We start from the raw sequence: 72089 nt of genomic DNA, 5'->3' as shown, positions 1-72089 counted from the left end.
CCAACTGTCACAAAAGTTAGTGGTTCTATTCCCGATAAACTGGGAACCATTGTCACAAACAATTTCAGCAGGAATACCAAATCTAGTTATAATATTTTGTTTAATAATAGATATTACTTCCCTTTCTCGGACTTGTACAAATGCTTCTGCCTCGATCCATTTAGAGAAGTAGTCAGGCATAGCAAGCATAAAGACTTTTCCACCGGGTGCTTTTGGTAGCTTGCTATAATATTCATACCCCATTTCATGAAAGGCCATGAGGAGGATATAGGAGATAGAGGCTCTGCTAGCTGATGAAGGATGTTCACATGTCTTTGAAAAGCATCACATTTCCTTGAATATTCCATTGCATCCTTCTTCATGTTGGCCAGAAGTATCCGGTTCTAAGTATTCTAGAAAATAATGCTCTTCCACCTGTGTGATTGTTGCAATCTCCTTCATGTAAATCCTTGAGTACTTCTTGGATCTCAGTATCCTCAATGCATCTGAGATATGGGCCTACAAGAGATTTTCTATATACCATATTATTTAACAAAATATATTGGGATACCTTGAGTTTGAAGGACTTGGGATTTTATGTCGCTGGAATCTCTCCAGTCTGAATGTAGTTCTTTATAGGATGGATCCATGATCCTTTGTTATTTGAGGATGAAGGATCCCAGAGCACGATTTCTTTATCATTTTTTATCTCTCCAACTTCCTGTTCTCCTATCACTGGCGAGAGAATGTGGATTATTGGGATTTTTAAATCTTCAGGAATATTCAGAAAAGAGGCTAAGTTTGCCAAGGCATCTGCCCCAGCGTTTTCTTCCCTCGGTACCTGTGTAATACTAAATATTTCGAAGGATTTCGATAACTCCTTCACAACGTCTAAATATTTCATTAGTTTCTCACCTTTAATAGCATGCGAGCCATTAAAGTGGTTAGTTATCAATAAAGAATCTACATAAACCTGAAGATACCTGATCCTCATGCTTTTGGGTAATTGCAAACCTGCGATTAGAGCCTCGTACTCTGCTTCATTGTTTGTTGCTTGGAATTCACAAGCTATGGACTGGGGTAATATGTCCCCCTGTGGCGATTTCAGTAGGATCCCCAATCCTGTTCCTCTTACATTGGAAGCACCATCGGTGAAAAGTATCCAAGGATCCTTGGTCTTTTCCAGTTGTTGGACTTCTAAGTCAGCTTCTTTTTGTAGATCACTAGTGAAATCAGCCACAAAGTCCGCCAGTGCTTGAGACTTGATTGCTGTTCTTGGCTCATATTGGATATCATATGCACTTAATTTCACAGACCATTTGGCCATTCTACCTGATAATTCTGGTTTTCTAAGAACATTCTTCACAGGATAATTAGTTCTTAAAATAATAGGATGAGTTTCAAAATAATGTCTTAACTTAGTAGAAGCCATAATAAGTGCAAGGATTAATTTTTTTAAATAAGAATACCTGGCTTCCACATCTAGTAGACTTTTACTTACATAGTAAACGGGATGTTGTTCACCTTCATGATCCTTTACCAAGACGGCACTTACTGCATTTCCTGAGACAGCTAGATACAGATATAAGGATTCTCCATCCACAAGCTTCATCAGAGCTGGAGCAGAGGATAAGTAATCCTTCAAGGCTGTAAGTGCGACTTCATGCTTCTCCGTCCATTCAAACTTCTTATTCTTCCTAAGGATGTCATAGAAGTCTTTGCATTTCTCTGAGGACCTTGAGATGAACCTATTGAGAGCAGCTATTCTTCCCGTGAGCCTTTGTACATCCTTTGCGTTTGCAGGAGACTTCAAATTGAGGATGGCTTCAATCTGTTCGGGGCTTGCTTTAATTCCTCTTTTAGTTACCATATATCCCAAAAATTTTCTAGCCTTAACACCAAAGTGGCATTTTGACGGATTCAATTTCATGTTATATTGGTCGAGGATATTGAATGCTTCCTCGAGGTCTCTAAGGTGATCCTCCGCTTTCTTTGACTTCACTACCATATCATCTATGTAGACCTCCATAGTCTTAACCAACTGATCCTTGAACATCATGTTGACTAATCTTTTATATGTTGCCCCTGCATTTCTTAGTCCAAACGGCATAGCAGTATAACAGTATATGCCGGTAGGAGTCATGAATGTTGTATCCTCTTGATCAAATGGTTCCATTTAAATTTATTGAAATCCAGAGGAAGCATCCATAAAGGTAAGCATTTCATGTCCTGACGTTGCATCCACCATGGAATCTATATGTGGTAATGGGAAAGGATCCTTGGGGCATGCCTTGTTTAAATCAGTAAAATCGACACACACCCTCCACTTTCCATTCTTTTTTGAAACAATGACCACATTAGCTAGCCATCGAGGATATTGAACCTCTCTGATCATACCGGCCTTAAGAAGTTTGTTAACTTCTTCTTGTATGATCTTGTTCCTCTCAGGAGCGAATTTCCTTCGCTTCTGATGGACGGGTTTAACAGATAAATCATAGCCGAGTTTATGAGTGCTTACCTCTTTTAAAATACCTATCATGTCCGAGTGCTTGAAGGCAAAAGTAGATCTTCTTCGCCCTAAGAAGGATATTATATCCTCTTCAATCTTACTGGGGATACTGGATCCTAGGAACACCTTTACTTCTGGATCCTCGGGGTCCAATGATACTTCTTTTAGGTCTTTCTCCCGAGCTTCCAGCACGTCCCTAGGATGTTGCTGTATTTGCTATGCTGTAGTTTGTTTGGTTGTTGGCTTCATTGATGAAGAATAGTAGTTTCTGGCCTCCGCTTGATCACCCACTATCTTCACAACTCCCTAAGGAGTAGGTAGCTTCATGCATTGGTGATAAGTTGAGGCTACTGCCTTCATTCCATGGAGCCAGGGCCTACCTAAAATAACATTGCAACAGGAAAGGTTATCTATAACACAAAATTTTTGGTATGAATTTAACCCTTCGATATAGATTGGTAGGTTGATGGCCCCCAATGTCTTCTTGGTTTCACCACTGAAACCAACTAGCACTGAGGTTCTAGGAATGATCTCTGAATCCGGGATGTTCATCTTCTTGAGGACATCATGTTGGATAATGTTGACCGAGCTGTCACCGTCCACTAGGATCCTGCGTACATAATAGTTAGAGATAAATAAAGTAACAATCAAACCGTCGTGATGAGGATTCTAAATGTTCATCTTGTCTTCCTCATCGAAGAAGATTCTCTTGTCTGTTGTTATTGGTCGATCTCCGTCATCCATCTTTATCTCTTTAGCGAGTCTTTTGGCTGCAGAGAAAGAAGTTCCACATATGTCTAAACCTCCGGAGATGAAATTGACCGTTCACACATCCAGCCTGTCCTGATGAGGATCCTGAATCCCTGAATTGAAAAATATTCTCTAATCAGTTACTCGAGTAGTAGGGATGAGCGGTCTTCTTTCATCATCCAAATCGAACTCCTCTACGGGATTTTCTTTGATGGCACAAGAATCTTGAAATAGTTCGTAGTCTCTGGAGACAAAGTTGATCACATGAGCATCTGTCGGTGGTGGTGTCGCTTTCTGTGGAAGGTCTTCAGAATCCTGGTTCTTGGACTTTTTCCTTCCCAAGAGTTCTTTAAAGTGACCCTTTCTCAGGAGGTAACCAATTTCCCTCCTTAAGCCAATGCAATCGTCTGTCGCGTGGCCAAAGTCTTTGTGGAATGCGCACCACTTAGATTTGTCCTTGAAGCCGACAACCTTCTCATTCTTTCGTGGCCACCTTTCTTTTTCTCCCAAATCCTTCATGGCAAAGATCAAACCATGAGTGTCCACAGAGAAACAATAATCGGAGATGCAAGGATTGTCTTCATCGTCATCTCCCTCTTCACCTGCCCGTACGTTGTGATTGTTGAACATGGCATACGGCTTCGAATTGTTGTTTCTGTTCCAGGATCCTTTATTCTTTTCGAGGGTTTCTTGTTTTGTTTGTCCCCCAAGACGATCCTTGATCCTTTTGTCTTCTTCCAATCGGATGTATCTCAATGCCCTGCTTCTGACTTCGTCTAATTTCCTGCAAGGGGTCATCACTAAATCATCATAAAAGGGGGCGCTCTTCTGAATTCTCATCTTCAATGCTTCAACAGCAGTAGTCATATCAAGATTTGTGATTTCCAGAGCTTCCTTACCGAACCTGGTAACGAAGTCCCTAAGGGATTCATCACTAGGTTGAATAACACGATATAAATCACTGGTTAACCTCTCAAATTTCCGACTACAGGAAAATTGATTGTTAAATAAGTTAACCAAGTGATAGAAAGAAGTAATTGAAAAGGGAGGAAGACTTAGCAGCCATTTTAATGCAGCTCCCGTTAGCGTGGATCCAAAGCCTTTGCACAAGCATGCTTCCTTGAGTCTTTCAGGAACTGGGTTAATTTCCATCCTTTCTCTATACTGGGCCACATGCTCTTCAGGATCAGTGGTCCTACCGTAAATCTTCATATTGGGAGTTTGGAATCGCTTCGGGATTTCTGCATCACAGATTGGTGGAGCGAATCTGGATAACTTGTGACTTCCTTCTGGTATCTCAGGAATCGGACGTATCACTCCGGGAACACTGGATATCATATCCCTGTGTTTTTGCAACTCTTTGGCCATTGCCTGGTTAATACCCGCATCCTGCATGGAACCATGGTTAGTGTTTAAGGATATAGGATCAGAAAAGTTACCTCTTTGCTGAGTGAAGGTTGGTATCTCGGAAGAATATCTGGGATAAGAAGGGTCAGCGATAGGAGTTGGTCCTCCAGATGCTATAGTCTGCATGGGGATTATGTCTCCTTCGTGAACTTCGGAGGATCGTTGATATAGGATTCCTGAGGATCCTTGGTTCTGAAAGAAGGATCCTTGAGGTTGAGAACTATAGGATCCGTGAGGATATGCCCCAGTAGATCCTGGTTGAAGGATGGATGATCCTTGTTGGAAGTATGAGGATCCTTGAGTTTGCCGACCCAGGGACTCTCGCTGAAGGATAGATGATCCTGACTGAAACAACGAGGATCCTTTAGCCTGTTGACCCATGGACCCGTGTTGAAGGATAGATGATCCTGGCTGAAACAACGAGGATCCTTGAGCCTGTTGACCCATGGACCCCTGTTGAAGGATAGATGATCCTTGCGTGAACTGAGCCATGGATCATGGACTGGTAAAATCCAGCATCTTGGGCATCAGGGGGGTGAGATCCTCTGCTGGCCTCTTGTTCTTCTTGAGATCTTCTGTCTCACGGAGGATCCTCTGGTTGGTCTTGTTCTGCTGCTCCATATATGCTTTAACCTGCGAAAACATAGATGAAACATCACTGTTAGTATTAACCACCGGGGCAGCAGCAGTGGTTTCAGAATTCTGGAAGACTGGTAGTTGCGTCTTGCTTCCAGAAGCAGCAGGCCGTTGCGTTCCCGTGATTGGCGGAGGCATCGGTGGCAAAGTACTTGATGAGAGAGGAACTGTAGCCGGCATGGTTGATGAAGCAGAGGTTGATTGAGAGGACATTGATAGTGATATGGGAATGAAAAAGTTGAAAATGATAGGAATATTATGGATTATAGCACCAATTGCCCCACGGTGGGCGCCAAATTGTTTTGGATAAAAATCTGCTAAGGATCGAGTATCCAAATCTGTTAAGTGAGGTAAGGTGCTAACTCGATAACGACAAGTGTGCAATCGTAATATTGGTGCACACAAAGGTTTGATCACAAGGGAAAAAACCCTTAACCCAGATAGTCTTACTTCGGTTAAAACTTATCAAGGCAATCTTTGGTAAAATAACTTCGGTCAAGGATTAATAAGATACTCTTTGGTTGAATTTCTTTAGTCAATGATCGACAAGGTAACCTTTGGTCGGTCAGTATATGATTATCGTGGTCTCCAGCACAAAAAACCCTCGGACGGTGAAAACTATCACCGTAGATTATATTGATAAACAAAAGGTGGTTACAAATGTGGTGGAGTATATGATCGAGATTACAAAGTACGCTAGTGTGTAGAGAGAATGCTAGTTTCTGCTCTTAGTGTGTGTGATAGTACATGTGTTTACCTACTTGATCATAGCTCGTTTAAATAAGATAACAACAATAACAATATTTCCTAATTATCCGGAAGTCTCCCACTTAGCTGCTCCACGATCTTTTACCACGTGCCAATAACCATCCAGTAGCGAGATAAGTGGTAGACCAAGTCTATATACCGTTGTTGTTATTTAAACATCAATCTTCTAGAGAATTCGTCCATAATCAGCTATATTGAATTAGGATCCAGGATCCACGTTCCAGCTAGAAGCTGTCCGGTGAGGATAATTGATGCATGTTCGTCTTAAAGTTGCCACACCTGTCTAACACATCACCATACTAAACGCAATCATTAGTAAACAAGTAATACCGAGGATTGTCGATCCTTTATATCCTGATACATATTTCAAGGATAAACTATCCATAAGATAGTTAAGGATAAAGGATTCTCAGTATAAAATCCATGGCCTAACAGTAGCTAAAGCAGTGAGGTGTGTGTTCTAAACGTATCTATCATCTCGTTTAAATAAGAAAAAGTTACAACTGAAATCCCGAATAATCCGGAAACCCTAGACTAATTTTCCGAGTATCCCGAAACTGAAAGAGTCTTCCAATATAGTCGTTGGGGCACTCTTCTATTGAGTCTATCCTCATTCATCAATGTTCATCCCACGTCTTTGACTGATTCATTTGGGAGTTACTCACCAAACGTGGTCCCACACGTGCTAATATTAACAATAAGTGCGAGATTTCAGCATAATAGTCAATATTTGACCATTAACCATTACTTGGCCCTTAATCTTAGCGGTTATAACTCATTCCACATGTTTTATGTAACCACCAACCTATATGTCGCATGGAGTAAATCAACAATTAATATCTGCAATTATAAATCAACACCAAGAGAGAAGTATCTATTTATTAGTATTAATACTCGGGATACTAAACTTATTAAGAATCCCGAACATATTCGGGATCCCGAGCATATATAGGATCCTGAGCTGATCCAGGATCTTGAGCCGACCACAGATCCGACTATAAAATGTGGGCCCTAACAATTGTCCCCAAAATTTGACAGCTGTTTTTTTTTACCAATTTCAGCTGTTAAATTTTCTAATGATAAACTGCTTTCCATGTAGCACCAAAATTTTATGATTTAGCACCGACTAAATTTGACATCATTACGAGAATAGATCAGTCCTTCGAAATCCTTGTTGTTGTTATTAAATCCTCAAAACAAAATTGATTTCATTAGGATTTAGAAATCTAGGTGAGGTTTCTTAACAAATTAGGTTTAATTCAATAAACCAACACGAAGTCATAAAATTCATTTTGTAAGTAAAGCAAGCAGTAGGAAATAAAGAATATTCACAAATAGGAAGTCATACCAGAATCATATAGCAATCAACTTTGATAAGGTATAGACCATTTCGTCCTTGTAACAAGATCAATCATAAGGATATACTGATAGACCTACAATATTATCCTGAAAATAATTTCAGAAATTCTGGCGACAAGGCCCAAATAAACTGGCGACAAGGCCTTTTTAAACTGGCAACAAGGCCTAAACTGGCGACAAGTCCTGAACTGGCAACAAGGCCCTTAGAAGAGGTGAAAACCCCTTAACCCTTAGGAATAAACTGGCGACAAGGCCCTTTAGAAGAGATGAAAACCCCTTAAACCTTAGGAAATTGTACGTCTACCATAAACTTGAGATTCAAACCAGTAGCTGAGGATAACAAGGTAACAAGTCACCATATTTCATGTCCTAGCCCCGTCTCTCAAACTACGGCTGAATAAACGTGCGCTACAGGCGATCTTAAGAAGAGGTGAAAACCCCTTAAACCTTAGAAGGCATTAAATAATACCTTAACTAGCGACAAAGGCCGAAGAAACTGGCGACAAGGCCCAAAAAGACTGGCGACAGGGCCTAAATCTACTGGCGACAAGGCCCAAATTTACTGGAGACAAGGCCTAAATTAACTTCATTCCATGTGTGGATACCACATGTCTTCAAGCTACAAAATAGTCAACTCTAAGTGAGGGGTGGGTGTTAGCCTTGCTAACACCCCTCCGATGCTTAAGTCAGTACCATGATAAAAGAATAATAATATTGAAAATGAATAAAAATAGAAATTTGAATACATACCTTAGTTGTTTAACATTACTGTTAAATTTTCCTTGGGATAAAAGTCTTACATAAAATATTTTTTGAGGTTGATAGCATTCCAAGCCCTTAGTAGTGTTAGGGCATGAAATTTGTGCTGAGGATCCTTGATCCTTAACTATCTTATGGATTGATTATCCTTGAAATATGTATCAGGGTATAAAGGATTGACGATTCTTGGTACTATTTGTTTACTATTTATTGAGTTTAGTATGGTGATGTGTTAGACAGGTGTAGCAACTTTAGGACATACATGCATCAATTATTCTCACGGAGTATTCTCTAGCTGGAGTATGGATCCAGGATCCTAATTCAATGTAGCTATTAATGGACGAATTCATAAGAAGATTGATGTTTAAATATCAACAACGGCTCCAAGACTCGTTCTTCCGCTTATCTCGCTACTGAACGGCTTTTGGCACGTGGTCAAAGTCATGGAGAGGCTAGTGGAAGACTTCCGGTTTGTTAGGAGATTTTGTTATAGATATTTTCTTATTAAATTGAGTTATGATCGAGTAGGAAAAACACATATAAACACACACATTAGAGTAGAAACAAGCATTCTCTTTATTCACTAGCTTACTTTGTAATCTCGATCATTTACTCCACAATGATTGTAACACCCTTTTTATCTAATATAAACGACGGTGATAGTTTTCACCGTCCGGGGTTTTTTGTGCCGGAGATCACGATAATCACATACTCATCGACCAAATGTTACCTTTTTGATCCTTGACCGAAAAGATTCAACCAACGATTACTTAATCCTTGATTGAAGAGATTCGACCAAAGATTACCTTGATAAGTTTTGACCGAAGTAAGACTATCTTGGTTAAGGGCTTTTTCCCTCGTGATCAAACCTTTGTGTTCACCAATATTACGATTACACACTTGTCATTATCAAGTTAGCACCTTACCTCACTTAACAGATTTGGATACTCGATCCATAGCAGATTTTTGTCCAAAACAATTTAGCGCCCAACGTGGGGTAATTGGTGCTATAATCCATATTATTCCTATCATTCTCAACTTTTTCATACCCATATCACTATCAATGGCCTCTCAATCGACCTCTGCTTCATAAACCATGCCGGCTACAGTTCCTCTCTCATCAAGGAATTTGCCACCGATGCCTCCGCCAATCACGGGAACGCAACGGCCTGCTGCTGCTGGGAGCAAGACGCAACTACCAGTCTTCCAGAGCTCAAAAACCGTTGTTGCTGCCCCGGTGGTTAATACTAACAGTGATGTTTCATCTATGTTTTCGCATGTTAAAGCACACATGGAGCAGCAGAAGAAGACCAACTAGAGGATCCTCCGTGAGATAGAAGATCTCAAGAAGAACAAGAGGCCAGCAGAGGATCTCACCCCCCCTGATGCCAAGGATACTAGATTTCACCAGTCCAGAATCCATGGCTCAGTTCTCACAAGGATCATCTATCCTTCAACAGGGGTCCATGGGTCTACAGGCCCAAGGATCCTCGCTATTTCAGCAAGGATCATCTATCCTTCAGCAGAGGTCCATGGGTCAACAGGCTCAAGGATTCTCGTTAGATCCGCCAAGGTCGACTAACCTCCAACAAGGATCCATGGGTCAGCAGAATCAAGGATCCTCATATTATCGGCAAGGATCAGCCATCCTTCCACAAAGATCCTGCAGTATCCAACCTCAAGGATCCTTCATGCCGAATCAAGGATCCTTCTTTCCGAATCAAGGATCCTCAGGCGTTCAACATCAACGATCCTCCGAAGTCCATGAAGGAGACATAATCCCCATGCAGACCATAGCCCCTGGAGGACCAACTCTTATCGCTGACTCTTCTTATCGCAGATATTGTTCCGAGATACCAACCTTCACTCAGCAAAGAGGTAACTATTTTGATCATTTATCCTTAGATGCTAACTGTGGTTCCAGGCAGGATGCAGGTATCAACCAAGCTATGACCAAGGAGCTAAAGAAGCTCAAGGATATGATATCCAGTCTTCCCGGGGTCATAAGACCAATCCGCGAGATACCTGAAGGAAGCCACAAGCTATCCAGATTTTCTCCACCTATCTGTGATGCTAAAATCCCGAAGCGATTCCAGACTCCCAATATGAAGACTTACGATGGGACCACTGATCCTGAAGAACATGTGGCCCAGTATAGAGAAAGGATGGAAATCAACCCAGTTCCTGAAAGACTCAAGGAAGCATGCTTGTGCAAAGGCTTTGGATCCACGCTAATGGGAGCTGCATTAAAATGGCTGCTAAGTCTTCCTCCCTTTTCAATTACTTCTTTCTCTCACTTGGTTAACTTATTTAACAATCAATTTTCCTGTAGTCGGAAATTTGAGAGGTTAACCAGTGATCTATATCGTATTATTCAACCTAGTGATGAATCCCTTAAGGACTTCGTTACCAAGTTCGGTAAGGAAGCTCTGGAAATCCCAAATCTTGATATGACTACTGCTGTTGAAGCATTCAAGATGGGAATTCAGAAGAGCTCCCCCTTTTATGAAGATTTAGTGATGACTCCTTGCAGGACATTAGATGAAGTCAGAAGCAGGGCATTGAGATACATCCAATTGGAAGAAGACAGAAGGATCCAGGATCGTCTTAGGGGACAAACAAAACAAGAAACCCCCGAAAATAATAAAGGATCCTGGAACAAGAACAACAATTCGAAGCCGTATTCCAAGTTCAACAATCAGAACGTACGGGCAGTTGAAGAGGGAGATGACGATGAAGACTATCCTTGCATCTCCGGTTATTGTTTCTCTGTGGACACTCGTGGCTTGATATGTGCCATGAAGGATTTGGGAGAAAAAGCGAGGTTGCCACGAAAGAATGAGAAGGTTGTCGGCTTCAAGGACAAATCTAAGTGGTGCGCCTTCCACGAAGATTTTGGCCACGCGACAGACGAGTGCATCGGCTTAAGAAGGGAAATTGGTTACCTCCTGAGAAAGGGTCACTTTAAAGAACTCTTGGGAAGGAAAAAATCCAAGATCCAGGATCCTGAAGACCTTCCACATAAAGCGACACCACTACCGCCAGATGCTCATGTGATCAACTTTGTCTCCAGAGACTGCTAATTATTTCAAGATTCTTGTGCTATAAGAGAAAGTCCCGTAGTAGAATTCGAGTTGGACGATGAAATAAGACTGCTCATCCCCACTACTCGAGTGACTGATCAGAGAATCTTTTTCAATTCAAGGAACCAGGATCCTCATCAGGACAAGCTGGATGTGCGAACGGTCAATTTCATCTCCGGAGGTTCAAACATATGTGGAACGTCTTTCTCTGCAGCAAAAAGACTCGCCAAAGAGATAAAGATGGATAACGGAGATCGACCAATAGTGTCTACCACCTTAACAACAGACAAGAGAATCTTCGTCGATGAAGAAGACAAGCTGAACATTCAGGATCCTCATCATGACGGTTTGATTATTACTTTATTTATCTCTAACCATTATGTATGCAGGATCTTAGTAGACGGTGGTGGTTCGGTCAACATTATCCAACATGATGTTCTCAAGAAGATGAACATCCCGGATTTAGATTTCATTCCCAGGACATCGGTGCTAGTCGGTTTCAATGGTGAAACCAAGAAGACTTTGGGGGACATCAACCTCCCAATTTATATCGAAGGGTTAAATTCATACCAAAAATTTTGTGTTATAGATAAACTTTCCTGTTGCAATGTTATTTTAGGTAGGCCTTGGCTCCATGGAATGAAGGCTGTAGCCTCAACCTATCACCAATGCATCAAGCTACCTACTCCTTAGGGAGTTGTAAAGATAGTGGGTGACCAAGCGGAGGCTAGGAACTATTATTCATCGTCAATGAAGCCAACAACCAAGCAAACCAAAGCATAGCAACTACAGCAAAATCCTAGGGACGTGCTGGAAGCTCGGGAGAAAGACCTTAAAGAAGTATCATTGGACCACGAGGATCCAGAGATAAAAGTGTTCCTAGGATCCAGTATCCCAAGTAAGATTGAGGGGGATTTAGTATCCTTCTTAGGGCGAAGAAGATCTATTTTTGCCTTCAAGCACTCGGACATGACAGGTATTTCAAAAGAGGTAATCACTCATAAACTCGGCCTTGATTTATCTGTTAAACCCGTCCATCAGAAGCGAAGGAAATTCGCTCCTGAGAGGAACAAGATCATACAAGAAGAAGTTGAAAAACTTCTTAAGGCCGGTATGATCAGAGAGGTTCAATATCCTCGATGGCTAGCTAATGTGGTCGTTGTTTCAAAAAAGAATGGAAAGTGGAGGGTGTGTGTCGATTTTACCGATTTAAACAAGGCATGCCCCCAAGGATCCTTTCCCATTACCACATATAGATTCCATGGTGGATGCAACGGCAGGACATGAAATGCTTACCTTTATGGATGCCTCCTCTGAATTTCAACAAATTCAGATGGAACCATCTGATCAAGAGGATACAACATTCATGACTCCTACCAGCATATACTGTTATACTGCTATGCCGTTTGGACTAAGAAATGCAGGGGCAACATACCAAAGATTAGTCAACATGATGTTCAAGGATCAGTTGGGTAAGACTATGGAGGTCTACATAGATGATATGGTAGTGAAGTCAAAGAAAACTGAGGATCACCTTAGAGACCTCGAGGAAGCATTCAATATCCTCGACCAATATAACATGAAATTGAATCCGTCAAAATGCCATTTTGGTGTTAAGGCTGGAAAATTTCTGGGATATATGGTAACTAAAAGAGGAATTGAAGCAAGCCCCGAGCAGATTAAAGCCATCCTCAATTTGAAGTCTCCTGCAAACGCAAAGGATGTACAAAGGCTCACGGGAAGAATAGCTGCTCTCAATAGGTTCATCTCAAGGTCCTCCGAGAAGTGCAAGGACTTCTATGACATCCTTAGGAAGAATAAGAAGTTTGAATGGACGGAAAAGCATGAGGCCGCGCTTACAGCCTTGAAGGATTACTTATCCTTAGCTCCAGCTCTGATGAAGCCTGTGGATGGAGAATCCTTATATCTGTATTTAGCTGTCTTAGGAAATGCAGTAAGTGTCGTCTTGGTAAAGGATCATGAAGGTGAACAACATCCAGTTTACTATGTAAGTAAAAGTCTTCTAGATGCGGAAGCCATGTATTCTCATTTAGAAAAACTAATTCTTGCACTCATTATGGCTTCTACTAAGTTAAGAAATTATTTTGAAACTCATCCTATTATTTTGAGATCTAATTATCCAGTGAAGAATGTTCTTAGAAAACTAGAATTATCAGGTAGAATGGCCAAGTGGGCTGTGAAATTAAGTGCATTTGATGTCCAATACGAGCTAAGAATAGCAATCAAATCTCAAGCATTAGCGGACTTTGTGGCTGATTTCACTAGTGACCTACAAAAAGAAGCTGACTTGGAGGTCCAACAACTAGAGAAGACTAAGGATCCTTGGATCCTCTTCACAGATAGAGCATCCAACGTAAGAGAAACAGGATTGGGGATCCTACTAAAATCGCCACAGGGGGACATATCCCCAGTCTATAGCCTGTGAGTTTCAAGCAACAAGCAATGAAGTAGAATATGAGGCTTTGATCGCAGGTTTGCAATTAGCTAAGTGCATGAGGATCAGGTATCTTCAAGTATATATAGATTCATTATTGATTGCTAACCACTTTAATGGCTCATATGTTGTTAAAGGAGAAAAAATAATCAAATACCTAGATGTTGTGAAGAAATTGACAAAATCCTTCGAATTATTCAGCATTGGACAGGTACCAAGAGAAGAAAATGCCGGGGCAGACTCTTTGGCAAATTTAGCCTCATCCTTGAAAATTCCAGAAGATACGAAGATCCCGATCATTCATATTCTCTCACCAACAATAGGAGAACAAGAAGTTGGGGAAATAACAAATGACAAAGAAATTGTACTCTGGGATCCAATATCCTCAAATAATCAAGAATCATGGATCCTTCCAATCAAGAGGAACATCCAAACAGGAGAGATTCCAGCAACAGAGAATCCCAAATCCTTCAAACTCAAGGTATCACAATACATTTTATTAGATGATATGCTATACAGGAAATCTCTTGAGGTGCATCGAGGATCCTGAAATTCAAGAGGTGCTCAAAGATTTTCATGAAGGTGACTGTGGTAATCACACCGGAGGTAGAGCCCTATTTTCTAGGATTCTAAGAACAGGATACTTCTGGCCAACAATGAAGAGAGATGCAATGGAATATTCAAAGAAATGTGATGCTTGTCAAAGACATGCAAACATCCTCCACTAGCCAGTAGAGCCTATGTATCCTATATCCTCTTCGTGGCCTTTCATGAAATGGGGTATGGATATTGTAGGCAAACTACCCAAGGCACCAGAAGGAAGAGTATTCATGCTTGCAATGACAGACTACTTTTCAAAATGGATAGAAGCAGAAGCTTTTGTTCAAGTACGCGAAAAAGAGGTGATATCCTTCATTAAAAGAAATATTATTACTAGATTTGGTATTTCATCGGAAATTATTTGTGACAATGGTTCCCAGTTTATCGGGAAAAGAACCACTAACTTTTGTGACAGTTGGGGTATTAAGATGTTAACTTCTACTCCAGTACATCCTCAAGCTAACGGTCAGGCGGAGTCTAGCAACAAAATTATCATCAATAATCTGAAGAAAAAACTAGGATCCAAGAAGGGAAAATGGGCCGAAGAACTTCCTTATGTTCTTTGGGCAGACAGGACAACTCCAAAGAATGCAACAGGCCAAACACCCTTCTCATTGGTGTTTGGATCAGAAGCAGTAATTCCCACAGAAATGATGGTTCATACGGCAAGAACAAGCATCCGTGATCCTAAAGCCAATGAAGAAATCCTTCTTGAAGACTTGGATACTGTAGAAGAACTCAGAAACCTAGCCAAGATTAGAATGGCAGCTTATCAACAAAGGGTAGCTGGAGCCTACAACAAAAATATAAGGATAAGAATATTTCAAGAAGGAGATTTAGTTTTGAGGAAAGCCTTCCAAAATACTACCAATCCGGCTGATGGAAAACTAGCACCCAAATGGGAAGGACCTTATCAGATTGAGTCGGAAGTAGGAAGGGGGCATATCATTTGTTCACAATGGAAGGCAATAGATTGCCGAGAGCATGGAATGCCATCCACCTCAAGAAATATTTTTTCTGATCAGGATCCATTATCCCGAGAGGATATATTATCCAAAAAAGGGATCTAGGATCCTTAAATTGGTAACATCTTTTTGATCAATTATTCTTTTTGAATTATTACTATTAATATATGGATAATATATTCTTAACACCTTATTCTCTCCAAGTTTTGAATAACCTTGCAGGATTATAATGATTCATTTGATGTTCAAGAGGTTGGCCACCTTTCCTTTGCATTTGAGGTATTATCTTATTTCTCTTGGCCTAGCCCACGTTTGGATATGACCCCCGATGGTCATATCCCCTACGATTTAAAGGTTTTCACCTTTCTCACGATCGCCAGTAGCGCACGCTATCCGACGTATAGTCCAGGGCAGCGGGACCAGTACACGTTTAGTGGCTGACAATTTCGTTGTTTCCGGCTATATGGAGGATCCTACGATTTATGGTAGACGTACCATACCACCGGTTTATGAGGTTTTCACGTTATCTCACGTTTGGGCTAAATCCCGGTTTGGACGAGTCCCCAGTTAACATCCGTATTTGGGCTTGTCCCCAGTTTTGGGCTTGTCCCCAGTTGCACGGGCTAGTCCCTAGATTACACGGGCTTGTCCCCAGATTACACGGGCTTGTCCCCAGTTGCACGGGTTTGTCCCCAGTATATTATTTGGGCTTATCCCCAGCGTAATGGATTTGATCCCAGTTAATATTAATTATTTGCAGCAGATCTTCTAAGTTCTTTCTAAAGATCAAGAAACTAAAGATCCCGGATCCTAAAGCTATTCCTTTAAGGATCATTAAGAGTTCAATACTTCTGGTAATTTAGGTGTATCTAGACTGTCTGGTATGATCTCTGCTAATTAACAATGTATGATATCTGTTGCAATAAATTTGGATATTTCAACTTAAAAGGTTATTCTCTTAAAGTTATTTTATTACTAAAAATTTTACCTATTTTAAGGATACTTTATCCTAAAATTTGCCCTTTGAGGGATTCTCTTATATAAATTTTATCAACTATTAAAGATATCTTATCCTAATATTTGTTATTTAAGGATATTCTTTCCTAAACGATTTTTATAAGGATCTTTTATCCTAAAATGTTTTTACTTAAAATTGTTTTTCAAAACTATCAACAATGTTAAAGTTATATCTAACAAACTTTCAAGAGTAAAATAACAAGTAAAAAGTCAAAAGATGTATATATTAATTAAAATAAGCCGCAAGGACTAATCCAAAATTCTTAACCCGGACTTCACCATGCAAAAGATGGACCATCCATCCGGGTTAAGTGAGAGTTACTAATAGTTCATAAGTGCAGGAAAATTAAAAACAGGGGCAACAAAGGCTTCATCCCCACAAACAGAGGATCCCTCCACCTTTGCCACCCTCGCAGATTGTCTTATTACCCTAGTTACTATTGTTTATTACAGACCAAAGCAAATTGTTCAGAAAAACATTATAAAAGCAAAAGAAAACGGGCTCGGGCCTTGTCTTCTGTATCCTTCATCGCCCATTCATGCAGTTGCTTCAACCTCCACCGTTGCCTCGTTACCTCCCTCGGCTTCATCCTGATCCTTTGCATCGCTAGTCCCTGCTTCACCTGCATCAGCCATTCCTCCTTCGAACTCATCCTCGCCACTACCCAAGTCGATCAAGGCTTGCTTCCACTTCTTGATTTCCCATGAAGACTTGTCAAAGGACGGATCATTCGCCTCGGTTACCAGCTTGATTCTAGCTTGGAGGATCGACTTAGCTGCCCAAACCTTTGCCTCTTCGGTAGCGCGATTGATCTCATCCTGCATTTGGACTGCAAGTGTGGAAGCATGATCCTCTGCCTGTTTCTTCTCCTTGGTCATCTTGGAGAAGGCCTTGTCCTTGGCAGCGGCCATGGATCTCATCGCAGCAAGGGTCTCTTCATATTCTCCAACGGCCTTCTCGTAATAGCTTCGAGCAGAATTGCTAGCCTATAATGAGAAAACCAAATAAGGATATTGGGACAAAAAAGATTAAAAGAATGAAGGATCCTTACAGTTGAGAGCATTTCGAGGAGCTGTTTCTCAGTGTCGAAGGGGTTCTCTGGATCTGAACTTTTCTTCCTCTAGGATCCTGATTTGGCTCGAGTAGTGATTGGACGAGGTTCAGACGGTGGAGTCGGTTTTGGGGTCTCTTTCTTGACAAACATGCAGTCAATGTCCTCAAGGGAGAACTTGGAAGCAGACTTTCCTGACTTTTGAGCACCTGCAAATAGTAACTCGCAGATAAGTTTTCAAATATTTATCTTTTTAATATTAAAAACTGTTATTCTTACTTGACATGACTGACTCTGAGTTTGATTCTTGAAAAGCTTCTACAAACTTGGCTTGAAAGGTTCTAGTTGCAGGATCCAGTGATAAGAACTTCTTGACTCTCTCTTCAACTCCAGGAAGGTCTGATAACAGATCAAAGTTTTCAACTACACAAGCAATGAAAGATGTTAGCAGAAGAATAAACATTTTTCCTTGGTTACCTAAGGATCCTAGATCCTACCCTTTGGTATCCACTTTTTGGGAAGGTCAATTCCGCCTGGTATAGAATCCCTTTTTAAAAAGAAAAATTGGTTCCTCCAAAGGGTACCATTTAGAGTAACTTTAAAAATGGGAATCACTTGGTGAGGTTTCGATTTAAAGACGAAGCGTTTGGAACCGTGGGTAAATAGATTATACAGGTATGATAACTCAGCCAAGCCAAACTCGACACCCTTCTCTACGATTATTCTTTCTATGGTGTGAAGGACTCTCCACAGCATCGGCATGGTCTGGATGTAACTAATTCCCATTAGGGTGAAAAACCTTTGGGTGAAATCGGGAAAAGGGTACTTATAACCTATGAGAAATGGTTGGGCTGGAAAGCAAACCCAGTTTTTCGAGATACTGTCGCTACGGGCTGTAGAATCGAAGGGTCGGAAAACTGTATCGGCTGGAAAGTGTGGTCGGATTTCATCGATCTCTGGGTCTGTGAACTTACAGACCTCAGAAGAGGGGGCTTGGAGGATACCTTGTGAGTAGAGATCATCGGGGTCGATATTATTGAAAGAAGAAGAGGAAGAGAATACAGAAACAGTCAACATATTGAAAGAAAATGAACAAAAAGAAAGAAGGATACCTGAGAGACGGCTGGATATGTGGTTATAAAAGAGTTATGATAATCTCATATCTAGGCGGCGTATAATAATGGTTTGTAGATATTAATCGCCTGACACACGTCTAATCACCTTCCTTTTTTGCAGGAGTTTGAAATTCAAAATGACAGCTGTTTTGCACAATCACCCGCCATTTTGGGGGCAATTGTTAGGGCATGAAATTTGTGCTGAGGATCCTTGATCCTTAACTATCTTATGGATAGATTATCCTTGAAATATGTATCAGGGTATAAAGGATCGACGATTCTTGGTACTATTTGTTTACTAATGATTGCGTTTAGTATGGTGATGTGTTAGACAGGTGTAGCAACTTTAGGATGTACATGCATCAATTATTCTCACGGAGTATTCTCTAGCTGGAGTATGAATCCAGGATCCTAATTCAATGTAGCTATTAATGGACGAATTCATAAGAAGATTGATGTTTAAATATCAACAATGGCTCCAAGACTCGTTCTTCTGCTTATCTCGCTACTGAACGGCTTTTGGCACGTGGTAAAAGTCATGGAGAGGCTAGTGGAAGACTTCTGGTTTGTTAGGAGATTTTGTTATAGATATTTTCTTATTAAATTGAGTTATGATCGAGTAGGAAAAACACATGTATAAACACACACACTAGAGCAGAAACAAGCATTCTCTCTATTCACTAGCTTACTTTGTAATCTCGATCATTTACTCCACGACGATTGTAACACCCTTTTTATCTAATATAAACGATGGTGATAGTTTTCACCGTCCGGGGGTCTTTTGTGCCGGAGATCACGATAATCACATACTCATCGAACAAAGGCTACCTTGTTGATCCTTGACCGAAAAGATTCAACCAACGATTACTTAATCCTTGATTGAAGAGATTCGACCAAATATTACCTTGATAAGTTTGACCGAAGTAAGACTATCTTGGTTAAGGGTTTTTTCCCTCGTGATCAAACCTTTGTGTTCACCAATATTACGATTACACACTTGTCATTATCAAGTTAGCACCTTACCTCACTTAACAGATTTGGATACTCGATCCTTAGCAGATTTTTGTCCAAAACAGGTAGCAAGTCACCATCCAAAATGGACAGTCTTTATGCCCCCTTTCCTGCTTCCGAATCTATCAAGTAAGGACCTTCCCACTTTGGTGCAAGCTTTCCATCTGCAGGATTTGTAGTATTCTGAAAGGCTTTTCGAAGAACCAAATCCCCTTCTTGAAATCTACGAACCCTAATATTCTTGTTGTATGACTTTGTTATCTTCTGCTGATAAGAGGCCATTCTGATTTTTGCTAAATCCCTGAGTTCTTCTACTGCATCTAGATCTTCAAGTAGACTCTGAGTATTATCTTCGGGATTTTGGTAACTGACTCTAGCTGTAGGGATAACCATCTCTGTTGGGATAACTGCTTCGGCTCCAAATACCAATGAGAAAGGAGTCTGACTCGTAGCATTATTTGACGTGTTCCTATCTGCCCAAAGAACAAAGGGTAGTTCCTCGGCCCAATTTCCTTTCTTAGACCCCAACTTTTTCTTCAGGTTATTGATAATGATTTTGTTGCTTGATTCGGCCTGTCCGTTAGCCTGAGGATGGACAGGTGTTGAAGTGATCATTTTAATTCCCCAACTGGCACAGAAGTTGGTGGTTCTCTTGCCAATGAACTGCGAGCCATTGTCACACACTATCTCTGCTGGGATTCCAAATCTTGTCAGGATATTGCGTTTGATGAATGAGATAACTTCTTTCTCTCTGACTTGAATGAAAGATTCAGCCTCAGTCCACTTCGAGAAATAATCTGTCATAGCCAGCATAAAGACTTTTTCTCCCGGAGCTCTTGGTAACTTTCCCACAATATCCATACTCCACTTCATGAAAGGCCAAGGGGATATAATAAGATACAATGGTTCAGCCGACTGGTGTAGAATGTTGCTATGTCTCTGGCATGCATCACATTTCTGAGAATAATTCATAGTGTCCCTCTTCATCGTTGGCCAGAAGTATCCTATTCTCAAGATTTTGGAGAATAGTGCTCTGCCCCCAGTGTGATTCCCACAGTCTCCTTCGTGGATTTCCTGAAGAACTTCTTGAGCTTCTGCCTTCTCCAAGCACCTAAGATATGGTCCTGCAAGAGATTTTATGTATAATATATCATTCATTATAGTATATGGTATTACCTTTGTGCGAAAAGCTCTTGGGTTTTCATCATTGGGGATAAGTCCATCCTGAATATATCTCTTGATCGGGATAATCCAAGAATTTTCATTATCCTCAGGATTCTTGACTCTCATATCTTCATCATCTTCTGATATTTCATTGACACCTTGCTCTTCTATTGTTGGGCTCGGGATGTGTATGATGGAAATCTTGACACCTTCCGGTATTCTGAAGGATGAAGCTAAGTATGCTAGGGCATCTGCTTCAACATTCTCTTTTCTAGGTACATGTGAAATATCAAACATTTCGAAACACTTTGCTAGTTTTTTTACTAGCTCTAAATATTTCATTAGTTTTTCTCCTCTAACAGTACATGAACCATTAAAGTGATTAGTTAATAATAATGAATCAACATGTACTTGGATAAACCTGATTTTCATGTCGAATGCTAGTTGTAATCCTGCTATCAAAGCTTCATATTCTGCCTCATTGTTTGTGGCTTAGAATTCGCATAATATGGATTGAGGTATAATGTCCCCCTGTGGTGATTTCAGCAGGATCCCGAGACCTATTCCTCTAACATTTGAATCACCATCAGTGTATAGAGTCCACTTATCTTTGGTTTCTTTCAGTTGTTGGACTTCCAAGTCTGCTTCTTCTTTAAGTTCACTGGTCAAATCAGCCACAAAGTCTGCTAATGCCTGGGATTTGATGGCAGTCCTAGGTTCATATGCACTCAGCTTTACAGCCCATTTTGCCATCCTACCTGACATTTCTTGTTTTCTCAAAACAGACTTAATAGGGTAATTAGTTTTAACAAGAATAGGATGCATTTCAAAATAATGTCTAAGTTTAGTAGATGTCATAATAAGTGCTAAAATTAATTTCTCAAGATAAGAATACCTGTCAGCATCCAATAGACTTTTACTTACATAATAGATGGGATGCTGTTGACCTTCAAGATCCTTGGCTAAAACTGCACTCACAACATTATTTGATACAGCTAGGTATAGAGATAGAGGTTCACCTTCCTTGGGTTTTACTAGTAGAGGAGCAGAAGAAAGATAAGCCTTTAAGGAAATTAAAGCTTCCTCATGTTTACTGGTCCACTAGAACTTCTTATTTTTCCTCATGATATCATAAAATCCTTTGCACTTTTCTGAGGATTTGGATATGAATCTGTTGAGTGCCGCTATCCTGCCAGTTAGCCTTTGAACATCTTTGACTGATGCTGGGGATTTCAGATTCATGATAGCTTGTATCTGCTCCGGACTCGCTTCTATCTCCCTTTTGGTGACCATGTATCCCAAGAATTTGCCAGCCTTCACTCCGAAATGGCACTTTGCAGGATTCAGCTTCATGTTATATTTGTCGAGGATATTGAATGCAGTCTTGAGATCCTGGAGGTGATCCTCAGCTTTCTTGGACTTTACCACCATATCATCAATATAAACTTCCATCGTGTCCCCCAGTTGCTCTTTGAACATCATGTTGACTAACCTCTAATAGGTTGCACCTGCATTTCTAAGTCCAAAGGGCATAGAAATATAACAATAAATACATGTGGGAGTCATGAAGGCTGTATCTTCTTGATCTGAAGGCTCCATTTGGATTTGCTGAAATCCTGAGGATGCATCCATAAATATCAGCATTTCGTGGCCAGCTGTAGCGTCTACCATTGAATCTATGTGTGGTAGAGGGAATGGATCCTTAGGGCAGGCTTTATTTAAGTCTGTGAAATCTCACAAACTCTCCATTTTCCATTCTTTTTCTGCACAACCACCACATTTGCCAACCATCGGGGATATTGAACTTCCCTGATCAAATTTGCCTTCAGAAGTCTTTCAACTTCTTCTTGGATAATTATGTTTCTCTCAGGTGCAAACTTTCTTCTCTTTTGATGGATTGGCCTGAAAGGATTATCAATTCCAAGTTTATGTGTTATAATATTTTTGGAAATACCCGTCATATCTTCATGTTTCCATGCAAATGTTGACAGTCTTGACTTGAGGAAATCAAGCAATTTTGACTCAATATCCTCAGGAATGCTCGTTCCCATCAGCACTTTGACTTCAGGATCCTCAGGATAAGGAAGTACTTCTTTAATTTCTTTTTCCCTGGCCTCCATTACGTCTCGTGCTGGCTTCTGTAATTGCTACGCCTGCTGGTATTTGGCAGTGCATTTCATAGAGGAGGTGTAGCAATTCTTCGCATCTTGTTGATCACTGATGATTTTGATAACTCTCCACGGACTTGGGAGTTTCACACACTGGTGGTAAGTGGAGGGGACTGCTTCCATGTCGTGTATCCAGGGCCTGCCTAATATAATATTGCAACAAGACAAACGGTCAATAACACAAAATTTTTGCATTTTATTTACCCCTTCGACATATACTGGGAGCTTGATATCCCCCATAGTATTCTTCGTTTCTCCATTGAATCCAACCAGTACCGAGGAACTAGGGATAATCTCATCCTCAAGAATGTTCATCTTTCTCAGCACATCTAGTTGAACAATGTTGACAGAGCTTCCACCATCTATAAGGATCCTGCACACATAATAGTTAGCCACATATAACGTTATTACCAAACTGTCATGGTGAGGATCTTGAATATGGATTCTATCGCTTTCATCAAAGGTTGTCTTTGCTTGAGTGAAAATGGATGTCTTTGTCGGTTTGTCAACCACTTCTAGCTTTCTTTGATCAGCATTTCTTTTTGCAGCAGAGTAAGAGGTTCCACAGATTTCGAATCCTCCGGATATGAACAGAATTGTTTTTGCATCCGTTGGTGGGGGAGTCGGCTTCTCAGGAATTTTTTCGGGATTTTGTTCTCTTCCCTTTTTCCTGCCAAGTAGCTCTTTCAAATGGCCCTTGCTGAGAAGATAACTGATCTCCCTTCTGAGTGCATTGCAATCATCGGTCAAGTGCCCGAAGTCTTCGTGGAAGGCACACCACTTTAATTTGTCTTTGTAGGCTCCTTGTTTTTCCATCTTCTTTGGCCACCTGGCTTTTTCACCTAAATCCTGCATAGCGCACATTAATCCACCAATATCAACAGAAAAACAATATTCAGAAACCTTAGGATATTCTTCATCATCTTCATCATCTACTGCATTGATCCTCGGGTTATCAGGCTTATAGTAAGGCATTGATCGATATGATTTTTCTGGGGATTCGGCCTTCCTGTTCGTCTGATCATACTTCGGGATATCGATCTTTTTAGAGTTTATCTTATCGTCTTCTATCCTGATAAACCTCAGAGCTCTGCTTCTTACTTCATCTAATGATCTGCATGGAGTCATAACAAGATCATCATAGAAAGAGGAGCCTTTTTCTAATCCCAACTTAAGAGCTTCCACTGCCAAAGCCGGGTTTAGATTTGGAATTTCCAGTGACTCCTTGCTGAACCTGGTAATAAAATCTCTCAAGGATTCCCCAGGATTCTAGGTAACCCTGTAAAGATCACCTGTCATTTTCTCAAATGTTCTACTGCAAGAAAACTGGTTATTGAACAAGTTAATTAAATGAGAAAAGGAAGTGATAGTATTAGGAGGAATACTCAGTAGCCATTTCATGGCAGCTCCAGTCAAGGTAGACCCAAAGCCCTTGCAAAGACATGCTTCCTTGATTTCCATAGGGATTGGGTTGATTTCCATACGCTCTCTATATTGTGCAACGTGCTCCTCATGATCCGTCGAACCATCATACACTTCATATTTGGGTTTTGAAACCGTTTTGGGATCTGTAAGTCACCAATTGATGGTACGAATCGGGATACTCTGTGACTATCAGTTGGGACTTCAGCTTTGGGACGGATTACACCAGCAACATTTGATATCATGTCCTTAAGCTTCTGTAATTCTCGGGCTAAACTTGAACTTATACCTGCATCTTTCAAAAATCCTTGATTAGCATTAAAGGGAATTGTATTGAAAGTGTTACCCTGGTTAGTATTCTGAGGAACAATCTGGGTGTTGTAGCTTGCATTCCCAAACACAGTATTTCCTGGATCGACAAATGGAGTGGCCGAGGTGTTAGCCTGCATCGGGATGAAGTCTCCCTGGTGCGTCCCAGAGGACCCTTCAAACCCTGATGGAGGCAATCCTGAGAATCTTGCTTGTTGCTGAAATCCTGAGGATACCACCTACTGATAAGGAGCTGAGGATCCTGTCTGGTGGGACAGTCCCGAGGATCCGAACTGCTGGAATGATCATGTGGGTGCTCCGTGCTGCGACAATCCTGAGGATAACGCCTGCTGATAAGGACATGAGGATAACGCCTGATGGAACAATCCTGAGGATCCAGACTGTTGGAAAGATGAGGACCCGGGATTGTACGTCATGGCTGGCTCCTGACGCACCAATCCTGAAGATCCCGAAGGAGTGAAATCCAGAGATCTTTGGATTAGTGGTGTAAATTCTTCCACCGGTTGTTTGGCCTTCCTGAAATCTTCCAGTTCCTTCACAAGCATCTGGTTGGTCTTGTTCTGGCGATCCATCTGTTCCTGTAATCGTCTATACATAGACAGAAGGTCGTTGTTGGACACTATAATGGGATCTTGGGGAGATGGTCTCGCTCCTGAGAACTCGGGAGTAGCAGCTTTCTTCTGAGTGTTATCCGGTTTCTTCGGAATAACACCAGCAGGAGGAGGAGGCATGGAAGGCTTCACGGAGGAATCTGGGGCTGCGGCAGAAGAAGAAATCGTCTTTGGTTAGGAAGACATGTTGTGGATATTTGAAAGTAGGGTTAAGATTGATGGTTAATAATGATCAAAGCACCGATTGCCCCATGGTGGGCGCCAAATTGTTTCGGTCAAAAATTAACAACGTAACTTTTGATCAAATTAGTGCGTGAGGTGGAGTGCTTGATGATAAAATGATTGAACACAACGATGTGATTACGAGAGAAAAAGCCCTTGATTATGATAATCTCCGGCACAAAAAACCCCCGGACGGTGAAACTATCACCGTCACTTTTATTAATAACAAAAAGGGTGATTACAAGTGGTGGAGCTGATAGAAAATCGAATGCTAAGTGTTACAGTGATTGCTAGTAGCTAAAGCAGTGAGGTGTGTGTTCTAAACGTATCTATCAACTCGTTTAAATAAGAAAAAGTTACAACTGAAATCCCGAATAATCCGGAAACCCTAGACTAATTTTCCGAGTATCCTGAAACTGTAAGAGTCTTCCAATATAGCCGTTGGGGCACTCTTCTTTTGTGTCTATCCTCGTTCATCAATGTTCATCCCACGTCTTTGACTGATTCTTTTGGGAGTTACTTACCAAACGTGGTCCCACACGTGCTAATATTAACTATAAGTGCGAGATTTCACCATAATAGTCAATATTTGACCATTAACCATTACTTGGCCCTTAATCTTAGCGGTTATAACTCATTCCACACGTTTTATGTAACCACCAACCGTGTATTTCGCATGGAGTAAATCAACAATTAATATCTGCAATTATAAATCAACACCAAGAGAGAGATATCTATTTATTAGTATTAATACTCAGGATACTAAACTTATCTGAGAATCCTGAACATATTCGGGATCCCGAGCATATTTAGGATCCTGAGCTGATCCAGGATCCTGAGCTGACCACAGATCCGACTATAAAATTTGGGCCCTAACAATAATATAACAATTGAGGACTTGGGCATAGGAATTTGCCAAGACAAACTACGATGATGTGCAACCATCGACTGCACTACTAAGCAGTGACGAAAAACTCACTATTTTAATGAAAATAAATCTTCGGTCGAATTTGGTAAAACATTTGTGTTTGAATCGGAATAATGTTCAAAGTGAAGATGAGGACGGGCATAATAATTGTAATTTTGTTGGTAGTTTGTTTAATTTTGTTTGTTTAATTTTTAATATTTTAAGTTGTGTTGCATTTGATTTTGTTGTTGTTTAATTTAAAATTATTAATAGTAGCAAGTGCAAGTCCTCAAACACTATTTACAACATAATAAACAGACATTACAACCTTTTAAGCACCTTTTTTAAAAAGCAAGTTCAAAACTAATATATATATATTATTATCTTTAAAAAAATATTTAAATTTAACGTAGCAATGACACATGGCTTGATAACTAGCTTTTGTTAGTAATCTCACAACGCAAGAAAAAAGGGATTAGCTTACCGCCTACATGGCAGTCACATGATGCGATTACTAACAAAAGCTAGTTAAAAGCATACACCCTTATATAAATTTGATAATGTTAAATAAAATGTGGATGCCAAAATTTGTTTTAAGATATCGTATTGATACCATATGGTCCTATATATTTTGAAACGTACGCATCATTAACTTTTACATCGAATTTATAATTTAAAATATATTGGATTGATTGAAGAAAAATAAAAAAAGGAATAATACCGTCATATGAGATATACATGACCTTATTTAGCTAAAAAATGAATTGTCTTGAGTTATTACTAGAGTCCAAAATGGTTATAGATTTTATCCTTATACTCTAACTTGTTAAAAACTTGTATTTTCGACTAATTGGTTAAAGGGGGTAAACCACAGTAACTTAGCATTGTAATTTCGTTTGCTTTTTTATTGCCCTTGCTAGATTCTCGTTAGGAAGGGTTTGGCTTTATTTTTTATGAAGTTGCAGTTTAAAAAGAAGAAAACAAACTAAAATTATAATTTACTATTCGTTTAATTTAAGAGAGCTTTTAATTAAAAGATGTAAACGTAAAAAATAAAAGATGTAAACGCGGAGATATTGGTTTACAAAAAAATATAATTATTATTGCATTTAGTTACATGGGTTTATCAAATACAAATGGGGTGCTGCTAAACTACCCTTCCTTACTCCACTTTTACTAAATATACCCCCTTGAACTTATTTTATAAATTACAATTAGCTCTTGACATTATTTATATACATATTAGTCCCTACAACATTACTTTTATTTGATAACCTCCACTACATATATCAAACTAAAAACTATCAAGTATTATTATTAATTTATTTTTTTAATATTAATATTTTTAACATTAATATTATAAATATTTATAATATCTTTTTTTAATTTTAATAGTATATATAATAATATCCTTATTTTACCACTTTATCTTTTACAAAATAAACCCTAAATCCAAAACCCTAAACCTTAAACCCAAAACCCTAAACCCGAAACCCGAAACCGAACCCTAAACCCTAAAACCGAAACCCTAAACCCAAAACCCGAAACCGAACCCTAAAACCGAAACCCTAAACCCTAAACCCTAAACCCGAAACCGAACCCTAAACCCTAAAACCGAAACCCAAAACCCTAAACTCGAAATCATAAAAAGAAAACGCAACTTGTAAAAAAAATAATATTAAATCCTTACTTTTGTGCTAATTTGGTAATTATATGATTTCAAGGATTAATATGAAAGTTGGTTTTTCCAAGAGGGGGGGTGTATGACAAGCAACCAGAGGGAGTACATTTAGCCTAACCCATACAAATGTCTTTTATCATGAAAAATGGTACAAATAACTAGAGTAGTTATAATTACACTATAACTTTTGAACTAGAGTAATTATTGTTACACTATATTATTTTTTATAACATAATTACGCCAGTTCAAAACTGTAATTACTTTAGTTATCTTTATGTTTAGTATGTTAATTTTATTTGTATTGGATCTCACCCCTAGTTAGAGGTGCACAAAAACCCGAACCCGGAAAAAAAACCCGAATTTTTTTATACCCAGATTTTTAATACCCGAACCCGTACCCGTAGGGTACGGGTAGGGTATCAGGGTATGCATTTTAGTACCATGACCCGTACCCGAACCGAACCCGATTTGTACCCGGTAATACCCAAAAACCCGAACCGGTTCCATACACGGAACCATGGTTTTCCAATACCTGAAATCGGGTTTTTCAGATACCCGATCTATATCCGAAATTACCTGTAAAATAACTGGAAAATACCTGAAAAATACCCCTAAAAGCGCAACCCCTAAAAATTCCAATCTATATCCGGAAAAAAAAACCTGAAAATATGGTTTTTTCAATACCTGGATATAGGGTTTTCAAATACACGGTTTTATAATACCCGGTTATATACCCGACCCGAACCCGATACATAAGGTATAGTTTTTAGAGGCAATATCTGGACTCGAACCCGAGCAATACCCGATTATACCCTAACCAGGTTTCATACCTGAACCCAGATTTTTCTATTACCCGATTTGTGCACCTCTACCCCTAGTTACAATTATATACACTAATATATTTTAAAAGTTTCAATTCCTAAAAAAGTAAATAGCAAGCCGTGAAAATTGAAAATCTTAGCCCACCCCGCTCATAAGTTAGACGGGCCTTTACTACAAGTTGTGCTGCTTCAAGCCCAATATTCATCAACCACTTGCAAAAAAGAAGTGCATAATATTTTGACATGCTTTCAATTTCTTCCTGTAACAATTGAGTAAAACGGTTAAGAAAAAGGTGAGAGGACATTCTGATAGGATATCAACCGGTAGTATCTCTCCCTCGAAAAGCATGTCTTTTTTACCGACGCATAAAGAAAATATTTTGTTGCGAATCCCGTAGAAAATTAAATTGAAAATAAAAAGGATTGGTTACAGATCACTCGAGCTATCAAGCTACAAAAAACACCACTATATTAAATCCTATGGCGCTCTAACACGACTTTAGGATACATAAATTACCACATAAAATTGTAACTGGATTTCAAAGAACACCACCCAAGTGGCCAAACTTCAACTAGCAATGGAGATAAACATCGGTTACTCCAAAAGAGAAAACACAACAACCATTTTCTTTTTTAATATCATAAACATTCTCTCTTCATTTCTCTTTAACAATTCGTGTGGTTGACTTTGCAATTACATGGTTTGTGACATGTTTGAACATAACCAAATACGCTTATTTAAAGAAAAACAAAAAAAAACTTATCTTTCTCGTTTGTTTTACATATCAGCCCGCCCCTTTATCAAGTAAAAACCCCTCTAAAATACTCCATTGCATGTATTTAGTGTGTTTTGGTTTATACAAACAAAACTATAAAATAAACATCTACATGACTGATGACACAATTACTTTTTCTTTTTATTTCAAACCTCACAGCATTCAATTTTTAGTTTCAAGAACAATAAATAATAATGAAAAAGGAGGGATTAACTTATAATAGAATAGACTTATGAGATTCATTATCTGGATAAATAGCTTGAGATAATAATCAAGATGAATCAAGTGCATACGTACATATAGGACTGAAATTAATGATCTTGATGAAGCTCATGTTTATAATGGTATGAATCATTAAAGCAAAATCAAAAACCTGGTATTAGGGTTTATATATGAGACGTGAATCACGCAATGCCGGTGACAAGGCGGCCCGTTCTAGTGTCATTGAACCTATAAATATTTTAACTCTAGTATTAAGGTTATCCATAAATTACATGGATGGCTAGCGTAATTTAAAATTTCAATCATTTCTAACTTGTTGAAGTAGTCATTTTATCTCTTTGTTTAAATTTTAAAGAATTAAAAATATAATTAAAAAGAAAAGTTATTTCCCGATCACTGTATACGTGAAACCTCCTTGTCAATAGGCAACAATTCCTTTGTCGGACCCCGTTGTAGAACTTGAGCAACGATCATTACCATCTTTGATAGTTCGGCTAATGACATACATGTACTCATAGTTATAGAATCAAGGGTTGATACAATTGGTGAGATTTGATAGGGTGAAACCCTTCTGTTAATACAACACCAATGTACAAGTAATTCAAGTAGCTTTGGTGGGACGTGGTTTGAAATCACAAGCTAGCAATTTAACATATTGTGTAGTACCACATGGAGACACGGTTGGAAGGTTGGTCCTTTTAGCAATTATCATTGTGTTAAATGATTAGCAATGCACGTATTTTGGTTTTTATTCCTTCGTGTAATCGCGCTCTCGGGTTTCAAATACTTATACTTCATTCATGAATGTGACATTCGTCATTTTCAGTTTAATCGTATTTGCATTTGTATTGGAAACCCGTTTTGGTTTTTCGGATCCTTCGTTATTAATAAAATGTTGGTTTTATGTTCATTATGTTACACAAATGCTGGATCAAAAAAACATTCTTTACGGTACCTTAAAACACCATTTTATGGCTAAAAACGACTTAAAACGAACTTCAGGGACCCAAATCGACAAACAACCAAAGCTGAAGACCAAACCCGCTCCCCATGGGCGCCGCGCTGCGCGGCCATCAAGGCCCTGGTGGTCACGCAACGCCACCAACCCCCTGCAGACACACCAGCTCGTTTTGTTTGTATTTGTATCTTGTTTGACCTTTTAAATCAATGAAAATGCATGAATTCTCTTGAAAGTAACATTATGGTTAAACCCTTACTCTTTCCCTATATAAAGAAGACCAATGCATCCATTCTTGGTTGCTCATTCACCTCAAAACTCTCTCAATCTAGGTTCTTAGTATTCACCTTTTAAACTCTTGATAGTTTGACTTCTCAAGGTCAAACTAATGCTAATATTTGATTCTAACTAATTCTTGTTAATTAAAGCTTGTTATTATAGTTTGTATAAAATATATTCCCCTTGTTTTCTTGGCTTTCCCTTCTACGGGCATTGTCGGTTTAGAGTGTATTGTTAGGCAAGGCTACATGGAGGACTATGATAGTCCTTGTTAAACACTTTAATTTATGTAAGCTTATTAATGTTGTTTAGTTTCTAATTATTTTAGTTTTCAAATCATTTTAATGAGTTCTGTGGTATTGGGTATGTGGTAACCATCCTCGGTTTCATTCCGAGTCAAGGACCGAACCAAAACCGAACTCTTGTTTAAGTGCTTTATTATTAACATGTTGTATGTAAGACTTGAGTATTATCATTTCTAAGTTTATTCTAATAAGTTCTATGGTATTGGGTATGTGGTAACCATCCTCGGTCTTATTTCGAGTCAAGGACCGAACCAAGACCGAACTAAACCGAGCTCACTCGCTTAAGACACACTAGTTGTGTTTTGGACCACCGAATCTCATATTTTTCCTTAAAACTATATTATAAACTAATTTTAATTGTTTTCTCAAAATACTTGGTATGTCGGATCCAACTTGATCTTATAACAAGTTTGGACCGACAAGGTCAAACACTCGCTTAACGGACGTGAAGGTTCTTCTTAATAAAACTACACACTTGCTTAAGTTTCTTTTGATTTTGTTGAGTTATCTCATAACATTTATCACTTTGGAATCTCGGCTTCAGGCTTGGTCAGTTATCAAGACTCGAACCGACCAATCCGAACACTGGTAAAATCTCGTTTTGGCATCTATCTAACAAAGGGTCTTGCAATATCGCAAATATACCCAAATAATTACTTAACAAAGGTTAAGTAAAACTAATGAATAGAATACCGAAACCCGATTCGAGTAAACTTACTTTTCAAAAACCATTACTTTAATTTCTTATGTATTTACACTTTAACCCTCAAACTTTAATTATTTATTTAACTTCTCATGTTATTTTACTTTAAAGCTTTTAAGACCATATACTAACTCAAGACCCTCTTAATCTAAGTCTTGCTCGTTGAACCTACCTTTCCGTTTTATCGCAAACTAATCCTTCAAGTTACTTATTTCATGTGAGTACATTTCATCCTCCGTTTTCATTTTTATACATTGGGAGTAACATGCATACCTATTCAAAATAACAATGATTTATGATACTAGATCCTCAAACCCCAAACTCTAGGTATATGATACTTTGAATATTTTCCCGATTGTGTGTTATATGTCTCATATGTTTTACGTGCACAAGTGTTTATTTTTGTTGTTGTTGAGCCTCAATAAGTATGATCATACACACCCCTAACTACTTTAGCCTTGCGCTAGTAGTATAAGGTCTCATTATCCGAGTATGTTAGTTGTTACCAATTAGAAATGATCCTCATTTATTTATGATTTATATACCACAATTGTTACTTTTATTTATAGTGTCATATACGAGTTGTGGATTTTGCCTCATATTATATATACTCAAAACTATGAAATTGCTCACCAACATTCGTGTTGACAAAATATATTTTATGCATTGTTACAGGTTTGATTATTGGTTGATCGAAATTTGAAGACACTATCTTATTTTGAGACCGTTTAGGTTATTAGAAGAATGAACAATTTAATTATTGCATTTGGTGTTATTTTGTATGAGCAAGTTGTGTTACTTTGATGATTAAATGAAATGAATGAGTTGTTTAAATATTGTCACTTTAATAGTGTCTTGTGTTCTTGAGCAATCCGTTGTATCCCGGCATGTTCCGCCATCTTTGGTCGGGGTGTGACAATGAACAAGTCGGACATTAGAATTCAATAGGCTAATGGTGACGATAGAAAACACTCTTTGATTGGTTCAAAACTCACTTGTAGGTAATTTAGTAGGACATATGATGCATAAGCACATTTTTTGAAAATATGACATCCTGGATATTTCTCTAACCATTTGAATGATAAACGATGCTATCATGAGTGATTTGTGTACAAAATTGAACATGTGGTAAAACCAAAAAGCAAGAACAGAAGAACAGTCTGCAACCCTCTCATGTCATTATCTTGAATCAATATACCGTGCATGCTATTTGTTTTACAATTATTCGTGTTTCTATACTTATAATTAAACTAGAATTTTACCCGGCGCAATGCGCCGGACAGTTGGTTGGTATAACCCGAGCGTTATGATGGAAAGTCAACGCGAATTCGATCAGTATCGGTTACGGTCGTTATGGTATAAACAACGTTGAAAATCCAACCGTTAAAACCACAAAATATAAATTTGTCAAAATTAATATATAAAAAACAATATATTTAAAACGATGTTTATTCGGTCGGTAAAACACAAGCATTGCGGTCCCCGGTGTTGCGGGGGGTAGGTTGGTAAAACCCATGCGCTGGAAAATCAGAGCGTTACGACTGAAAGTCGATGCGAATTTGGTCAGTTTCAATTACGGTATAACCAGCGTTTGTAAAACCCAATCGTTAAAATCCAAAAAAATAAATTCGTCACATTAATAAATAAGAAATCTATATATTTAAAACAATGTTTATTCGGTCAGTAAACCCAAGCGTTGCAGTCCCCAGTGTTGTGTCAGTGAGTCGGTAAAACCCAGACGTTGTCGGTGCCGCGCATTGCGGCGGTAAGGAGACACGAATTCGGTGGTTTTGGATACGTTTGATATGGTACCAGGACTAAATAAATAAATAAAACCCCAACGTTGGTAAAAACCGAGTGTTGTCAGTTCGAGCATTGTGGTGGTAAATCGGTAAAACTTGGGCGTTGGTAATACCTGAGCATTGTCGGGCCTGGATATTATGGCGGTAAGTCTACGCAATTTCGGTCGATTTTTAATATGTTCGTTAGGATATCAGACTAAAATCAAAAAAAGAAAAAAAAATTGGTCTGGCCAATGATGCGGTGCCACTTGGACCAATGGATGGCCAAGCGGCACCAAACTTCACAATTATATATAGTAATTAGGGATGAACTCTGTACCATACCGGTACTGATATCGAAAATCTTGATCCCGATTTTCCCAAAATCTTGATACCGAAACCAAAAATGCTCAGTGCGGTACCGGAATGAATCCTGAATCTCCCAAAACTTGGTACCGACAGGACTGTTCAAAAAGCTCGCTGCTCGCTCGATAAAAACTCGAATAAAAGTTGCTAAAAAACTTGATTTAACCAAACCGACCAGACTCATTTTTGTAACCAATCCGACCAGACTCATTTTTGTAACCAATCCAATCCCGACCCAAGCTTGGCTCGGCTCGATCTTAGGCTCATTTAACTTCAAGATCGAGCTGAAGCCAACCCAAGTTGCCTCGTTTAGTTTCAAACTCGATCTTAAACCCACCCTGACTCGAGTCGTGAACAACCCTACAACAAAATGCTCATTTCAATACCGATATCCATCCTAATCCCTAATCCCTAATGTTTATGTTAGTTAATTTAGCAAAATGGTGTTAAATTGTTAATCCTCCTCTCAAATACTAATCATTGTGTAATGTAATGTACCCTATGAAACCCACAAACATACATACACACACACACATCCATCCTTTTCAAGAAGAAGATGGAGAACATGAATTACGCCGAGGAGCTTGTGCGAGAGTTCCTCTTCTTCCGAGGTTTCACTTCCACCTTACAATCCTTCGACAGAGAACTATCCACCGACATCGCTTCCAATTTCCACAAAGACAGAATCTTTGACCTTATTTTCTCTCTTTACATCCCTAAATTCCAGCCCCACAATCTCATTTCCATCCTCACTTTCTTCAAGCAGTGTTTCTCTTCGTCGGAAACACTGCTGATCTCCACGCTCTCCAAGCTAGAGATCTCGATTCTCCGGTATTACATCGTGAACGCTGTCAAGTCTGGGCGGAATGATAAGGTTGTTGAGTTTTTTAAAGCTTATGGGGATGATTTGATGCAGAAAGATCAAGATTGGATGTCGTGGTTTGGTGGGTTTTTGTTCTTTTTATGTTTTTTGCAATACCCTGTTTTCAATTTCTGAAATTGTGATTGATGATCAACATGATTAGGGGTGGGTGTTCTCCGGGTTTCGGGTTTTTGACTAGGAAAAAGTGACCCGATAACTGAACCATATAAAGTTTGGGTTGATTGGCTTCGGGTTAGTTTGGCCGGCTTGTTTCGGTTTTCGGGTTTATATGTAAAATGAAAAAAAATTGTTTTTTTTTCACTAAATATTACTTTAATCATGCTACTAGAAAAGCATAATCAAATGTCCGAAAACCGAATGTTCAAATGTCCCAAAACTTAATATTCCAAATATCTAAGACTCGAAACGAAAACACATTTATAAAAAAAGACAGTAAATGTTCGGGTTTTTTTTGGGGTTTCAGGTTTTTCGGGTCTGGTTGTTTGGGATTTTTGTTTGGTTTTGGTTGGTTGGGTTCGGGTTTTTTTTAAGGTTTTCCCTAATTTGGGTTGGGTTTCGGATAAAAATGGCACCCCTAATTGTGATTGATTTTAACTTTTGTGCAGCGATTCCGTATATAAAGAACCCTAATTTGGATCCTCTGTTTCGGGTATACTTTTCGAAGGAGTGGTTCGATGCTTTAAATCTTTCTGTTAGGAATTTCTTGAGTGAAGTCTTTAATGGAACTCATATCCTTGAAAAATGTTTAGTTCAATTTGTAGCATATTGTGGTGATATGGATATGGTTTATTATTTTGATGATGAATGTTATATCCTTAATTAATCCACGCATTCCCGCGTTATTGAAAATCAGTTCGGAGAAGCATACGATTAACCATCTTAAAAATGATATCAAGCATCTTAATACTAGATTGTCACAGCTTCAAGCTTTGTTGGAGGAGAAGGAGGCTCAGTTATGTCAGTTTAAAAGGTTAAAACTTTTTTCTTGACACGTTGACCATCTGTTTGACTCAAAGTTTTGATTTTGTACTGATTGAATGTTTTGATTACAGTAATGCTTCAATCGCTCGCCAAGTAAGCATTGGTGGTAATAGTGAGTCTGGGTGCTCTACAGATAAAGAACCGACTGCTTCGTTCAGTCAACCGAATTCGTCTGTGAGGCGGTCTTCGGGTAAGGATATTATTCCACCCGAGGGTCAAGATGCGAGCTGTTTAACGGCCAATGATGAACTTCAGCAAGAAGAAGATTTCCCAGAAGTAAAAGTAGATTTCCAGGTGTGATTAGCTTCGTTATGTTTCAAACGTTATATATATAAAATGTCTTTGGTCTTATTATTTGGGAAATCATGTTTTGCAGGAGACTTTCTTGGGCCACACGAGCCCAATTAGTTGTTGCAGGTTTTCTACATCCGGGGATAATATTGCAAGTGCTTCTGTGGATGGCACTGTCAGGTAATTCTTTTAAAATAGTAATTGATGTTCATCTGTCTTATAAACGCGAAGTATTGTTTTTCGTTTCTAATGATTTTATACATATTGATAAAAGGATATGGACATATGACTCATCAACTTCAGCATCAAGAAACGCAACCATTTATTGTGGGGCTGAGATCATGTCACTTGAATGGGACTGCAAATCTGACCGATTGGTATACTAATTTAACCCCTCATCTTTGAAAAATCATGTTCGGTTAAACGGTTATAATTGAAGTGCTAGTTTGTCCCGTTTTAATATAAACATATCTGCCACATTTTCTAAGAAGAACTATTATCAAAACGCCAAAAGTTAAAGATTGAATGTAAATTTACTGTTTTTTTTTGAGGTTGTGAATGTTGGAAAATGGGAAGTAATGGTCCTCATTTGATTGTCTATTTTGACAAAGCTTCTGATAGGCACTGCCGATGGTGGTATCAAAGCATGGAATGTTGATGCAAAGAGAGTCGTTTGTGATCTCAGCACAACCTCTGCATTTCCAAGGTTTTAACATTTTTTCTTATTATTATCATTTCGTGCAAAGATTTTATTGCTTAATATTTGTATATTTTTTTTTTCCTGTTGCAGTGTTGTGGACCTAAAATGCAGCCCCGTGGAACCTATATTTGTGTCTGCTGCAGCATCAAGAGGGTACTTTTCATATTATCCAAAAAGTTTCTTTAGCAGGACCACCTTTTTCATATTATATAGATAAATTGGGATTCGCATCATTAACTGCTAGTATTTTGTTTTGAAAAAAGTTTTTTTTCTATGCAGGAACGGCACAAGTTATATAGATAAATTGGGATTCGCATCATTAACTGTGTGGAATATGAGAACATGGAAGCCAATGGTATGTGCTTGTGAAACATTTCATCTAATAATGATAATAAACTCCAACACATGCAAAATTGAAATTATTAACCTATAAGTCTTACTTTTTGAATTTATTGAAGGCAGTCCTTCCTCTTGGGAAAGATCCACCTGCAATTACATCAATTTGCTTTAATCACAATGGGAAGATATTAGCAGCTGCAGCTACTGATGGAATGATTCACATGTTTGATATGTCAGCAGGCCTGCAAATCACGGGCTGGCCGGCCCATGACTCTGCAATCAGCTCTGTTCTTTTCGGGCCTGATGAAACCAGCATTTTTACCTTAGGCGTAGATGGAAAGGCGAGTTCTTCAATCTTCACCATGCATTAACCACTTTTGACCTTTTTATCTTACAAAATGGATTTCGGTTACCGTTATTTCAGGTATTTGAGTGGAGCTTGCAAAATCAGGGCAAGGTTCTCTGGTCAAGAAATTGCCATAGGTATTTGCGTTTTCTGGATCATTAGTTATATGTAAATTATTAATCTTGAGTGTGATATTGGTCCATCATGTAGGTTCTGTAATCCCGAGAATTCTCAACAGTATAGACATGAAATGGTGTTAGATGCAAATGGTAAACGACTTCTGGTGACATCTGGTTCAGTCAGAGCACCAATATATCAGGTCAGTTAATAGTTAATAATTGAACTTGTGCATTTGTACCAAATACGGCAACCATGTAATTTTCGGTTTATCATTTATTGATAATTTTGGGTGTGATCAGGTTCAAGATAATACTAATGGAATGAAAACACTTGCTCATAGTGCAGCCATATCAACTGTAGATTGGCACCCGACCCTGCCCATCTTCTTGACCGGATCAGTTGATAACTCAGTTCGGGTCACATCCATCTTATGACGGGCTTCATTTTGTTGAATCTGGTTTCCTTGAGGTGTTTTGTGTGCTTAGTTTCTTATAGAAAAAGTTTTGTTTCTTCTCAATATAGAGGTTATCATTTTCTTTTGGCGGTTGATGGTTCAATTGATTAAAGATGAAGTGGTTTGTTAGAGGTTGTATGGTTTATAGGTACATGATGTGTAGTATTAAACAACCTATGGGATTATACATTGTTTGGTTTGTGGTGAAGTGGATATAGTGTGTGATGGGTTTATTAGACTCATCAAAGTCTATTGTTTGTGTAATTCTTTTAATTTTTTTTAGAAATTTTGATTTTATTAAAAGAAGTCATACTTATGTTTTCTTTGGTTTTTTAATTTCATTAAAAGAGGTCACAAAACTATTAATTCCTATTGAAATGGTATCTTGCATGCTTGATCCTTATTATGCTTGGATATGGTTTTCTGTGATCATTTAATACAATTATTTTGTGATATTTTTAGTCACTTGATGTGCTACAACCTTTGAATATGTTGTCTGGTTTCAACCAAGACATGATTGAAAGGTAGTACTTACTTTCAAACGTGTGATCACCATTGGATAGGTTCTAAAGAATCGTGAAAACGCGAGGGACGGATTACTCTGACTTAGGTATAATAAGCACTTCATTACAACATTAAAAATCATCAGTGTCGGTGTGATTCTACAAAACTTGGCCAATTTGAAATTTTGAAAGAACTTATTGTCATCCTCTTTCATATATGAATTCATTTGATATAGAAGGGAAGAATATTCTCGTCTGATTAATCAGTTTTTCAAAAGATCTATCACATTATGCTTTGATTTCATTTGATTTCTTTAACCATTGATAAGAATTCAAAAGTCAAAAAAAATTTGCTTAGGTGCATGGAATTGGCTACGCATTTTATTCGAACAAATATAGAATCAAAATGTTCGAACAAATATAGAACCAAAATGGATGGTTTTGTTTATGATTTGATAAGATATGTATGGGTCCGTTGAGGGTAAATTGAGCAGCCCTTTGGTGCATAATTCCAATCAATGTCAAAAAGGATGTCAAGTCATACAACCAACTCAATAGACTTTTTTAATGTTTGTTGGTGTTGGTGACCAAACAAGAAACAATGGTTGAAATTTCAAAATTAACGACCATCCTTGTAATTAACACCAAAGCTAATCTTTTCTTTTTTAATTGCTTTTATTTAGATACTAACTTAATTATTTTACTAATTCTACGTATAACTTAGCAATTTCAAGTCAATGATAATAATAATATTTTAACAATTGAACCATTAATGTTGTTATATAACAATTATATACATTTATAATTTTTTTTATCTATGAAAACTAATGTGTTACATCAGTACTCTGTATTATATATAGTAATTATTATAGAACTAAGATTATAGATAAACTCATAAAAGTAATACCTTTTATATACAAACTGATATTTTAGAATAACCAAGATTTTTTATTCTATACAAAAACATATATTTATAACTAGGTCTAGTTAATAAATGATGTTATATAACCCATTATATAAAAGGAGGAAAATTAATATACACATTAAAGTAATGTGTTAACTTTAAGAATCAAGTAATGTAATTATATTTACAAGTAGTGTAATTATGTAATTACAACGTAGTGTAATTATAATTACACTACACTATAATTACACTATGGTGTTTATATAATTACAATGTTGTTTGGATCTCATAGTTAGCACGTTAATTTAATTTGTATTTGATCCAAACCCTATATAAAATAATAAATTTATATATTATACATAAATTTAGTTTTATTAATTATTCTATCATTTAATTTATAATATAAACTAATAAAAAAATTAGTCAATAAACGATTCAAGCTCGAGTTTGGAAAAATGAATATAAGATATACAACTCTAAAATGAGCAGAGCTTAGACTTGACTCGTTTACACACCTAAGTGTGGTTTTGAAAAGAGAAAAAAAATTGAAATTATATCCGACCATCCAATCCGAATAGTAGCCAGCCGTTCAAATAAACACAAACCAGTTACGTGTCCGACTTTCAGTCTAATCTTAATAAAAAAAAATTTGAGATCTCATCATACATCTAGGCACTTTTTAATAAACAAAAAAAAAATACTCATCAAACAACACAAAAGTGTGTAAAACAAGATCCGGTAATTATGACATAATAACAAGTCACCACATGATTATTATTTAAATAATAATAATTTGTCCAAAGCATCAATCAAAACAATTATCACAACCTCCCAATTGTAAACAACCCCAAGATAAGATTCTTTTCTTTTTAATCACAAACAAATCAAATCATTTGATTAATTCTTGTTACTTCTAATCTAATCTAGACCACCACCACTACACTAGACTACTACCAACTGATAAACAGATCGTTACTTGTCACCACACTTGACTTATAATTATTATTTTCTATCTATAAACAAACATACAAACCACCATTGTTTCTGTCTTTTAGATCTAACCAACCCAACTCACACTCACATTATGAGAGATCCGGTCACCAACAACAACAACCACAGCAGCAGCAGCGCCTCCTCATCGCCGCCACCACCGCCGCCACAAGCTCTGCTTGAACGACTCAAAGATTATGGCCAAGAAGACGCCTTTGCCTTCTGGGATCAACTCTCTGCTGACCAACAAAACTTCCTTCTTCAAGAAATTGAGGTAAAGTTTCAATCTTGATGATTAAATCCTGTTAATTGTTTAGTTTTTTTAATGAATTCTTGGAATTATCGGATTGCTAAATTAGGAAAGAATGTGGCATTGGTTTTGTCATTTGTGAAATGATTGTAATGTGGGTTTGTGTGGTTGATGTTTTGCCAGAGTTTGGATCTTCCTAGGATTGATCGGATGATTCGATGCTCGTTTCAGTCACACGGTTAGTTTCGTTATCTGTTTATGTGTTGGTAAGGTGTGTTTATGATTTTAGTTAGGGGTATTCTTCGGTTTTCGGATTCAGGTTAATTCGGGTCGGGTTGTTCGGTTTTTGGGGTTAGATGTAAAATGAAAAAAAAAATGTGTTTTTTTTACAAAATGTTATCAAAATTCATCATGCTGCTAAAAAAATATCATCAATATTCAAACATCATTTGACATTATGATAATATGATATGGCAACGCCCTGCTTGCGGTGTACGCATATAATGTATATATGTGTGAACCCTCGGGTGGGCAAAAGTAAAATTGCACTAATTTTGACGTTATTTTACTAATCTCGTGAAAATAACGTTAAAAGTGGCGGAAGGTTAATCAGGCATCATGTGGTGGCGTTGATAGCCGAAAGACAAGGGCACATGCACCGATCAGCCGGTGTCCCGATGATTGAGTGCTATGTGCCTTATGTCCAAGGCTTGATGCAAAACTACTATCGAGCCGGGGGTCTCACCGGAAGCAGCCTCTCTATCCCTATGGGATAGAGGTAAGGCTGTCTACATCTTACCCTCCTCAGACCCTACCATAGCATTGCTATTGGTGGGATATACTGAGTACGATGATGATGATGATGATGATGATAATATGATATGGCAATCTTCAAAAATCAAAAGCCACAAAATAAACGATAGTCCTACAACTTAATATTCCAAATACCAAAGACAATAAATGTTCGGTCTTTTTTTTCCGGGTGGTTCGGGTTTTTTGCTGGGAAAAAGTGACCTGATAATCGACCCTTTTTAAGGTTCGGTTTTCGGGTAAAATTGACAGCCCTAAATTATTAATAATTAATTATGTGAGTGATGATGATTCAGGGCTACTGCCTGCTGCAATCGAGCCAGTGCCAGAAAATTTTGTGTCAACTGTAGAAGACAGAAAACTTGAGGATAGAGAAAAATGGTGGAAAATGGGATTGAAAGCTATTTCAGATGGGAAATTAGCGGTGCTGCTTTTATCTGGTGGACAGGTATATATTTATTTCACTTTTTTTTTATTATTATGATTCATGATTATGTTGATTTGGGTGCTTTAGATCATAATAAGTTTGTATGATCAGATTTTATTTGAATGTAAAAAGATAGATAACAATAATAATATGATGTTTCCTATTGCCTTTTGGCTTCTATAGATGCCCACTAATGACAACTTGATAATAGCATATTAAAGTTGGTATGCTTTAAATAAAGTCAAAAGTTTGATTAGTTTTATTTATGACTTTTATCGAAAATTAGTAAGCACTTGAAATGAATTAGAAGATGATTTTATAGACAAAAAAGGCACTTTAACAAACATAAAAGGTCATTTTTCTTTAAGAACATTATTGCACTAGACCCTTCAATTTTGGAAATTTGTATATACATTATTAACATTATTGCTTATGATAAAATTTCAAATGTTAGGGGACACGGCTTGGAAGTTCTGCACCAAAAGGATGCTTCAGTAAGTTTTTGACATCTGATTCATGTTATCTTAATTAATCAAATAATATTTAGTTACACATTGGATGATTAATTCCATTATTTTTGTTCACTCTAGATATTGGTCTTCCATCTGGAAAATCACTTTTCCAACTTCAAGCCGAGCGAATTCTCTGCCTGCAGAGGTTAGCAGCTCAATCGTTGGACGGGGGTGAGTTTAATCATATAATTTTTATTAAAAAGTTTATTCCTTTTGATGATGTCATAATCTCTCTTTTGTTTAATTTATCCAGGTTCTTGTAATGTTACACCAATACATTGGTACATAATGACCAGCCCGTTTACCGACAAACCCACACGCGATTTCTTTAAAAGTCACAAGTATTTCGGTCTTGAAACTGATCAGGTAAGCTAAACGTATAATTTTATTTTTCCAATTTTTTTAAAAACTATTAAGCATATATCTTTACTTACTTTGTAACCTATTTGATTCAGGTCACATTTTTCTCACAAGGCACCATACCGTGTGTTTCAAAAGACGGTAGATTTATCATGGAAACTCCATTCCAGGTGGCAAAAGCTCCCGACGGGAACGGAGGCGTTTATTCTGGTATATAACAAACTTTAAACAATACAAACACATCCAACTATTATCCGATTATATAAACTCAAAATTCAATTATTCAGCATTAAAGTATTCGAGATTATTAGAAGATATGTCAACTCGAGGGGTCAAATATTTGGACTGTTATGGAGTCGACAACGCTTTGGTTCGTGTCGGTGATCCAACTTTCTTGGGATATTTCATCGATAAGGGTGTCGCTTCAGCTGCTAAAGTAGTCCGTAAGGTAATAAAAATTAAAAAGTAAGGCTAAATTTTTTAACTTTATTGATACATGGGTTAATTACAGGCGTACCCTCAAGAAAAAGTTGGTGTATTTGTAAGGCGCGGTAAAGGCGGGCCCGTAACTGTAGTTGAATATAGTGAGTTGGATCAGTCACTTGCCAGTGAAATTAATCAGGGAACGGGCCGACTCCGTTATTGTTGGAGTAATGTATAGTCTGCCATAATCATTTTGTTTTTATATATATATTTTATTTAGTTAAAAGTATAATATTTGATTTTAATACATTTCAGGTTTGCTTGCATATGTTCACTTTGGACTTTCTGAACCAAGTTGCCAATAGTCTAGAGAAGGACAGGATGTAGTATTCAGTATTCACTTCACCTCTTTGGTTTCCAGAATTTGCATTAATTTTGTGAAATATAATACGTTCTTGGCGGAAAAAATGACAGATATCATCTCGCTGAGAAGAAAATCCTGTCGATCCATGGTCAAACGGTTGGATACAAGTTGGAACAGTTCATATTTGATGCTTTTCCATACGCACCTTCAACCGCACTTTTTGAGGTCACCTGCTATTCTTACTTTTATAAAGTTGCAAACTTAGGAAGAATGACATTATTTGTTTGTTTTATATTAGGTATTGCGAGAAGAAGAATTCGCGTCCGTGAAAAATGCAAACGGGTCAAACTTTGACACCCCCGACAGTGCACGGCTTCTGGTGCTCCGTCTGCATACACGTTGGGTGGTTGCAGCTGGCGGGTTTTTAACGCACTCGGTGCCTTTGTATTCCACCGGTAAAAAGAAAAAAACCCTTTATTATTAATAAAAAAACAATACATCCTATGTCTGACTGTTAGGATCCATTTTAATAATGTTGCAGGTGTTGAGGTTTCGCCACTTGTTTCGTACACCGGAGAAAATCTTGAACCAATTTGTCGCGGTAGAACGTTCCATGCGCCTTGTGAAATCACATTTTAGCTTCTTTCTTATTACTATTATTGTTTTTATTTTTTTTATGTTTTCGCACATTAGTTTCTTGATATAGCTACTGATTGAGATTGGTTGTGTAACACGGCTTCATTTTGTTATTATGTAATACATTATATTTGCACATTGTATTAAGATGAGCTCAACAAGAATGTGTTTATACTTTATAAAGAAGTAAGCATATATTCATAATATGTTTATAAAGAAGTAAACAACAGTCAGCTTTTGAATTACTAATGCCCATTCTTGTTCAACATCATATATTCATATCATATATTTCAACATTTTTTTCTTAACACAACTTTAAAACACAAAATCCTATATTCAAGCCGCTTCATAACTGCAACATATGCCTACAAAACTAGAGCCCCGCACGTCAAGATTCACGATGATCTAACTCCGCCTCTTCTGATGAAGCATCCTGAACTGTTGGATCCAACGGACTCTTTCCTGAGCCCGACCTCTCACTCACGCTTTCTTGTTTCGGGTCTATATCTTGGTTGACCGGTGGTGATGATGGTGGTGCATTAAGGTCTTGTTCAGTCCCAGACGGTATATGCTCTGGTGGTGGTGCCGCCTTACTACCACCGGAAGTAGAAGTGCCTTCTTTGTCATCTAGTGGTGGTTGGTGGTGGGGCCCACCATGTGAGCCGCTACTGCCGCCGCTTTTCTTCTTCTTTTTCAGGTTCTGGCGGGGATCTTCAGGTGGCAACGGGAGCAAACCGGGAGCGATAAACGGAGGAATGGTTCGCTTTTCACCTCCATATAGCAACCGAACGGACTCCGCAATTGCAGAAACAGTTGGTGGCAGTTGAGGATGTTGTGGTTGAGGTTGTGGTTGCTGAGCTGGCACATTTACTGCTTCCCGAAGCCAATGAGGCAGTTTATTATTATTATTATCCGAAGAACTACTCCCACCGACCTCATTCCTTGATCGAGACCCGCTATCAGCAAAATTTGGTAAATTCAAATTAAGAGATGCTAAACTCGCAGGTCCAAACGGGGTTGAAATAACCGGTTCGGTTGACGATTCACCAACATGAACCCGTTCAGGAATCCTCATCGGAAATGGCGGGAAACCGTCATGCTGATCTGGACCATCAAGAGCCAATTTCATATCCATAAAATGTGGCGGGAAACTTGGGGGACCTGGAGCAAGCCGACTTCTATGTAGTGCCCGTTTCATCATTCCATCAGAAATGTTTGGAAAACCCGGGGATTTGAGTGATGATTTTGAACCGTTGGATTGCTTTTGATTTTGGGTTCGGATATCCAATACCTTAACCTGTTCCTCTTCCCATCTTGCAGCCAAATCTTCCCAAGTTTTGAACCTCGAGAACTTAAGACGCGGGTCCCGCAACATGGTCTCCCAACTACCCCGACCGTGTCTCCGAACACCGATCCACAAAAAGTCAAGTTCTTCTTCTGACCAAATGTCTTGAACAAGCTTCCTTTTATTTACCGCATTACCCAATCCCGGACCAGGCCCGGTTCCTGTTCTCATCATTATGCTTTCTAGAACCTTCCGGTGGTTTTCGGGTAAAGACGAAGATGAGGGCGGGATTTGACCCGACGCTTCCGTTTCTTGTTGCGGAAACCTAAAATTTGGTAAGAATGGGACTTTTAAAAACTCTTGAAGAGGCGCACTTGATGATTCACCTCCGATTGGTCGCCCTAAAGATAGACTCGGGAAATAGTCAACTTGGTGTTGACCAAAGTTATTTAACGGGAATGGTAGCTTTGACAAAAACGACTCATCAAAGGGCAATTTGGGCAACACCATCTTTTCATGACCAGAACTCTCCGAAGCAATATGCTGCAAATTAAAGATTAGACTCAATTTTTGATGTCATAAAAATATCATACGTATTCTAGAGGATAACATACCGGATTAAATGAAGGTAGACTCATTTTGATGTCGGTTGTTCCATGTGGTTTAGCATCTACATCAGGCCCAGGCCCGGAGAAAGGGGCTAGGTTAAAAGGGAATTCAAGGCCCATCCCGTGCTTGTTTTTCTTGTTGGATTTAGAAGCGGTCCGAGATGATTCCATAAACTTAGCATTTGGAGCACATAGCCCAAGAACCGGAGGCAAGTTTCTACTTTGCACCTGAAAATGGAAATTCGGTTAGTCAAACGGTCAATCTGTTTACAATAACAATAACAATAATAATAGATAATAATATTTGAGTGATAAATCGGTTATACCTTGTTTGTCGGATTGTCTTCTTTCGACGGTTTTTCGTTAGTCGGTTGATCTGATCTCCACGTTAGACCAGATTCTTTCATAGCTTTAATCTGAGCCAGCCTTAGTTTTTGTCGGGCCCGAAGCTTAGAACTATCAAAACAACGTATTTCATTGTGTAATTGATTAATTTCCATTTTCTATAAAGAATAAATACAACAAAACGGTTTTATACTCTATATTAAAGACATGAAACTCACTACTTAGTTTTCAGAGCACGTCCAGCTGGCGTATATTCTCGTATAGGCTCGGGTTCAGGCTCTACATCACCACCATTCTGCAATGTCATAATTTCATTTCTCATTTCCTTTTCCCAATATATTTAAGTCGACTGTTTATTAAACTTTAATAAATACCTCGAGTGTCTCAATAGGACGTGGAGCATACGCTTCTCGGTATGAAATGGCTTTTCTTTGCCTTTTTCCTCGACCGAGAGCTGCTTCTTCCTCACTCTGGTATTTCTCCCATCTACAAATCCATAATCAATTAAATACAAAAAAGGTAATAAATCACAATTTATTAATGAAATTTTAAACACATAAATATAAAGAGTAAAGTGGCAAAATCGTCCCTGAGGTTTAGTCATTTTTGCGACTTTAGTCCAAATAGTTTTTTTTTGTGCAACTGGACCATTGAGGTTTCCCATTTCTTGACATTTTCGTCCAAATCGCTAACTCCATTAAATTGTACTGTTAAGTCAGGGGTAGATCCTTCTTTGTCTTTTCTCCTCCTTCTACCCTAACATCTGCACTCCTTTCCGTTTCAAAAAAAAAATAATAACACCTGAATTCCTTTCTTCTTCCAACACCTGCAACCACAAACCAAAGCCGACCATGGCCACCCCCGAAACTCGCTTTAGCAACCACCATCGCCAGATTTGAGCAACAACACCAAGCGCCACCACTTCCTCCGGCACTCAGATTTCGACGGCGGTGAACGCCTCCCTCGCAATCGTCACCAGATTGCAAGTGTATGGTTTGATTTTGGAAAATCTTTACCTATTATGACCGGGGCTAGTTTCGTGTTAATAAACAATTCCTGAATTGCATATTCTAATTTGGGGTTTCTTCTTATCGGGGGCTACCATTGAAGCAGCTCAGATCTGGGCATTTTCCAGCAACACGTCTTTTGCGTGTTTCTCCGGCGTAGCCACTCAGATTTGTTAGCCGAGAGCAACTCAATCCATGCGCATATTCAAAGTGGTGGGTGAGACCCATTTGTGTGTGGAAGGAGAGGATATAATTTTGCTACATATCGAACCTTGACTGTGGGTGATGGTGATGATCGCCGGAAAATCGAGTGGACGCGGTGGTGATTGTCTGCAAAAAGTGCTGGAAGGATAGGGGTGATGGCCTCAATCTTCTCAGATTTTTATATTATATTTTTATAATAATAATAAGAATTAAAAAAATGATTTGATAGAATTAAACCTCTCTGAGGACATGGTCCAGGATAGGAGTTCATGGAGAAGTAGAATTAAGGTTAAGGACTTTTAGGGGCCTAGATCTTACTATAGCGTAGGTATTGCTCATCTCGTTTCATGTATATATGTTACATATGTTTTACTTTATCCTTTCAATTTTTCTTCGATAATTGGCAGCTTCATATATATATATATATATATATATATTTAGGGTTTGGATCAAATACAAATGAAATTAACGTGCTAAACGTGAGAATCAAGTAGAGTAATTATGTAATTACTCTATTATGAAATTACATAATTACTCTACTTGTATATATAATTACTCTACTTGATTCTCACGTTTAGCACGATGATTTCATTTGTACGTTAACCTTCCCCTATATATATATATATATATATATATATATATATATATATATATATATATATATATATATATAGTTTTTTGTTTGTTTGCATTGTTTAGATTTGAGCTGGGGTCTCTCTGGAAGCAACCTCTCTATCCTCAAGGATAGAGGTAAAGTTTGCCTACATCTCACCCTCCTCAGACCCTACTAGTAGCTTTGCTATGGGTGGGATTTACTGGGTATGGTTGTTGTTGTTGGTTAATAATAATAATATATTGTTTTAATTTCCTTTTTTAAATAAATATATACTAACAAAGTTAGTTGGACGTAAATGACAAGAAATGGGAAATCTCAATGGCCGCCCAGTTGCACAAAATAAACTATTTGGACTAAAGTCGCGAAAATGATCAAAGTATCAAACCTTAAAGATGAATTTGGCACTTATACTTATACATGAATAAACAAACCTGACTCTAAGAAGGCGGTCCCATTCGTTTTCTTCAGCAACATTTCCTGAATTATTATTATCATCTTTCTTTTCTGAATTATTATTATCATCGTCAGTAACATCCACAAGCGCTTCACTTCCTCCTTGTTCATCAGTTGACTCATCATTCCAATCCAAAGACTAAGTAAACCAAACAACGAAAAACAATTACCAACAAAACCGTCATATCACAAATCCACATAAACCTTAAAAACGAAGGCTCATAACTAACATACCTTAACAGATCCAAGCATATCATTTTCCAAATCACCTTCACCGTTATCAGACGAAACATTTTCAAGGTTTGACCGGTCAAGCAACTTCAAAATTGCCGATTCGTCCCACACAATCGTCGAATTCCCATCTGTCAACCTATCTTGGTAGACATCACCTAACCCTCCGGTCCGCCTTTTATTCTTATGTTCAGTAGTTACACTTTCACCCACTTTATTTCCATCGTTTTCACCGTCTTTCCCCGATTGTGAAGACGAATCATTAAACAATTCTTCAGTTCCCCATCTTAAAATATCCTCAACTTCCTTTTGAGACCCCGATTTGTTCACAAAAAGCTGATCAAGCATCAATTTCTTCTTGGCCAGCTGTAAAATCCGTTCTTCAACACTAGCCCTAACCACAAGCCGGTACACAAGCAGCCTATTTGACTGACCGATTCGATGTGCACGGTTCATTGCTTGAATGTCAGCATGCGGGTTAAAATCAGAATCATATATTATAACTGTATCAGCACTTGCTAAATTGATCCCGAGCCCACACGCTCTTGTAGATAACAAAAACACAAACCGGCTTTTGTCATTATTAAAGCGTTGGATCGCCATTTGTCGATCAGCAATGGAAACCGACCCATCGACCCGCTCAAACGTTTTTGGACCAAACTCAATGTTCAAATAATCCTCAAGAATATCCAAAAGTTTAGTCATTTGTGAAAAAATCAAAACCCGGTGGCCTTCCTTTTTCAATATTTTAAGCATCGAATGCAACAAAGCCAACTTAGCAGATGCTTTAATGCGCATATCATGAAGAAATTCAACCGACCCGGCATCCGGTTCGGTCCCCGGGATCAAATACGGATGATTACAAACCTTTCTCAATTGCATAACAATGTTTAACATCGATTGTTGCGGTATACCTTTCCCGATATTCCTCAAAACCTGGTAATTTTTAGTCAACATCGCTCGATAATATTCCGCTTGAATAGATGACAACTCAACAGGAACGATCCGTTCGGTTTTCGGGGGAATATTCTGCATGGCATCTTTCTTAAGCCTACGAAGCATATGTGGGGCCACAAGTTTCTTCAACTCGTCAACCTTTTCAGCAGTCGAAAGATCATTAAACCGGTCTTCAAATGCCGACAAGGACGGAAACGAAGCGGGTTGCAAGAAATTTAACAAATTATACATTTCGCCTATGTTGTTTTGCAAGGGCGTTCCCGTCAATAACACACGATGTTGAAACGAAAACGTGTTTAGTAAACTAAAAAGCTTACTACTTGAATTCTTTAACCTGTGACCTTCATCTACCACGAGTACTTCCCACGGGATCCCACATAAATGTGATGAGTCAGCAAGAACCATTTCATATGTAGTTAAAAGAACATTAAACTTATAACTACTGGTTTTCTTATTCTTTGTATTATTCTGTGCATCGTTCGCGTGCCACTCGAATTGACGCATTAACGCACGTGCGGTTGCGCACCCGTGATACTCGACAACGTTTAAATGTGGGGCCCACACGGAAAACTCCGACATCCAATTAGGCATGGTTGAAAGAGGGACTAAAACTAAACTAGGTAAGCGAGCATTAAACTCAGAGTATAACGACGATAGAAACGCGGAAGCAGAAATCGTTTTCCCAAGCCCCATCTCATCCGCGAGAATTACATTTTTACCCCTGTACCAGCATTTCCGTAGCCAGTTTAACGCTTCGAGTTGATGTGGGAATAACGAGCCCCCTAATTCTTTTGGCTGTTCGGTAAGAGTGATGATATCACCTTTTCCTCGCGAAACCTCGTTTTTAAAATCGTCTTTTTTAACCGCTTCGGTTTCGAACCGGTTAAATAAATTAATGAGATGAGAAGACTTTTTGATCACGGGTTCGTTTATCTTTTCCCATGTGCATTCGTTATACGGTAGACCCGTCCATTTTACAAAGACTTCAGTTAACCCATCGGTTGACCGCTGAGCAATTATCCTCTGTGGTACCTTCCACCGTTCTTCACAAATATTTATCACTGTTGTTCCGTATTTATACTTGTAGTTGTCGAGTTTCCGTTTAGCAATAATCTTCAACTCAGATTCCGATACCCAAGTATTATGTAAGTTAGATTTCCCGGCCCATTTAACCAAAAACTCATACGATACCTTTTTCTTCTCATTATTCGATAAAGATTTAGAATCCGTATTGTCTCCATTCACAGTTTCTACAGTTGTTTTTGTCAAGTCATCTGATTTCAGTTCTAGCCCGTCTTTATCTCTCTCATCCGTTGACCCGTTATTAGGATCACTCGCAGGTTGATCCCTTGACCTGTCATTAGAATCACTCACGGGTTGGCCCATTGACCCGTCATTAACCACATCTTGAATATGGCAAATTGAATCCTGAGAAGGCATTTTGTCAGCTTCCGTTACAGATTCTGCAGGTTGTTTTTCAGTCACTTGTATTCGACAACCCAAAACCCGATCAACCTATAAAATACAAATATAAAATCATAAACATGCATTTTTATACGAGTATTTTGTATTCATATGCATAGCATATAAAATTATATACTACCTGTTGAATTTTGTCTGAATGTTTGACCACGTCAACTTTTTTGTCGTCTTGTGATTCAGATGAATTTGCTCCAGCTTTCATCTGTTTAGTAGCAAAATTTAGTAATAATTAGTTTTCAACTATTTTAATTTCGATTAAACACAAATTAACGTACTTCTTTAAATATTTGTACCTTATCTTTTGACATAGATTTAGTCTTTGCATGCTTAACCGACTTCCGTTTCTGTTGAGATTTACTTGTTTCACTAACTTCCAAACTAACATTATCCCGTCTTCGGTTCTTTTTCTGAATATCATCTGAAGATTTAATCTTTTTCCTTTTTTTCTCAGATTTTTCACTTGCAGAATCCTCTTTAGATAGATTTCTATCCCGCTTCTTTTTCTTTCTTATAATTTCTGTTTCTTCTAAATCCGTCTGTGATGATGAGCTTCTTTCTGGAGATCCATCCACTTTCGGGCCCACAGTCAACGGTTTCGTTTTCCTGGTTGACTTTTTTGTGTTTTTCATAACTCTAGACACCTTATCGTTTTTTTCAGATTCGTTGTTACTTCTTACCTTCTCAGTTGGAACCCTCGTCCTAGCTCGTTTTGAAGTCGATTCCAATTTGTCTATTGTGTCAACCGTTTTACTTTCAGAACAACAATTTGGACATTGCCACTTGTCACTCGGAGGTTGCTGAAAACATTAAAGAAAATTAGAAAAGTTATTAAACGTCATAAATGCACCAGCGTATACGAATAAACGGACCTTAAGCGGCGGGTCGAGGCATGCAATATGATACGTTTTTGGACATACGTCACAATGTATTAAGTCACCACCAAGATTACATACGTCACACTCATGACACGGCTGCAAAAAATTTTAAACAAATATAAATTAAAACGCGGCCCGGTAACAAGTTAACTGATTCCACAAAAGTAAAAACTCACGTCATCTCGTTTGTTTTTGGAAGGCAAACGGTCAGAAGAACCCACCGGTGTCAGATCGCTTTTGTTTCCATTGGATTTTAATGTACCGATCTTTTTTCGCTTACGTTTCAACGTCCAGTTTCCGTTTATGACGTCACTAGCTGACGATTCGTTGTTATTCATATCGGAATCTCATGCGCTCAACCATTAAACTTCAATCCTCTGTACCAAAAAACAACAACAGTAATAATAATAAAACTAATAATAACAAATTATATTAAAAATGAACTAATTTAAACCAAAATCTAAAAGAAATGGATATAAGGAAAGAATCACATTATTAAATTATTAAATAACGAACAAAAACCATATAAGCATTAACATAACTGAAGTGAAATAGGGAAAATGTAGTTTTGGTAATGTAACTAATATGAAAATTCAAAAACTATCATAAACAATGTCAGCTAAATATGGACAAATATCTTTTTCACAAAATATCAAATAATTGAAATCAAAACCACATTCTAATCTATATCAGCATGAAAACAAATAACCCACAACTTAAAACATGTAAAGAATCAATAATCACATAAAATGAAGAAGATTTCTTCAAAACCCCCAAATCCCACAAAACCCATTTGACCTAAACCAAAACCCATCAAGATTCACCCGAAATCGGATCAATTAAGCACAGAAAACAGAAATTAGAACTGACCAGAGCAGATCAAGACGATTGAAGCAGCAAGAGTTGATGGGTGTTCTAGGGTATGAACATGAACGATGCGGCAGAAAGGGGGCAAATGGAATAAATAGGAAGAGAGAGAGAAAGAGTAGGTGACACGTAATATATGTAAGATGGATAAATAATAAGAAATGAAATGAAGCACACACAGTGACATATGTGTTTGTGTGTGTGTGTTGTGAAGCGAGAATGGCTCCGTAGAAAGAGAAAAAGTGGCGAATTGGAGGGTGACACGTGGAGACATCAGGACGACTACTGTCCCCTTGTTGTTGATGTTTATGTTTCGTCTCTCTCATAAAAGACTCGTCTTTTTGAGTGTTTTTGTGGGTGTTCATGGAATGGAATACTGCTGCTGCTTCTGGGTTTTAATGATCATAAGATTTCTGCTTCTGCAGCGTTTCATTTTCATTTCTTCTTCGTTTTTATATTCCACCTGAGTGATTGATATCTTTAACTTTTGGCTTTTTTACATACACTCTTAAATTAGAGAGGTGAAGTGGAAGTTAAGTAAGAGATAAGATATAATCAGTTTTAGTAACCAAATAAGGTACAATGACCGATGGGTCCCGCAATAGCCTTATGACTTTTCTTGAGGATTGTTGTGGATTTTGCTACGTGTGAGAGGTTTCTTTTCGGTTGTGGGTTTTTTTTTTGTTGGATGGATCGGATTGCTATGTTCTATTGTTATTCGGGCGCGAGCGTGATCTATTTTGTCTGAGTGATATACTGATATCGGGTGTCGGATTTTTTACTTTACCGTTTAAAGAAAAACCAAATAAGGTGATAAATAATTTAAAAATAATAATATATACTTATGGTTGATTGAAAATTAAATATGAAATTAGTGTGGATTTGTGAAATATAGAGTTGGATTATTAAATGAATTAACAAATGAGGAAAGAAAATCTTGAAATTTGATCCGACCATATGGTCTAGTTCGTTGGTTCAAGTAGCAAATTCAAATGAAGATGGCTTAAAAGACCCGGTTAGACTGGTTACGAAAACTATAGTTTTGTGACTACGTTGCACTAGGAGGGTTGATGAGGTGCTTAAATTGAAATTTCTCGTGTGTTTAAAACCAAACGTAGTAAGCCTACGTATAAGGATTAGATTTCGTGATCAAACTCTGATGTTGTTGCTATAAGTAGAAAATAAGTATGTTTTAGATCAAGAGTAAAAAAGATTGGTATTGATTGTAAGAGAAAATGAATGTTTGCTAGTGTTTACGGGTTGAGTATATGTGCATCGTTCATGTAGTTTAATTATAAAATTTTTCAGTGTAGCGACCAAGAAGCATTGCAAAGAGCTTAATTTGAAACCACTTGTGTGTAAACGAACACTGTTAGCCTAGACATAAGGGTAAGATTTTGTGATCAAACTATGTTTTGTTCATAGAAGTAGAAAAATAAGTAACGGTGTGGTTTAAAGTAAGGTGACTAGCATTGAATGTAAGAGTAATTAAACGTTTTTTTTTAATATTTAAAGGTAGAAAGTTTTGGTGTTGATAATGCAGTTTACCCATAAATGTGTTCATTGTAGCGAACAAGAGGCTTGCCGAAGTGCTTAAATTATACTGTAACTTGTTTGTGAAACCAAGCATAGTCAGCCTAGGCTTAAGGGTTGATCTTGTGATCAAACTCTAGTATTGTTGCTGTAAGCAGAAAGTACCAGTATGATCTATAGCAAGGAGGAATCTTACTTAGGGTCAGGGTCCCCCACCCCCCACCCACCCCGGTTTTTTTGCACGGTAGTGTAAATTGACCCTTTTTTCATCCGAAAATTTGTATACGTAGTGTAAATTTACCCATTTTGGACCGAAAATTTGAGCCTAGCCCCCTAGTTTATGATTTTTATATTACATTTTGAGTCCCCCCCCCTCTCGACGAACTCGTCCAAGCTTCGCCATTGATCTATAGTAAAAGAGACTAGACTGAATGCAAGAGCAAATAAATGTTTACTTTAAGTAACTATATGTTGAATATTGTTTACCCATAAATGTGTTCAAATGTGTTCGATATAGCAACCAAGAGGCATGGTGAAGTGCTCAAAGTGAAAGTTCTTGTGTGCAAAATGGAACGAAACGAAACGAAACGAAACATAGACATAACGGATGGACGTGATCACACTATAGTGTTGTTCCTATAAGTAATAAATTTGATCAAGAGTAAAAGACACGGCTAGTGAATCTAAGGTAAATGAAGGTTTGCTTCCGGCATTTGTAGATTGGAAACTTGTTTATGCAATTTATCCATAAATGTGTTTGACGTAACGAGCAAGAGGCTGTTTGAAGTACGTAAAATGAAACTTCATGTGTGTGATCCCGAAGATTGTTAGCCTTACGCACAAGGGTTAAATCTCGTGATCAAACTCTTGTGTTGTTGCTGTAAGTAAAAAAACATATATAACGGGTTTGATCAAACTCTTGTGTTGTTGCTGTAAGTAAAAAAACATATGTAACGGGTTGATCAAAAGTAAAAGTGGCTAATATTAAAAGTAAGAGTTGAATGTTCACTTGCAGTAATTATAGATTTGAATTTAGTCATGTTCATGCGTATTACCCTAAATGTGTCCATCTGACGACGGGGAGTGCTGCCATCATGTCTTGCAAATTTGCAATGATGCACATGGTATTGTCGGTCGATAACACTATCACTTGACAATAGTTGTAAACGATCGAATGTTTAGCAACTTGTAAATTTTTCAACAAAGATGCGTGTATGTTATTATTTTATGACCAACTATTATTTAAGAACCCACACAAATACATATTTAATAAACCCTAAAATTGTATGCAAAATATACATATATATGAAATCAAATAATCAAATGTTGAGTTATACATTAGTCCATATCCATTAGGCAAATTCATATCCTACTCCCAAGACATAAGAAATTTTTGGTGTGTTCTTTTATTAGTTTATTTTAGATAACTCATATAATAATACTCTTTGATAACTCAACCATTTGGGCTTGGGCTGGGGTTCATTAGATTGTAAATTAGATGTTTGCAACTTTGCATAATTGCATACCTAATTTTTTATTTTCCTGACCAAGTGAGCCACCCATTTTTTCAACATCACAATGCAATATGACCAAAATAAAAGAAAGCCCCACAAGATGCATGCATTAGATAAACATAATAAATCAAGATGTAGAAAGAGAAGAAAAGTAAGTTTGTCTAGAAGAAGAAACTGGAATATATACTAACATGGAGATGTCATGCATAAGTCATGTCACAACAATAAAGATTTACTAGTAACATGTGGAACCATATAATCTGTTGATATACATAATGAGAGTACTTCAATACTATATAACATATACTTATTTTAGTGTTAATTTTTTCTACTTAGGTACTATTTGGTAATTTTGTGATGTCTAAACAATTAAAAGGTAAGCTCTGAATCATATAATCATGTTTCCAAAACGTACTCATTAAAAAGCTCTATAAACCATTAAAATATGTCTTTTAATGAACCAAACACACTCAACTTCTTACCGAACAACCCCCTTAATATATATATCTTCAAAGTTTACTTTAAAGCCAACATAACAATTTCAAAAAATAAAATAAAAAAACGTGGTTTACATTGGGTTCTTTTGGTCGGGTAATGACAAAGTAATACATTTGAAGCTAAAAAACATGATAGTATTTATATCCATCATGCCATTCCCATGTTATGCTATTTTATTCGTCCGTATCTTTTGAAAAAATAACTGATTTCTTTGCATTAAAAGATAGATTATATTTTATCAACTAAGAGATCCCGTGCATCAGTTTTAAGTAGAAAACCGCATAAACACGTGTACATGATACAAAAGAGAGAAATAAACGACTTATATATTACAACTAAAGCAATATGTACAACATATATAGCAGAACTGTATGGGCTCGTCTTCGCTTTTTATTATGCCTAATGAATTTGATACACAATTGTTTACATATCTTAACGAAAACAACTCATTAATGTAAATATGCAAGTAAAGAGGCTATATCAACATACCGTCACGTTTAATATACATTTATTACGTCACGTTCGACTTTGCTACAAGAACAAAGTACAATAACCACCAATAATACAAAATCCAATACCATAATTTACACATAAAACACCTGCCCAACATTCAAAAGACTCTCATGAGGAACATTAAAGATAACACTATGCTCCCTGCAAATCTTCCTCAAAAACGCGTATACATAATCAATACTCAACTTCTTATAGAAAGTTGAATCCCGCCTCGCTCTCACAATTGTATTCCCCATAATATGCACCACCCCAGCATCTCTACAACTCGTTAAAAACGCCATTTCATCAACCTCTCGTTGACTACTCACCTGCCCAGAAGATGATCCCGAGTGTACAACATTTAACGGTGATTTGGCCGGCACTATAGAGTCACACGATGAAATCGTGAGGTCAACAACCGAAGAAAAGGTGTTAACGGTGTTATCGGGTAGTAGGAAATCTTTAGAGCGGTGACTTTGTTGACCGTACAAGCTATAATCATCCGAGTCTGACCCGCCTTCCATCATTGACTCGAGTCTCACAAACATGAACAGATTATCAAACAGTTTCTTTTCAAACTCATCGTCTTTTTTGTGAAGATCTTTGTAACCGTACCGTGCAACGCATCTAAACATGTGAAAGTTCTTCGGCCCGATTCTTTTCACGAGAAATCTTTCGTCTTCAGGAACTGTGTAAACCGGGAGGTATTTCACACACACAAAAACCACCACCGAGTGGATGGCGGGTAGGTTGGTTATGAAATGTGAGAAGATATGTGGGACACCGCTAGCGAGCTCGGTGTACACGAGCCCGATTCCCGGGACACGAACGAGCCCGAGACTTGGACCGAGACCGAGAATCCATGTCATGGAGATTTTACTGTGCATTTCAAACTCATATCGTTTGACTGTACCGTAATGCCAGACGTACATGATGAAAAGGAAGACGGCGGCTATCACAAGTGGGACCCACCCGCCTTGGTCAACCTTAAACAGAACAGCGGAGAAGTATGTGCATTCGACGATTAAGGATAAGGCGGCAAAAATGAAGACGAGAATCCAGTGACATCGCCATACTAATAGCATGATTAATATCATGAGGAAAGTTGTTGCTAGCATGACTATGACGACCGCAGTTCCTGTTAACACACGGAATACAAATCGCTGTTAAATTTCTAGCAAAGTAGTTTAGATTTTATGTTTTAGAAAAATGTGTTTTTAATGCATGCAACCTTCTAAATTGTTTTCATTAAAACATCTAGAGTTTTACTGTGATGATAACTTTTCTGTAACCATAATAAACGCATTAAGTGATTGTAAATATAAAAAGTAGGAAATGGATAATAAAGTGGTTGCCAGCCGATCCGGTCCATTTGACTCGTTTCAACTAGGGGTGTAAATTTATGACATGACACGAACCAACCACAAAATTCTTAGGTTTGGGTTTAGTCTAAAGTCTAAAACTCTAAAGAGGTTCGAGTCAATTTTAGGTCAAACCAGCAACACATTATTTTAAATGGGTTGGATCCAGGTTGACATGATGGTTCATGGGTTGACCCGTTTAAACTACCTATTTGTAACTGTGCTTTAATTTCATAATTCAAAATGGTTGATTAGTTTATGCCAAAATTAAAACATATTTGCTTTATATAAATTTGTATATTTTTTGTAATTTATAATTTTGGAGTATTAATACCCAAAAATAACAAAAAAAAAAAGGTTTAAACAAGTAGTGTTCGCGTTAACCTGTAAATATCATGTCATGCTCGGGTTAATGCGCAACAAGTTTTTCGGATCCGACTCATGTTTAGGTTCATATCAAATTTCCGGGATGTTGGGTTCGACCCCTAAACCAACGAACACGACCCGTTTACACCCATAGCTGCAACCCAAATACGTTTGAAAAATATTAACCAACCCACCTATCTTGCAACCTCTAACCTATACTACATAGAAAAACAAACAATTTGAAAGATAATGAATACAAGAAATGAACAATTGAACAAAACATATACTCACCGTACGCGTTCCCGATTTGGCTTTGATTTTTGAATCCAGCCGTCACAATAATACAAAGAACCATAAGTATCCAGTTAATATCCGGAATATATATCTGCCCGAGAAATTTACTCGATGTGTGAATAACCTTCACTCTCGGAAAACAACCGAGCGAATTCGCCTGCTTAATTATCGAAAATGTAGCCGAAATCGTCGCCTGACTCGCAACAATAGCAGCTAGCGTAGCAATAATAAACATCGGCCAGTATACACTGTCTGCAAAACAATATAATTATATAAAAACAGCATATTCATTTTTTAAATAAAAATAACTCCGCAAAATATAAACCTGGGATGGATCGATAGAACGCATCCGATGCATGATCCTTATTATTCATTAGATAGGCTGCTTGTCCAGAATAGGCTAACAGAAGACACGGAAACACAACAACTGTAAACGCCAGCTGGATTGCTGACACCGGAAAATGTGCCAGGTCAGCAAAAAGTGCCTCCGTCCCGGTTATACTAAGCATGATCCCACCGAGCGATGTCCAACCATTTTTTCCTCTTCTTTTGAAGTATTTAAAAATATAAACAGGTGAAAACGCACGTAACACCCCGCTATCGTGTTTCCAGATATTATAAATTCCGATTCCTCCAATTAGAAGAAACCAAAGCAAGACGATTGGAGCAAATAGCCACGCGACTTTATCGACACCGTAATGTTGTAGGCTAAATAAGCCTACAAGTATTACAACTGCAACTACCACAACAACGTCTGCAACAAACAATAAATTATAAAATGGAAACAAAATCCATAATCTTTTAAACCAAAAAGTCAAATACACGGTGTTTGAGACATACCATTGCTCATTCGAGGGTGGTCTATCTTGATGCCACCAGAAGCCGATAAAACTGGTATAAATGCGTAATTCTGTTAGATATTTCATAACGTGTAGTGTATAAATCCTTTAGATAATTAGTTTCATAGAATCTGTAACAAAACTCATTATGTATGGGTAAGGTAAACTTACTAATCACCATCACCTTTCTTTTAACCTAATTGGGAGATGTTTATTAAATGACCGTGAGAACCCGTTACTAGTAAACTAAGGGGACCCCACCGGTACCTTGCTAACCAATGGGGTCAAGTAAAACAAGGGGTGCACATGGGTCGGTCTTGGGCTCAAACAGAACCAAAAACATGGTTTTTGAGTTTTTGTAAACCGTTTGATTTTGGTTTTTCAGTTTTTGGTTTGGAATTTTGGATTCGCTTTGGGTCGGTTTTGGGCTTAAGCAGAACCAAAAACACAGTTTTTAAGTTTTTGGAAACCGTTTGGTTTCTGTTTTTTCGTTTTTGGTTTGGGTTCGGTTTTACCATTTGGGCTTGAAATTTTTGGGCCGAAAATAATTGGCCCAAAATAATGAATTTGGCCCTAAATCATTTTGCTAATTAATGAGTAATGAAAATCTATAAAATTCAGTTCGGTCCAGTTTTAATTAAAAGCAGAACCAAAACTGAACTTAAAATTCGGTCTTTTACAAAAATATAAAACCAAACCATTGTTATTGTTTGGTTTGGCTTTCGGTTTCATGCACACCGGTAAACACAACTTAAGGGAGTTAAAGGGAAAAACCAGTGCACCACCCCTTTGAAGGTCTAACAAATTTTAGTCGCTTAATATCACATAATCATTTTCAAAACGCAGCACTTTAAAACCAGTTTTCAAATTTAAAAAATAATTAGTCAATTTTACCAGAAATAGCAGGAGTTAGAATCCCATCTCCAATCGCCATACAAGTGCCAACCAGGACAAGTAAAAGAAGTGCATTCTTTTTAAACACATCTCCTTCCAACCACCTTCTTGTTTTTGCAGCAAACGATTTCTCATGAATCCTGCTTCGACTATAAGTCGTCAACTCCTCATCCGTTTTATGTTGATTTGGAATCGTATTAACTTTTGCATGCCGACACAATAATGAGTAAAGTGCAAAAGTCCCACCTACATATGTAACATAACTAAGAAATAATAGTACAGAGTAAATGCTCATTAATATTATATGTCATATAGAGAGAAATAAGTACCTTGACCATTGTCATTCGCGCGACAAACTATGAAAACATATTTGATGAGAGGTACAAGGGTAAGAGAGTAAATTATCAACGAAAGTGCACCGACAATGTCTTCCGTGTCAGTGATTTTATCAGGAAAAGTATTGTAAAATACATACAATGGTGAGGTTCCCAAATCTCCATACACAACTCCAAGACTTTGAAATGAAAGTTGAAGTAGCAAAAGTGAAGAGAATTTCTGCATAAAAAGATAATAACTTTAGCTTTCTTGATATCTTTTATTAAGATCACATTAAGCACAATTCACATTTTCTTGATCAATCTAGTCAACAAGAAGTCAACAAACATACAATACCATAATCAAGACTCAAATTACTATAAATAAATCCCAAATCAGTTATAAATAAAATTGAACCCAAATCACGACAAGCATTGAAGAACCAAAAAGAACAACACCAACACAAAATCTTGAAAAAGTTTACTCAAAAGTAGCTAAAAAGGTTACCTTTTTTCTAGAAGAAAGTACGAAAATTGAAAGTTGTCAAGAACAAATTAAGCACAATTCACATCTTCTTGATCAATCTAGTCAACAAACACACAATTACCACAATCAAATATTCAAATTACTCTAACATGAACAAATTCCAAAGCAATCACCTTTTCTTCAAATAAAATTGACCCAAATCAAGACAAGCATTCAAGAACCAAAAAGAACAACATCAACACAAAATCTTGAAAAAAATTATCAAAAAGTAGCTAAAAAAGTTAACTTTTCTCTAGAAGAAAGTACGAAAAATCGAAAACTGCAAGTTATCAAGAACAAATTTAGCACAATTGACATTTTCTTGATCAATCTAGTCAACAAACACACAATTACCATAATCAAGATTCAAATTACTCTTAACAAGAACAAATCCCAAATCAATTAAAATTAAACCCAAATCAAGGCAAGCATTCAATAAACAAAAAATCTTGAAAAAGTTAAAAAACTGAAAAGTAGGTAAAAAAAAGGTTACCTTTTCTCTATACATATTTTTAAGCCTACCAGCTTCTTCATCCATTGGCTGATCAATTTTCTGCTCCAAAGCCCACATCCCACCTTTTGACTCATCTTCTCCACTCATATCAGTCGCCATATCCAATCAATCACAATTACAATTCTCTAATACCTCTTTATCTACTCTAGCTTCAATCAGTTCATAAAACAGCATCAATCAACAACTAAACAACCATCCATAAATTGGAACAATACCCACTTTCAAAATCCCAATTTCAACACGGGGTCACCTCAATAATCAAAATTCAACAAGACCCACTTCAATTCGATTATCTTTTAACCCAAAAGATTTGATTTTTATTGGGTTTTTCAAGAACCACAAATCGAAGAATAGTACAAAGAAGTAGAAGAAGAAAAAAGTTTGTTGCTTTGGTGTTTGTTATAATTCAAGAAAGCAATAATGGAGTTAAATAAATAAATAAATAAAACTGAAACTCTGTAGTTGCTTTCAGGGTATCACGATTGTAGACGTCACAGATGTTTAAATATATATTGTGGATGCTGACAATTTATAGATCTTGATTATTATTATTATTATTATTATTATTATTATTATTATTATGTTTATTGATATTATATTAGGAAAAAAAAGTAAGTATGAAGTTACAAGATTAAAATATTGGGTTGAACAACGTTGGGAGTATTCCAAGTTCAGTTTAAGAATGGTTAAGGTTGTTTGGATTAAAATAGTGGTGTATGTTTGCCACTAATTAGGTATAATGGAATGAGTAGACTAGCATTGCGTGAGTTTTACAAGCATATACACTTTACTAGAATACAAATCTTTTGTAGATCACACTTTGAAAGAAATGAGAAAAAGTTAGTCATGGAAATGGAAATGACCATCAAGAATAATGTTTAGAGCCGGGTTTTATACGATATTGAGTCGGGTCAATAAATAGTACAATTGGTAATACCGACATGTTTAAACTGGTTTTTAAAATACAACTTAAACTTAAAATATAATCCGAAACTATATAATTCTATAATTAAAAATCAATGTCTAACATTTTTTAAAATAAAAAAATATAATATGTTCATGGCAATTCAATCTTGAATGCAACAAGTTCCGGATCGCTTAAAATATGAAAAGTATTATCGTCATCCTTATCAACAAGAACATAGTTATTTCTGTTTCATACGATATATAAAAAGTTTTAGCTACCAATAATCATAATATTCTAAAGTTGAACGAGGAGCATTGGAACGTGGCTAGATTATATAATGGGGAGTTTAAAACTCAAAACTGAATATGGGGATAAATTGATCCCTCGGTAGGCACCAGCAATATTGCATTTTCCGGCGGCTTGAGAATTGTACCGACACTCTAACTAGACTGGGTTGTGTCGTACCGGTATTGTCTTCGGTAGCCGGTTCAACTGGTAATAACGATTTATATGGTATTCGATGTTTCAATCGGTATTACTGGTATTGTCTTCGGTAGCCGGTTCAATGTTTCAATCGGTTTTAAAACATTGATCAAGAACGCTAAGACGATTTATATGGTATTCGATGATTTTAGTGTTATTAATTTATGTAGTTGATTGACGTTTATGACCAAATAGGAATACAAATACGCTTCGATGTGGGTTAGGAGTTGTAGAGTGCACGCTTGTTTGAGACTACTTTAATTTTTGTCTTTGGTGAACAATGGAGTTTAGGAGGTAGTGGTTCCCTGGTTTGAGTAGCTGATTTTTGGTAGGAAATTTATTTGAATATCGTTTATGATCTACCTGGTAATGTTATACGTTAAAAGGTGCAAAGCACATGCTTGTTCGTGGCTGCTATGAAGTATGACAATTTTCAAAGGGCACAATGGCAATTGGCAAGGTTCGAGTAACTAACCATCGGTAAGAAAATGCCTTTAAAACTAGCTTTCGGTCTACTTGATCACTAATAATTGTACTATTAATAGCAACTAAGTTTGTACCGTGATAAATCATTAATATGAACTTTCAATAACTGCCAGTTGTTTTACCTATCAAACTAACACAAGGTTTCATATAGCATTATGCCGTATCAGTTATACATCGTGATAACTGAATTATAATTATTCAAACAATGACTCATTGGTCGATGATAATTTGTACTGACAATTTAACCAAAGTGATCATAACTTTAACTTCCTTTACAACAATAAACCCCCTCTAGCAAAAGACTAAGTTCATATGCTCCTAATGAACAATCGATTGATTTATATCCTAATCAAAATGCCATAAGTTGTTTTGAAACAACATAAATGAGATTGTCATTGGTAATAAAAGTGAGTTAGGAGAGCTACTAGTCACATCATCAGTTTGGATTACTGTCGAGCAATGGGTCATAGACTCATAGTTTGGATTATTTAAATTAAGTTTGCTAAAAAAGTAATACAACACATCTATTTTCTCGTGAATAAAATATTCATAGACATGGAATGTTATGAAACATATTAAACTAACGAGCAGTCGAGTATAATAGTATCTTGCAAACCATATACAAGTTTGTGTTTGTGTTTGTGTTTGTGTATGCATATTGTCATTGCACACCTAACGTTCACTTGTTAAGAGTGTAGTAGTAAAAAGGCGATCTTTTATCAATCTTTTGTTCCTTTATAAATCATGTGAAATTGTGAATTATCACATATAAAGCTCAACTTAGTTACAAAAGTGTGAAAAAAAAGAGAGGCAATTATGCCTAGGCTTTACTAAGGATCAAAGTCACGCCAATCGTGATATTAGAAAAATGAATAAATATAATTTTAGAAAAGAAAAATGTAATTTCTCAAGAACAGACGTTTTCTTTAGTACCTTGCTATATATTTTTTTGAACGACAAAGAATCTTACATATAAATTTATCCTTTCAGGATTAGTATCTTGCTATATTGTAAGATTTTATTCTGTAACACAAACAGCTGTTAATAATAATAATAATAAGACTAATTAATTAATGAATGAGGACAATCCGATCGCATCAAAACTAATGGCCAATTTAAATAACAAAAGAAGCAGCATTAAACATCCACGTGACACTAATCAAGTTTTTAATTATTCCTATTCAGATTTGATTTATATTATTTAAGTCGAGATTTATTTTATTATTTTTCATCTTAACTACCAATAGGGGTTGAATTATACTGGTATTAAGATATGTACATGATCATGCTTTTTCTAAGTTTATTTTAACTACTTATAATTTATAACTAGATTGAGTCCTACTAGAGAAAATGTGTAATTACTCATTTAAAAAGAATAATCTCATTAAAAACTCTTCACAATGAATTCTCTTCTATTTGATAAAAAACAAGCCTTTATTACCTTAAATTATATACTTAGTTTATGATAATTGTATAGGCAAGTCGCCATTATTACCTGACTGACATAGCTTACACAACTAGGCTTTTTTTTTTAATTTGCTTACGCTATTATTATTATTATTATTATTATTATTATTATTATTCCTATTACTATTATTAACTCGTTGCATGCCATAAATATACAAGATTTTATAATGCCGGAGTTAAGTAAGCTTAACACCTCGTATAAGACCATCTTCAACATTCTTTTGGTTCAAACCAGTTACATCACTGTCACATCAGTTTTCTTAAAAATCATATTTTTTACTCCGACAATACACCTTCTTAAACCATCTTTACATTTCCACATCACCACTTACTTTTACATTTATTTTAAATAATAATTTCACAATACTATAAAATATTTAATTTTTATAATTGTTATTTAAACAAATAGCAATATAATAGAAATTTAGTAAAAATAGATTAGCTAAAATACAACAAATAGATAAACAAAATAAAGTTAAATAATTTAAAATAACAATTACTCTAACAAAATGAAAGATAGATAATTTGAAATCATTAAAAACTAGTCGTTTTATAAAACTAGCCGTTAAAAAATTTAACTGTTAAATTAGTCATTACGATTATTTTTGGAATAAATATAAAAAATATGTATATAAGTATAATATTTTAATACATTTTATAAATATAAATATGGGTGTATATATATGTGGGGTGAAAGATGTGATATTTGGAGCCCACAATGGATGGTTTGAAAAATCAAACCTAGAACTTTGGTTTTTTGTTTAAACAAACTACTCTAATGGTTTAGGTGGTTTTTAGGATGGTTTGAATCAAGATAAACCAACAATTGAAGATTGTCTAAGTTTTTACATGTTTTAAGTTTGGTAAAAAAAAAAGCTTATGTTAGTTTCTAGTCGAACCTATGAATACATTTAGATAGGTACGTGTGGATTAGCAAGTGAACTCTTTAATATATTCGATTCATACAAACTATAAAAAAAGTGTTTTTATGTAATAGTTTAAACGTGTTGAGTATTTATATAAGCTTAAAATTCAAAACAAAAATTGACATCAAGATTTATAATTTATAATAACTATTTTATAACACATTTGTATATGTAAACATTTAGTCGTAATTTGTATTGGTAAAGCTAAAATCCAATATTGTTTATGAGTTGATCAGAGGTGATTTTATATGTTCCAGTTCCACAAGTTATTTGGGTGTGTACATTTCGTACTTAAAGTCTTAAACTCCAGTATCTTTTGGGGATTAAGTGAAAACCAAATCATAACAAAAACCCCGAACCATTAACTGAATTAACAATAACCTATTCAAACCGACTCGTTATGGTAAAGTGAATCTGATTAACTGACCATTCGGTCATGGTTATGGTTAATGTCCCTTCATTAACCGAAACCAGACCGAAACTTGTATGTTTGTGTTTATCCAAATTTTACACTTCTATTTCCATATTTTATACCTTCATTTCCAGTTTCGAACATTTAAATTTATGTTGCAACTGTCTATAAAATAGCTTGTAACACCAATCAAGTTTGAAGCCGAGATATTTCAGCTTCAAAACTTCATAGTTGTGCTTCGAACACCATAACCAAACCATGTTCAACAAGAACAAAGGAAAACATAGTGGTTTGGACAGTTTGTTGGATTTATGGACGTTCCGGGTCAAGTCAACGCGACCGACCCGAACGTGACCCGGACTGAGTTACACCGGGGGTGACGAGATAAAGGCCTATTTAAAGGTTAATTAGGCCCGATACAATTGATAAGGTGGACAGGATATTGGACTAGGCTTTGTTTGTTAATTGGGCTTAAGCCCATATTGGTTTATCTAGATTAAACCCTAATACTAACACTATATATAAACAATAAGATGTTATTATTTGAGGTTAACCTTAACAACACAAACCCTAGCTGCCTACTCCTACTCCGGCGCCGATTTCCGGCTAAACCCGGTTTTCCGGCGAGCCTATTCTGGCCGCCGTACACCTATATCAAGCACCACCGATCATTATTCCACCAACACAAGCACCATCGCAACTCCTTTGAGCTCCGGTACTGTTGAATAAACCTTGGTTTGCTTTTCCGGCAACCTGGTTCATCTTCTCCGGCGAGATTTGGTTTTCCGGCGAGCTCCTTTTTGCTGAACTGAAGCTGCCGCTGCTTGTCGTTGCTGTTTGAAGCTGTTCTTTGCTGTCCAACATCGTTTGCCGCAACCACAACTCGTTGGAATCCGCCATTGCCGCCGCCACTACCGGATTCTCCCTTGGTGTTTGATTGTGTCAAGTCTAGCATCTCTTGTTAACCCCTCGGTGTCTTCCCGGTTCTTGTAACCGAGGTATATCGACAAACCCCCTATGGTTGATTATTATATGCTTTATCGTACTCGTATTCTAGTTGTAATCGGATCTAGACTTTTGGGTTTTCGGTTTATGTTCGGGTTAAACTTTATATTGTTCCGCTGCGTTTTTATAGATCGTTTAGTTTTATATATTAATGATGATTAATATTTATCGAAACGACATTAATAACTAAAACGGGTTTGAAGAGTTTTATCCGTTTTCGTTCCGAACCACCGTAAACGGGTTTGAAGAGTTTTATCCGTTTTCGTTCCGAACCACCGTTGAAACCCAACAGTGGTATCAGAGCCGCGGTTACAACATACGAGTCGATACCCGTTCATTTAAAACCGGATCTACATCTTAAACTTTAAATCGTTTAAAGTTTATAGATCTAGTTTTATTTTCGGGTAATTTTGAGTTGGTCAAAGTTTTGTTTATTTTATTTGACCAAGTCAAAACGACCCGAAATTCGTTTATTGTGAATATGTAAATCCGGCCCCGACCTATGTGATTGTTTGGTTGTGTTTGGTATTTGAGCTTGTTTTGGTCATATGGTTGTTCAAAAGTTGTAAAAAGGTTATTATTTAATTTTCGGTTTTCTTTTGGCCATAAAGATGGTTCAAATTTGTAATAGGACATATTATGTTAGTTTATAAATTTGTAATTAAGAAGACGCGAAGATAACCGAGAACGAGCTCGAGGACCATTTTGGAGTTAGTGAGAGTTCGGATAAAACGACGGGATGCACGGTCAAGTCCATCCTTGTGGTTGTTTGTGTTGTGACCCCTTGACCCGATCGGTCTCCCAAATTGGCTCTAGCGAGACCGATCAACTTTTGGCCATAAAGGATTTACATATTTTTTGTTATTTGCTATTTATGGTTGCTTGGATTGATTATAATAGGATTATAATATCACCGACCTAATACCAAATAAATTGGAAAATAAACATTTTATTAACCGATTTTGTTTTGCAAATTAAAAGCGTTTTGATTTCCAAAACTGATAACTTAATAGATTTCTATTAACTTAAAATTGGTTAGTCGTATCGCTACAAACTTAGTTTTTAATAGGTTATTTAAAACTAAGTGCCCTGAGAGATGAAAGGGTTCATCTGTTCGTCACGGTAATAAATACAGTAAAATTTGACTTTTTACTCTATTTGGTAATTTTAAAATTAATCCCAATTTAAAACCAATAGTTTATGCCAATCCTACTACAAGTCACACTTGAGGCGTACTGCGAAAATTCGAATGTTTGGAGCTACAGCACCGCACTTGTTTTCTAGCCTATCCCATCAAGGTGAAAGCGTTTCGTTGACACATCCGACGCTTTCACAAGTCACGGTACTAGGACAACTATTATTTTACTCTCCTGTTACTTGCTAAAGCTGTCTAGAGACTTAAAGTGGGCAAAGATGAGGCTAAACGTATCTATACAGATAATCGTTGTCTTTATAGGCCTCATAACCGAGAGTTGTGCTCTATTCACAATTGACAATCGTTGTCGGTCTGCCTAACCACTTATTAATGTTGTGTGCTACAGCTGCCTTTAATAACTGAAAGCCAGATTCTCATACTCCTAATTAATTAATGTTATTGGGTCGTTAATAATAGGACTACAACGTCGAAAATACTAATTAAATTTACTTTTGCTTAATTAATCAGATGTCGTCAAACGAAATTTCACCCTACGCCCTTAAGACTATCCTTGAGAAGGATAAACTGAACGGTACCAACTTCATCGAATGGCACCGCAACTTAAGACTTGTTCTAACCATGGCAAAGCGCTTGTATGTTCTCGATGGACCTGTTCCAAACGAGCCTGAAAACAACACAGCTGCTGCACGAAAGGTTCTTGACAAGCATAAGGATGACTCGGCTGAGGTCTCCTGTATTATGCTAGCCACCATGACTTCTGAGCTTGCTAAAGGCTTGGAAGACTTTGGTGCCTATGAGATGCTTGAGCAACTCAAAGGCATGTTCCAGAAACAAGCCCGTCAAGAACGTTTTGACACCATGAAACAACTCCTCAGTTGCAAGATGGCAAAGGGGTCTCCCGTCAGTGCTCATGTTCTTAAGATGAAGGGGCACATCGATCAGCTCAAGAAACTTGATTATCCCATGCCCGATGAGATGGCATCGGATTTCATCCTCAACTCTCTCCCCAACTCATACGACCAGTTCGTGATGAATTTCAATATGAATGGTTGGGTGAAGACAGTGCCCGAGCTTCATAACATGCTCAAGACGGCTGAGATGAACATTTCTTCTAGGACCAATCAAGTTCTGATGATTCAATCTGCTGGTGTCAAGAAGCCAAAACCAAAGAATCGGGGTTTTAAGGGAAAAGGCAAGAAGAAAGTTACTGTTGCTGCCCATGTTGCCACCAACACTAACAAGGTGGTTGCAAAGAAAAAGCCGCCGCCCTTTGAGGAGCGCAAGTGTTTCAAATGCAACCAAATGGGGCACTGGATGAGAAACTGCCCCGAGCACCTTGCTGAGATCAGAAAGAAGAGAGCAAATGGTGAAGGCTCTTCTGGAGGTATTTCCATATACGTTATTGAACTTTTCACTGTCTCTAGCAACACATGGGTATTTGATACCGGATGTGGTTACCACATCGTTAATATCTTGCAGGAGCCTGAGAAGTGGAGGAAAATGAATAAAGGCAGCATGGAACTCATTGTTGGAGATGGGAAGAGAGTACCAGTTCTGGCAACTGGAGTTTTTCACTTTACTTGTCCATCTGGCCTAGTTTTTCCTTTAAATAATTGTTTGTTTGCTTCTAGTTTGACCAGAAACATCATTTCAGTTTCGTTGTTATTTGAACAAGGATTTAAGTATGTTCTTAATGGCATGGCTATTTCTGCTTACTTAAATGATATCTTTTATTTTGAGGCTAAACCTCGAGATGGTATTTATGAGATTGATGTTCAACCTGACAATAACGTATATCATCTTTCAAAACGTATCAAGACTAGCGTCAATGATACTTTTCTATGGCATTGCCAACTTGGCCACATAAGCAAGGCAAGAGTTAAAAGACTCCAATCCGAAGGTATTCTTGAATACACAGGACCAGACTCTTTTAACAATTGTGAGTCTTGCTTAGCTGGCAAACTCGCCAAAGACTCCTTTACTAATAAAAGTGAACGAGCAAGTGATCTATTAGGACTCATACACAGTGATGTATGTGGACCTTTTAGAACCATGACTAGAAACCATGAAAGATACTTCGTTTCTTTTATCGACGATTATAGTCGATACGCATGTGTATCTTATGAAACACAAGCACGAAACTTTTGAAAAGTTCAAAGAGTTTCAAAGCGAAGTGGAAAACCAACTTGACAAAACCATTAAGATACTTCGATCAGATCGAGGTGGAGAGTATCTCAGCACAGAGTTCATCACTCATCTAAAAGAGCATGGAATTGTTTCACAGCTCACTCCACATGGCACACCCCAACTTAATGGCGTGAGCGAGAGGAGAAATCAAACTTTTCTAAACATGGTTCGATCGATGATGTGTAGAACCAACTTGCCTCACTCCTTTTGGGGTTACGCCCTTATGACCGCCGCCCGCATTGTCAATCTAGCTCCAACTAAGAAGATAGACAAAACACCATATGAGATATGGCATAAGGGAAAGAAACCCAAATTGTCTTATCTTAGAGTATGGGGATGTGATGCTTATATCACAAGTGAATCTGATGACAAACTTGATCCCCGCGGCGAAAAGGTTGTTTTCATTAGATACTATTACAAAAGCGGTTATTACTTCTTTCATCCTGATGCAAATACGATTTCTGTCAGGAGGAAAGGCTACTTCCTTGAAGAAGAATTTCTTAGTCAAGGA

General features: G+C 37.4%; 4 protein-coding genes across 4 annotated transcripts; 2 read left to right on the top strand and 2 right to left on the bottom strand.

Moving 5' to 3' along the window:
• Positions 1-34696: 34696 nt before the first annotated feature.
• LOC143571102 (uncharacterized) lies at positions 34697-38642 on the top strand. The gene is made up of 13 exons (XM_077056611.1): positions 34697-35125; positions 35670-35792; positions 35893-36034; positions 36117-36339; positions 36422-36516; positions 36611-36713; positions 36948-37042; positions 37127-37189; positions 37316-37391; positions 37495-37716; positions 37800-37858; positions 37932-38040; positions 38141-38642. Exons 1-13 carry the CDS (start codon positions 34738-34740, stop codon positions 38273-38275), a joined length of 1833 nt encoding a protein of 610 aa, XP_076912726.1. The 5' UTR covers positions 34697-34737; the 3' UTR covers positions 38276-38642.
• Positions 38643-40750: 2108 nt separating this feature from the next.
• On the top strand, positions 40751-44594 carry LOC143571101 (UDP-N-acetylglucosamine diphosphorylase 1-like). Its single transcript, XM_077056610.1, has 13 exons — positions 40751-40966; positions 41126-41180; positions 42049-42200; positions 42634-42673; positions 42770-42862; positions 42945-43057; positions 43147-43261; positions 43339-43499; positions 43563-43706; positions 43790-43857; positions 43949-44063; positions 44137-44293; positions 44380-44594. Exons 1-13 carry the CDS (start codon positions 40787-40789, stop codon positions 44475-44477), a joined length of 1491 nt encoding a protein of 496 aa, XP_076912725.1. The 5' UTR covers positions 40751-40786; the 3' UTR covers positions 44478-44594.
• A 97-nt stretch (positions 44595-44691) lies between these two features.
• LOC143571099 (protein CHROMATIN REMODELING 4-like) lies at positions 44692-52879 on the bottom strand. Its single transcript, XM_077056609.1, has 11 exons — positions 52714-52879; positions 52532-52633; positions 51956-52459; positions 51784-51864; positions 49227-51695; positions 48971-49131; positions 47087-47198; positions 46931-47007; positions 46694-46823; positions 46374-46595; positions 44692-46302 (listed from the first exon to the last, which is right to left on the bottom strand). The coding sequence occupies exons 1-11, from the start codon at positions 52873-52875 to the stop codon at positions 44863-44865; spliced, it is 5460 nt and encodes a 1819-aa protein (XP_076912724.1). The 5' UTR covers positions 52876-52879; the 3' UTR covers positions 44692-44862.
• A 4564-nt stretch (positions 52880-57443) lies between these two features.
• LOC143571098 (potassium transporter 11-like) lies at positions 57444-62965 on the bottom strand. Its single transcript, XM_077056608.1, has 7 exons — positions 62529-62965; positions 61525-61750; positions 61196-61441; positions 60303-60353; positions 59788-60216; positions 59460-59714; positions 57444-58579 (listed from the first exon to the last, which is right to left on the bottom strand). The coding sequence occupies exons 1-7, from the start codon at positions 62646-62648 to the stop codon at positions 57534-57536; spliced, it is 2373 nt and encodes a 790-aa protein (XP_076912723.1). The 5' UTR covers positions 62649-62965; the 3' UTR covers positions 57444-57533.
• Between the last annotated feature and the right edge of the window lie 9124 nt (positions 62966-72089).

The sequence above is a fragment of the Bidens hawaiensis genome, unplaced genomic scaffold (genome assembly GCF_021521415.1).
Source record: "Bidens hawaiensis isolate Kalapana, Puna unplaced genomic scaffold, B.hawaiensis_p1.1 tig00025194_1, whole genome shotgun sequence".
NCBI lineage: Eukaryota > Viridiplantae > Streptophyta > Magnoliopsida > Asterales > Asteraceae > Bidens > Bidens hawaiensis.
The sequence above is the reverse complement of the archived record's forward strand: the minus strand, read 5'-3'. Positions and strand labels throughout refer to the sequence as shown.

What these genes read in the sequence shown, in the direction of transcription:
- LOC143571099 (XM_077056609.1), bottom strand. Translation starts at nt 52,875, where the DNA reads ATGAATAACAACGAATCGTCAGCTAGTGACGTCATAAACGGAAACTGG. An exon ending in ATATGCTTGGATCTGTTAAG is followed by an intron (nt 49,132 to 49,226) that starts GTATGTTAGTTA and finishes TGGTTTACTTAG; the next exon opens with TCTTTGGATTGGAATGATGA. An exon ending in CGTGCTCTGAAAACTAAGTA is followed by an intron (nt 46,824 to 46,930) that starts GTGAGTTTCATG and finishes TTGTTTTGATAG; the next exon opens with TTCTAAGCTTCGGGCCCGAC.
- LOC143571098 (XM_077056608.1), bottom strand. Translation starts at nt 62,648, where the DNA reads ATGGCGACTGATATGAGTGGAGAAGATGAGTCAAAAGGTGGGATGTGG. An exon ending in AAAATATGTATAGAGAAAAG is followed by an intron (nt 61,751 to 62,528) that starts GTAACCTTTTTT and finishes CTTTTTATGCAG; the next exon opens with AAATTCTCTTCACTTTTGCT. An exon ending in CCACCCTCGAATGAGCAATG is followed by an intron (nt 60,217 to 60,302) that starts GTATGTCTCAAA and finishes TGTTTGTTGCAG; the next exon opens with ACGTTGTTGTGGTAGTTGCA.
- LOC143571101 (XM_077056610.1), top strand. Translation starts at nt 40,787, where the DNA reads ATGAGAGATCCGGTCACCAACAACAACAACCACAGCAGCAGCAGCGCC. An exon ending in ATGCTCGTTTCAGTCACACG is followed by an intron (nt 41,181 to 42,048) that starts GTTAGTTTCGTT and finishes ATGATGATTCAG; the next exon opens with GGCTACTGCCTGCTGCAATC. An exon ending in CTGCTAAAGTAGTCCGTAAG is followed by an intron (nt 43,500 to 43,562) that starts GTAATAAAAATT and finishes GGTTAATTACAG; the next exon opens with GCGTACCCTCAAGAAAAAGT.
- LOC143571102 (XM_077056611.1), top strand. Translation starts at nt 34,738, where the DNA reads ATGGAGAACATGAATTACGCCGAGGAGCTTGTGCGAGAGTTCCTCTTC. An exon ending in TGGTCAAGAAATTGCCATAG is followed by an intron (nt 37,859 to 37,931) that starts GTATTTGCGTTT and finishes TCCATCATGTAG; the next exon opens with GTTCTGTAATCCCGAGAATT. An exon ending in TCAGAGCACCAATATATCAG is followed by an intron (nt 38,041 to 38,140) that starts GTCAGTTAATAG and finishes GGGTGTGATCAG; the next exon opens with GTTCAAGATAATACTAATGG.